This window comes from Physcomitrium patens, chromosome 11, assembly GCF_059467195.1.
Source record: "Physcomitrium patens ecotype Gransden chromosome 11, ASM5946719v1, whole genome shotgun sequence".
NCBI lineage: Eukaryota > Viridiplantae > Streptophyta > Bryopsida > Funariales > Funariaceae > Physcomitrium > Physcomitrium patens.
Window position 1 is genome coordinate 1,866,005 of NC_143420.1, and position 71,133 is coordinate 1,937,137.

At 36.8% G+C, this 71,133-nt stretch overlaps 6 protein-coding genes across 10 annotated transcripts; 4 read left to right on the forward strand and 2 right to left on the reverse strand.

The window, feature by feature from the left end:
- Positions 1-8,068: 8,068 nt before the first annotated feature.
- Positions 8,069-14,158, forward strand: LOC112288631 (uncharacterized). 2 transcript variants are annotated; one of them, XM_024533031.3, is made up of 11 exons: positions 8,069-8,206; positions 8,454-8,636; positions 9,030-9,256; positions 9,514-9,657; positions 9,869-9,994; positions 10,345-10,887; positions 11,155-11,241; positions 11,378-11,809; positions 12,074-12,822; positions 13,077-13,149; positions 13,780-14,158. In XM_024533031.3, exons 2-11 carry the CDS (start codon positions 8,516-8,518, stop codon positions 13,924-13,926), a joined length of 2,649 nt encoding a protein of 882 aa, XP_024388799.1. In that variant the 5' UTR covers positions 8,069-8,206; positions 8,454-8,515; the 3' UTR covers positions 13,927-14,158. The 2 variants fall into 2 exon arrangements, with proteins under 2 accessions (XP_024388799.1, XP_090110168.1); XM_090254042.1 differs by having other exon boundaries at positions 8,082-8,215.
- A 957-nt stretch (positions 14,159-15,115) lies between these two features.
- Positions 15,116-18,311, reverse strand: LOC112288632 (putative 38.1 kDa protein). Its single transcript, XM_024533033.3, has 10 exons — positions 17,713-18,311; positions 17,521-17,576; positions 17,287-17,404; positions 16,865-17,122; positions 16,388-16,578; positions 16,229-16,276; positions 15,954-16,119; positions 15,685-15,753; positions 15,404-15,529; positions 15,116-15,223 (listed from the first exon to the last, which is right to left on the reverse strand). The coding sequence occupies exons 1-9, from the start codon at positions 17,890-17,892 to the stop codon at positions 15,413-15,415; spliced, it is 1,203 nt and encodes a 400-aa protein (XP_024388801.1). The 5' UTR covers positions 17,893-18,311; the 3' UTR covers positions 15,116-15,223; positions 15,404-15,412.
- Positions 18,312-23,694: 5,383 nt separating this feature from the next.
- Positions 23,695-25,670, reverse strand: LOC112288143 (protein FLUORESCENT IN BLUE LIGHT, chloroplastic). The gene is made up of 4 exons (XM_024532024.3): positions 25,275-25,670; positions 24,873-25,062; positions 24,252-24,575; positions 23,695-24,149 (listed from the first exon to the last, which is right to left on the reverse strand). Exons 1-4 carry the CDS (start codon positions 25,506-25,508, stop codon positions 23,938-23,940), a joined length of 960 nt encoding a protein of 319 aa, XP_024387792.1. The 5' UTR covers positions 25,509-25,670; the 3' UTR covers positions 23,695-23,937.
- A 527-nt stretch (positions 25,671-26,197) lies between these two features.
- Positions 26,198-29,883, forward strand: LOC112288181 (uncharacterized). Of its 3 annotated transcripts, XM_024532101.3 has the most exons (4): positions 26,198-26,898; positions 27,109-27,621; positions 28,186-28,721; positions 29,126-29,883. In XM_024532101.3, exons 2-4 carry the CDS (start codon positions 27,614-27,616, stop codon positions 29,521-29,523), a joined length of 942 nt encoding a protein of 313 aa, XP_024387869.1. In that variant the 5' UTR covers positions 26,198-26,898; positions 27,109-27,613; the 3' UTR covers positions 29,524-29,883. The 3 variants fall into 3 exon arrangements, with proteins under 3 accessions (XP_024387869.1, XP_090110170.1, XP_090110171.1); XM_090254044.1 differs by lacking the exon at positions 27,109-27,621; XM_090254045.1 differs by lacking the exons at positions 26,198-26,898; positions 27,109-27,621 and adding an exon at positions 27,899-28,011.
- Positions 29,884-31,267: 1,384 nt separating this feature from the next.
- Positions 31,268-33,585, forward strand: LOC149988085 (uncharacterized). The gene has a single exon (XM_090254050.1). It carries the CDS (start codon positions 31,736-31,738, stop codon positions 33,023-33,025), a length of 1,290 nt encoding a protein of 429 aa, XP_090110176.1. The 5' UTR covers positions 31,268-31,735; the 3' UTR covers positions 33,026-33,585.
- Positions 33,586-43,659: 10,074 nt separating this feature from the next.
- On the forward strand, positions 43,660-47,578 carry LOC112288199 (protein DOG1-like 3). 2 transcript variants are annotated; one of them, XM_090254046.1, is made up of 4 exons: positions 43,660-45,302; positions 45,418-45,671; positions 45,931-45,972; positions 46,568-47,578. In XM_090254046.1, the coding sequence occupies exons 1-4, from the start codon at positions 45,095-45,097 to the stop codon at positions 46,580-46,582; spliced, it is 519 nt and encodes a 172-aa protein (XP_090110172.1). In that variant the 5' UTR covers positions 43,660-45,094; the 3' UTR covers positions 46,583-47,578. The 2 variants fall into 2 exon arrangements, with proteins under 2 accessions (XP_090110172.1, XP_024387923.1); XM_024532155.3 differs by having other exon boundaries at positions 44,096-45,302; positions 45,931-47,578.
- Positions 47,579-71,133: the final 23,555 nt, after the last annotated feature.

A 71,133-nucleotide genomic window follows, 5' to 3' on the forward strand; every position in this document is an offset into this window, starting at 1 on the left:
ATTCTTTTTTAATATACATATTTAGTTATTTCTATTTTGTCAACTTTCTTTGAAAAAATCTCACTTGTTTATTTATTTTTATCAAGTCCTTGTCCTTGACATACTAATAAGAATGCACTTATAATATCAGAGCTTTGTCTAATCTTGATTAAGAGTGGATTACTCCTTTCTCTTGATAAGACATAAGCATATTAGAAGTTGCAGATTACCCTCTTCTAAACTGATATTGTTTTTAGTATTTTCTTTGTTCTCAAGTCTTCTATTCTATTCGTCTTGAGCGATATTAGACATCTTCTCTTTTCTAAGTATTATCATGGTAGAACTTGCTAAAATGAAGAGTACAATGGCACAAATGTAAGAGCAATTGAGGGAGTTAATGCTAGCAATGCATCAACTTAATTTACCACTACAAGGAGTAACAAGATTCGTAGGAAATGAAGATATAGAAATGATTGGAGCTAGTTCAATATCTGCACCAAATCATGTCCCTTCTTCTATGGTGGAATATCTTTCTAGTCTTAGAGAACCAATAATTGTCTTATTCGAGAAGTTTCATGGTATTAGATAAAAATTTAGAGGATTTATCAATTAAGTACAACTTGTGATTGAAATTCAATCCCAAAGTTATATAACTCCAAGATTACAAGTTAGATTCATTGGTATGCTTCTTTCAAGTTCAACATTATCATAGTTTTCATCTTTTTTTAGACGACGAGATCCAATATTGGATAATCTAAAGACTTTTTTGGCGGAGTTTCAATCCATGTATGGAGAACATGATGCAATTCATGTTTCAACCAACAAGATCTATATTTTGTGACAAGATAATTGATCAGTAACGTTGTATGCTTCACAGTTTTGACAACTTGCTATTGATATCAAGTAGGATGATGTTGCACTGGTTAGCCAATTTCTCTATGGATTACTATATGAGATAAAAAAATTAATGTTCAACTTACTTGATCCTCAAACATTGAGTCAAGCAATTGACTTTGCCATGAAGTATGACGATTATCTTTTTGAATTTTGATCTGAGAATCGTATAAGTGGACCTCAACGTTACTATAATTCAATGGCAATACCAATATATCTTCAACATATATATTTGAAAATAGAGGATATGCAAATTGATGCAGTATGTTTCAAATCTCTTACTAAGCAAGAAAAGACTCATCGTCATGAAGAAAGTTTATGCTTATATTATAGAGAACCTAAGTACACTACTCAACATTGCCCAAAGAAGTGACACATCCATAAAATGAAGAGTACAACTATCATAGAAGATAGTATGTTAGAAAATAAATTCGTCCAGCTACAATAAGGACCATGCAGCTAGAACCTTGTACAACACCTAGTGAAGGTCCTATTCTCTCCTCATAACCCTCTCTTTGTTTTACAATAAATATTATTTTAAGACCTAAACATCACAAAGCCTCTCCCTTGTTAGATTCAAGAGCCTCAGCATGTTTCTTAAATGAAGAATTTGTTAAAAGACATAGCATACTATTAGTGAAGAAAACTAAACTTGTTCATGTAGAAGTCATAGATGGTCGTTCGTTATCTTCAAGAGATGTTATTCATCAAATCCTTCCTATAGAAGTAGCAACTAATGGTCATAATAGCTTTGTAATATTTAATATCATTAGATCTTCTTTTAATCAAGTCATTTTAGATTTATCATGGCTAGAAAAATATAACTCTAAAATAGATTGAACTTCTTGTAGTCTTCACTTTTCTAAAAGTATAACTAAGAGCGTAGTTAATCAAGTAGAAAGTCATAAGTTTAGTATAACTAAACTTATATTTGTAGATACAAGAGCTTTCTTGCATGCTGCAAAAGAAAGATCACCTTGTGTCATTTATGTCGCACCTCTTTCTATTGGTAGAAAGACTTCAAATGGCATTCCAATCTAATATCAAGATTTTTAAGATATATTTGAGAAGGAGAATGCAGATACTCTTCCAAAATACTATTCTTATGACTACTCAATTGACCTATAAGAAAGAGCACAACTGCCATTTAGACCAATCTACAGTTTATCACAAAACGAGTTGGCTAAACTCAAGGAGTATATTGAAGAGAATCTTGCCAAAAACTTCATACGTCCTTCCAAATCTCCAGCAGGAGCTCCAATTTTATTTGTAAAGAAAAAAGATGGATCATTGTGGATGTGTGTCAATTATCAAGGACTCAACAAAATCACCATCGAGAACAAGTATCCGCTACCTTTGATATTTGGATTCCTTGATCAGTTGAATCAACTTAAGATCTATACAAAAATAGATCTACGAGTAGCATATAATCTGGTACACATCAAAGAAAGATATGAATTGGGACTGCATTTTGAATAAGGTAGGGACATTTTAAAATGAACATCATACCTTTTGGACTTACAAATGGACCAACAGCATTCCAACATTTAATAAATAATGTCTTTTGAGAGTTTTTAGATGATTTTGTTATCTATTACTTAGACAACATCTTAATCTATTCTAAGAACATAGAAGAATATGAACTTCATGTTCGTCGTGTGTTACAAAAACTAAGAGATGCAAAACTCTATATCCAGATAGAAAAGTGTATATTTCATACTACTCAAGTCGACTTCTTAGGATATATCATTTCAAATGATGAACTTATGATAGATCGTAAGAAAGTTTAAGCTATTATATATTAGAAGATCTCCAAAATGATAAAAGATGTCTAATACTTTTTGAAATTTATCAACTACTATCCGATCTTCATCAAAGACTTCTTTCAAGTTGCAACTCCATTTATACGTTTGACTTGTAAAGACAAATTTCAATGGAATTTAGAAGTAGAAGTAGCATTTGAAGCTTTGAAGAAAGTCTTTGTTTCTACACTAATCTTGTATTGCATCAATTTTTCTAAGCTATATTTTATGGAAACACATGCATCAAACTTTGCTTTCGATGCTATATTATCACAAATGGGAAGAGATGATAAATTTCACTCAATAGCTTTTCATTCTAGAAAATTTTCTACAGTTGAGATCAACTATAAGATCCACAATAAAAAACTTCTTGCAATCATAGATTCATTTCAAAAATGGCACCATTATGTAGAAGGAACTCCTAGTCTAGTCACTGTGAATACAGATCACAAGAACCTTGAATATTTTATGACAGTACATGTTTTGAATCATTACTAAGCCCATTGGAAAATGTCTTTATTAAGATTCAAATTCAAGATCACTTATCAACTAGAAAAAAAACAAGGTTTCTCAAATATACTCTCTAGATGATCTTACCTTGCACCAAAGGAAGGAGATGTTACTTTTAATCAGCAACAAATAATTCTCTTGAAACTAGAGCATCTTCATCTTCAAGCAATGAAATCAACACTAACTGTTGATTCAACTTTCATTAAGCAAGTTCAGTCAAGTATGTCTTCTGATGCTCTTATTCGTGATATTAAAGAAAATCCTTCAAAGTCTCATGTTACTTCCAAGTTTGAATTTAAGAAAAATCTATTATATTTTGAGGGACGCCTATATGTTCCAAAAGGTGAAGCTCAATTACGTGTTCTTCAAGCTCATCATGACTTTTCAGTAGCAAGACGTTTTGGATACAATAAAACTTTGGAACTAATATTCAGGGATTTTTGGTGGCTACAAATGTGAAAGGCAGTCAAAGTTTTTGTACAATCTTATGATGTTTGCTCAAGATCAAAAACTCCTCATCATCAACCTTACGGACTTCTTCAGCCATTACCCATTCCAAAACAACCATGGTCTTTTGTTTCTATGGATTTCATCATGGATCTTCCAATCTCAAGTTCTTATGACTCTATATTTGTGATAGTAGATTGTTTTACCAAGATGGCACATTTTGTACCATGTACAAAATCTATCACAAGTGAAGAAATAGCTAAGCTCTTTCTTGAAAATATCTATTACTATCATAGATTACCGAAGGATATTATATCAGATAAGAGAACTCAGTTTGTATTAAGATTTTAGCAGATTCTTTTCAAGATTCTAAAAGTGGATATAAAACTATCTTTGACATTCCATCCTCAAACTGATAGACAAATGGAGCATGTTCATCAAGTTTTGGAGCAGTATTTAAGATGTACCATTAACTACCAACAAGATGATTGGACAACTCTTTTGCCATTGACAAAGTTTGCTTATAATAACACAATACATTTTTATACAAAACATCACCTTTCTTTGCCAATTATGGTTATCATCCATGACTTGATACTTTTGACTTTTTAAAAGCTGATAATCCTATAACAAAAGATTTGGCAAATCATTTGTCAAAGCTACATGCAACAATGAAGATGCAGTTACAAGAAGCTCAAGAACAACAAAAAATCAATGTGGATGTCTATCGAAAGGAACAATCACAATTCTACATGGGTGATAAGATATGGTTACTTCATCGCAACATCAAGACCACTCGTCCTTGTGACAAGTTGGACTATCGAAGGCTTGGACCATTTTCTATTTCTACACTAATCAATCGAGTTGTATATCGTTTATACCTACCAGAGTCAATAAAAATCCATTCAATATTCTATGTATCTCTTCTTGAACCATATAAGATAGTGGACATACCAAGAAGAAGACAAGTTCCACCTCTTCCTATAGAAGTGGACAATAATGAAAAATTTGAAGTAGAAGAAGTCCTAGATTGAAGGCAATGCTGAAATAAATTGGAATATCTTGTCTATTGGTACGGATATGATATTAGTGAATGCACATGGGAGCTAGTAAAGAATCTTGTAAATGCAAAAAAGGTGGTAGAGGCTTTTCATCGATGATATACATTAAAATCAAGATAAAAACCTTCCTTATAAAAGAAACAAGATTTAAACAAGATAATATTTTACTTTCAATCTTTATTTGTAGCTTCTTTGTGGTTGTGCCGCTAAAGAGATGGAAAACCAACAACTAGTAGATTTGACTCAAGAGCCTTTGTTTGTTGACCTGTTGGACGAGACATTATGATTGTCACAACCTTCAAGACGACACAATCAACATGAAGATCCTCAAGAATGATATATTTTTTCTCGAATAAATGGTAAGATATTATGTGTTTGATATCATGACCTTGGAAGGGACTCCCAATGTTTGGTGATTTTATTAGAGGTAGGAACAACTCCTAATGGTGTTCCAAATATTTTATTTGAAGGAAGTTATGAAGGCCTCAACAATGATCAAATAATTGGATAGTCTTTCTACCTTGGTATGGGACACTATTGATGGTTGAGAGGCCCTATCAATCATCTTCGAAGAGAAAAAAGATTAGAGTATGTGGCAAATATAATACGATGCATCTTAGACTTCTTTGACATGTCATCACCGCTCCTCGTGGAACTCATCTCTAGAAGGGGAGATAATGTCATAGACATATATTTACTGTAATTGTTATCTAGGTGATATGAATAGGTAGAAGTAGATAAAAGTAGATTAATTTCATAATATCTTCTAGAGAAGCTTTATAACCATTGCTTTGACTTTACATGTGTTTATACTTGATTGATAGATTAGAAACTTGGTCAACAAGTTAACCACATGCCATACATATTGGTAGCTTGCAGAACAAACTAACTATGTGGCACTTACATAGAAAACTTACCTTGCAATTTAAGATACGTGTTGTGTAAAGTCAACATATTTTTGGAGGTCCTATAGAACGTTGTCATGTAGCTCTTAGGTAGATAGTATATATAGAGGCAAGAGTGAAGCCTTCTTCACTCTTGTCAACTCCTTTCTTCCTTCTTGTCTAATTTCAAGGGTCTCTAGTTTTCTTGTCTTTTGGCAATAGTCATTCTAGTTTCTTTTTTAATATACATATTTAGATATTTCTATTTTGTCATCTTTCTTTGAGAAAAGTATCACTTATTTATTTATTTTTATCAAGTTCTTGTCCTTGACAACTACCTCATTAGATAACTAAGCTTGAAAAAGTGGTTGCATCATAAGTTGATGTGCTCCAAGTCTTCCATCACTATAAAATCTTACAACAAATCTCTTAATTTCAAAAATTCTATGAGCTAAAGTATTGAATATGTTTATAATAATATCTAACTTAGACTTAACAGACTTAACCATATTAACATCTTCAGCCATCATGAAAAATAAAAAGAAAGTTTCTAAAATAATACCAATTTATAGGAGGGTACTTTATAACTTCTAAAGTACTTAAATGCCTTCAAAAAGAGAAGTAATCCACTCTCTATGAAGAAGGATTAAGTTTTAATATTGATAATTGGATAGTCTCGACAAATTGCCATGGATATATTATACAAGAGACCAAATAAGAAGTTTAACAAAAGAGTTTCATAAAAAAAGTTGATAAGAACTTGATTAAACTTGATGAGTACAAGTTCAATATTAAGAGAGATGAACTAAAACTCCAAAAGATATATTATCAAGATTAAAAATAGTCTCAACTTCAATTTGAAGCTTGTCAAGAAGTTTCTATGTTGCTTGAAAATGAAGCAATCTCAAGAAGTTCTTTGAGAAGTTTTTACATTGCTTGAAGATGAAGCAACCTTAGAAAGCTTCTTAAGAAGTTTTTATATTGCTTAAATGTAAAGCAATCCTAAAAAGCTTCTAAAAAAAATTCTTTAATTTTTTTAGAACTTTATAAAACCTATTGAAATGTTCTAAAAATCTTTTAAGAATCTTTTAAAAACTTTTAAAATATAATAGAATATTATAAATATATTTTTAGAATCTTCTTGTTGGATGTCCATAACAACAAGTATCAATATATAATAGGGAAGTTGGTATAATATTCTTTTTTTAAATCAACATTAATTACAAAAAACTAACAATTAATACAATAATCATTTTTTAACTATAATTTAAGATTACAAATATGCTCAAGTTGTCCTTCAAAAAGTTCTTCTTTAGGAGATTTGCAATGGCCATAGATCAATAAGTATTCATTGAAACAAATTTCATCCAAAAGTTTAGGTATATGTTATAGAATTTCAAGATCTAGTGACAACAAAAGACTAATAACTACACTATCTAGATAATTGTGCATAAAATATTAGTTGCTTATAATAAGAAGTCCTACTAAGACTACTATGAATTTAATTCAAAAAATTATTAATTATTATTTTATAAATTAATACTACATAAAAAAATCCATTTAGAATAAAACTCAAACTCTAATACTTCCTTCTTTATTTTTCCTTCTTATTCTTATTTCATAAATTTATTACAATTTTTGTAGCAATAATATGTATAGCAATCAATCTAGCCTTAATTAAAAGATATGTAAGTATTGAAGGGCCTCAATAATTAATAAAGACAATGAGCGTGCTTTACTTGGTCCTTATTTTCATTGAATTCTCCATGTTTATCGAGGATTCTTACCTTTAAAGTAATGTTGCCAATTCATTATTGAAACCCCATAGTGTAGCATTCTTCTTCTTTTGTATCATCAATTCCTCCACTTGTACTTGCAACCATTCTCATTTCCACCCTAAGCAACAACTCACAATTCACACCTTGTATTTTATGCATGGGACTTATTTAGAAACATAATTATTAGGACAATGTTGTTTTTTTTATATGTGATAATATTAAATGTTTTGCAATTGTTTTTTTAAAATCCGAATCAAAGTATCAAGTGCCTCACAATAAAAATGACAACAAGCAAATCAGCACGCTCAACAAACAGAGTATGATTTTATCCAACATGCTCAATTCATCAACATCACTTCGGAGTTACCAAGGTCTTTTCAAACTACGCCAAAATGAGTGCCCAGAAAGTTAACGAAAGGATGTACCTATCGGGACTGGACATGTCAGCATGGCATCGACTAATAGGGGGGAGCTGAGGTGGAGTCCGACGTGGCCTCGTAAGTCCCGCCGTGTCCCCCGTCGACTAGGGGCTTGTACAAATTCTCGTTCGCTCGCTCGCCATCTCGGCAGGCTCCTCAGCCCGATGTCTCGCGATGCGGCCGTCGATTCCTCGCACTTTTATGTTTTATGTTTTATTGCTTTTTACGGTCTGAGTGCAGCAGCGAAGTTGTTCACAATCTACGAAGTTTGATTGACGACAGCGTGCGTCGAAACGGACAGTAATTTCGCAGATTGGGCGCAGTAGTGTTGGTTTGAATATTCGCGGGGTTGGTCTTCAACCTCGTTAGCCCTCATCGACTGCATCGTCCTCCGTCTATGCAGGCAACCCACGATAGATTGCGGGCATAGAGGTTTGCAACGTAGGCACCGTGTGTGATTCTGTGAGAAGAATTGAAATTGAGTCGAGGGGATCATGGTTTTTGGCTCTCTAAAGTTTTGACGTTCTAGGGTTTGTGTGCCCCTAGAGGTTTTTCGGGTGCGGAGTGATGGCAATCGAGAGGAATTTGGAACGTGAAGCTTTCTTTGAGCGAGGGTTTGGCGTGAGAAAAATTGGGTTTAACATTTTGGTAGCGTGGGCTGAGGGATGGGTTTGAGCAGATATGGGTAATTGCGGTTGATTGTCGTAGCACCGTTTTTCACGGTGTCATCCAGCTGCTTTTATGGAAGCTTGTCTTAGTACAATGGAATTGCAGGCGTCGGCCCTGATGCCTGGGCTGGCGTGGAAGTGGATTTTGGAGAAGCTTCTGGATCTTCCGGATTTTGGAGTGGCGTTCATCAACGGTTCGTATTGCTGATAACGAATTGGGCACATTAAATTGGGTCTTCTCTGACTTTTGACGGTGGATTAATTTTGAACTGATTTTTCATCGTAATTCTTCAATCGAGATTTTGAATTGGGGTCGATTTACATTTGGAGACCTAGGAATCATGTACGAGCTTGTTGTCGCGAGTCACAGAATTTTCTGAGTGGAACATCTGTTTCTCCATGTAGATTTTTTCAATAGGAACGTTGTTGAAGATGCTATTGTTCACTTCTGCGATTTTTGTCTACTCTTACATCTGTTTCCAAATTTTTTACAGCCCGGCAGTCTTTCGATTCAGTCGTAATCTGATTGACGAGATCTCAATTTGTTCTCGCTATGGTAAAAGTTGCCATGAATTTTGTGGATGCAGAGGTGATTACTACTCATGTTACAGACATAGAAGAGCCATATTGTCGGCCTCTTCTGGAAAGGGTAGCGCTACGGAACCTGCAGGAGATGGTTTTAACGGATCAAATCGACTCCGGTGCTATTCCTCTTCTCAAGGCACTCATAATACAAGACTTTGTTCCATTAACAAAAGGCTCCTCCGTCAAGCAAAGATTCAACAAAGAACTGGTTCTTCGTGTGCAAACAGAGGTGAATAATTTTGCTTGCTCCTGGCTAATATGTAAGAGGTGAGAGCAGATATTGAAGATCATTTGTCCTCCTGGGTGATCCAAAGTCTTCCGGGTTGTGGTCTTGTGATATAGATGGAGCATCGGGCATATTTTGAGTGGATGAGTGACATATTTTCTATAAAATCTATTTAAAGCGTACGTGCTATTCATGCTTATTTCAGCTGTAAGCATAACGATGAGCACATTACTGTGTTGGACATGTTAAACATTGCCCAGATTGTTCTTTCTGTACTAAGGGAAGATGTGGCCGAGGGAGATAAAGACTGGGTATATTACGCATCGGAGCTCGAAAGAATTTTTGCAGAAGAAGCAGACCCTCGTGTCCTAGCTCGTAAAAGAGAGCTCAGTGCTCTTCTTAAGGTATGTAGTTAGATCCTCTCACAAGAACTGCGCCACATGTATCTCTTTTGAAAAATAATGATGTCAGCGTGTTCGACGGTTTTGCAGAGCTCTCCTGCCTCGCTTCGTGATGGGCCTCTTTCTTTGATTCAGAATTTGGATTTAGTGTTTGTTTGAGTATTCTAATTTTGCGATGTTAATGTTCTCTAACTGTTTGACTTGGGGCTACCAGTCAAAGGATCAAACGAATGATGTTGCAGCTTACCTGAAGAAGTATTCGCTCAAGAAATTGAAGAATGATTTGAACATGTTTATTGATGAAAGGAGAGCAACATTTAAGACAGTGTTCTTAGACCAGGTGGAATATCCTACTGCTCCTTACATTGTTCTGATGTGTTGTAAATCTCGTGGTCTGACAGTGAACTGTTAAATTTCTATGAGTATTATTTCGTATCGGTGTATTCTTTTGTATCTTTCTGATGGAGCGTTAGAATTTTTTTTGTTTTTTGCTTCCTATGCTAGTCGTTTTGTGTGAATTCATGATCATTTGGTTAGTTGGGTGCGGTTTTGTGTGTGTCTTTCTTTTCAAATTTATTTACAATCTATAGGCGCATCGTATTTTCCCATCTCGACTTCTCAGAACTTCACTTTATTAGTAGTCCTGAAAGACTAAATAGGGCCTAATGGCACTTGATTGCGCATTTGCAGTTGTCACGTGACTTTCTTGATTCCAATGGAACACCATTCCTCGAGGCGCTTGGTGACATGGAGAAGTCTGGAGAGTTAGACCCACGTGCTAAGCAAGCTCACTTGAATCCCGCCAATGTTGTGAGTTTGCAAACAAATCAGGATATAGACCTTCAACGAGTGGGACATGAATCCAGGAATGGGCATGATATGACTGAAACCGGAGGTCAGGGTATTGTGCTTGGAACTGCAGCAGTTTCTGATAAAAAATCGCCGAGGCGGATGATCCTTCCCACACGTGATAGTAGTGATGACGTTTCTCAAGAAGTGCAAAATTGTAATGTAGCGAGTAAACAATCAAAAACACCAACTTCAGTATCCCTTGCTGTTCCTTCAAAGGAGGGTATGCCTCTTTCTAGAAATTTTGGATTAGAAGTAATGAGAAGCTGCTCACCACACCTAAGTGTCAGTATTGAAGGGGAAAAAATACATCAAACAAGGAAGCCAAGCCGTACAAACAAAAATGTGACAATCTCGGGTGTGGAATCTGATGCTGATACACAGGTATCCACTACCCCTTTTGTTGGCATTTTGTACACGATGTCTACTTTGAAAATGTAATCCACGGTAATTTTATTTCGATTTACTGTGTGTATAAATTTGCTAGTCAGAATCTTTTCAGCCTGTTTGCACGAACAAGCCATTGTGCAATATATTGGATGCAAAGAAACAAAACTAAGATCGGATTCTTTGCCTTCTCTGCCCTCGCTTTTAGTATTGGCATCGGTCAAGTTCCTTGATTCATAATTGCCTTGATTTCCACATTGCCAGGTAGTTGAGAGGTTGAACATCGATGATGAAAAATGTGAAGGTGAGGGTTACCGCAAGGAAGGGGCTCAGTCTCCCTCTCATTCAGAGGTACTTTACTTACCATCTGTTAGTCTCCAGAATATTGCAATGTTACCTCTTATTTACACATGTAAGTTATAAATTTTGTCACTACGCTTCTTTTCGCAAGACTAATGATGTCCCGATATGCCTTATATTTTTTCAGAGTGGATCGGATCGGAGACATTTTCAAAAAACTGTAGCAACCCAGGTCGTGAGGAGGAAGACCACAGGTTTACCAAGTGAAAGGAGGACATTGGAGCCTGATAGAAAAAGAGCCTCCACGTGTTCACCAGAAGCTAAAATAGCCGAGCGGCGGGATAATGAGAAGTCCGTGATAAAGAACGAGTCCCTACCCCTGGATGCTGAAGAGATCTACGAGGTTGACTATCTCGACATTGGTGATGATGGTCAAGAAGAGATCTGCCACAAATGTGGCTTGGATGGGGACTTAACTTGTTGTGATAGATGCCCCATTTCAATGCACTTAAAATGTATTGAGGTTCTTGGTCTAAGGGTGCCCAAGAGTAATGAGGATTGGTGTTGTCCTATTTGTGTCGCTGTGAAGGCTTCACAAGGAGCAAGAGAGGCAGCAAAGGTGAGCATACTTATGTGTTAGCTGTGGTAACCATTCTATTGAACAAAGAATTTATATCAGTTGAATTCTACCTCGTGGATGTAGTGTACATGTGGTTGTGTGAGAAATGTAATCTTGTTGTGAATTTGATTTGAGCACGTTTATTTGAAATTTAATGAACATGGTAGTAGATTCTACATGTGATTGATGTTGGGTGTTGTCTGGACATGTTTTACCTGTGTTTGTAGATGATTTCATTATGATTATTCAAAATTCTCTTCACAGGCAGCAGCTGTGGCCAGGGAGGAGCTGAAGGCCTTCATAAAGGAGAGCTCAAAGAAGCGAAGTTTCTCCGAGGACGATGCACAATACCATAGTGGGCAGGAGAAAGCTGTCAAGCGTTCAAAATCAAGTCTTATTCCACCGCAACCAGATGATATTGATACGACTTTGAAGCTGCAGCATAATAGTGAGGAAAATCCAGAGCTCAGATATACTGACGCACAACTTGATTCAGGCCGGCGCAATGAATCTCTTTTACCTATTTTAAGGAAATCATCAAATCAATTAAAGCAACGTGGCGAAGTAGAATCTGAAAGTACAGGTCTAAATTTATCATCTGTTGGAATAGCACTACGAGTAAATCAGAAATTTTCGAATGGAAGTCCGAAATCACTGGTGAAGTACGATCCTGATAGTATCCAGAGAGGACCGGCAAAAGCTGTTCCTTTTAACGAAGACATGAAAAAAGTCCAGAGGGTACCAGATACCCCTGATCAAAACACTTCAAGGAGGCACCCAATTGCGGCCAGCACAAGTGGGCGGAAAAGGAAGAAGACAGATATCTACAGACGTGTAGCGAAAAGGAAAGTACTTGAAGATGACAGTGACGAGGCAAGTTTGCAACGGGAAGCCGGGGTCCAAGAACCTGGAAGTGGTGCTGGCGGTTGTGGAGAGGTGGATGGTGATGATTTAGAGCTGGATGAAGATTGTGTTGGGAAATCTGAGTATGTGGAGCGCAGTGGATATTTTAGGTGAGGTTACCTTGTGCCCTCTTTTTCGTGCTTTTTGTAACAATGCTATGTGGTCGAGCTCTGCAGTTCGATCAGACTGAGATGTTGCGGTACGAAGTATTATTGTGATTCATATCTCAAATCATTTTTGTCATTTTGTCCTTTTGGGCCGTAAGATAAGTTATTTTTATTGAAAGCACCTCGTTAAGAAGGTGAAGCCCTTTTTGGTATGCAAAGCTGACAGGATCCAATTAACTGCAAATTCATGTTTGCAGTGGTCGTCGGAGAATTCCTGGTCGCCGTAGGATTCCCCTACCGTGGACGAGAGCAGAGGAGGATGCTCTCAAGGTAGGCATATGCTCTCTGTTTCTCATTTGCCAGCTCAGACCTTCTGTAGAAGGTCACTAAAGGTGATGCTTAGGTCCGCAATGGCCGTCGAGTAGACTCTTGTCATAAATAATCACTCCTTATATTAGCCTGTTTACTCTGACAGAAAGTCTGGAAACAGTTTGAAATACATCGTAGCTAGTATCCTCTGGATCAAGAAAGTTTGCTGCTGGATTTCAGCCAACAATGAAACAGTGTGATGCAAGTGTTTAGCTTTGACAGCTCTCTTTCTGATTAGGTTTTCTAGCTCCTTATTACTCTTTAACTTGTCTTAGGTGGATGCATAGATACACGAGAATTTTGTAGTCTTGTGCTCTTATCGTAGGTTCCTTAAGAAATAAAAATTTCCAATGGAATACTTGTAAATTTTCGTGAACAATGAATGTAGTTTCAGGTGACCTACAGTCATTCAGTTCAGAGATTACATGAGTTTACGTCTCTAAGCCATTTTAACTATAAAGGGTAGCCCTGGTTTCATCAGGTTTATCTCTGTTGATTCTGTGCTGTGTATTAGAGTTCTGCACAGCTAAGTATTACTCTAATTTGAATTTTTTGTGAGGACCAACTGACAGTGGAGGTTGGATTTTGTAGGAAGGTGTGCGGCTGTATTCATATAATGGAGCATGGGGTTTCCAGTGGAAAAGGATTCTGGAGTTTGGGGAGGGCAGATTTGATCCTAGTCGAACCGATGTTGATCTGAAGGACAAATGGCGAAACTTGGTTAAAGGTGTTTCATAACCGTAATCCTGTGGTTTACCTGGCAATTTTCGATTAGGCTTAGTTCCATAGACTCAAATGAATGCTGGGCAGTCAGAGAATTTACATAACAGATAAAATGTAACATCTGAGCACTATTCGTGTAGAGATGCACGGTTCAACTGGCTATTGTTGACTAGGTTTCGATAGCGTAGTTTCAATGCATGTACTATAGACGTTGTTTTTCTGTACACTGATTTGATTCATTCAGGCAGCTCTTGTGCATTTTAGGAGTTTGAATTTGGCACTTTGGTATGATCTGGTATTGGGATTATGCAAGATATTGCAATGCATCATGATTTAGGTATTTTTTTGTTCGTGTAAATTTTATCTGAGTTAGTGATTTGTCACATTGGAAAAAAAACGTTCACTCACAAATAACTTCAACGTTAAAATGCTATCTTTTGTATAATTTGTAAACTTTTCACTGTTTGAACCTTTTACTTTTAATAATGCTTCAAGTTGTATATACTATACACAATTGGTATAGCTTTCAATTAAAATTGTCTTGACATTAATTTTTACTTCAATTTTTTATATATTATGTTCTCGTTTATTTGCAAACATTTATTTATTTTGTGAGGATGTTTAATGATGTACCTTTGTATTTCAACAAAAACTTTTCAGTAATAATATTTCAAATTTAATTGTTTTAAGTTTACTATTTCTGTTTTCTTTTTGATAATTTATTTGAAGATTGAGTTTATTTTTTTAGTGGTTAAATTCTATATAGTTTGAATCAAAAGAGTGAATCTATTTGTTTGAAAATATTAATAATTACTTTTTTAGAAATTTAATATTTATAACTTAAAATATATTTTTTTTTTATTGTGTTTGTGATGATTATAACTTCATTTAATTTTTAGAATGGTTTAAGCATCAACATGCCTTTTCCAAAAATAATTGAAATAATTGTTACATTTTTGACATAAATATTTCTTGAAATTTTAGATTATTAACTAATAATAACATTATTTATAATCGAAAATTAGAAATAATTTAATTATATTTAATATAATAAAATATTATCAAAATATGGAGAGGTCCATTAGTGCTGTACACTAGATTGGCAAGTATACAAAAAATTACAATCAGGTGCTTTGGAAGGGGGGGATGGGGGGGGGGGGAACAAAAAAAAAAAAAAAAGAAAAAAAAAAGAAAAAGAAGAGGATAACAATAACACTCTCCAATTCCTCCTTGTCTGGAGCAAATTTAAATACCTCAACTCATGGAATTTAAACCATTTCCTGGTTGACAACTTGCTCCAAACTTCAGCAGTCTGCAAAAATCAAAACTGGTATTACTACTTCATTAATGACCTAAAAGCCACACATCACAAATTATGGGCTTTTCTAGAGCCTTGCAGCTATAACTAAACAAAAAACACTACAGAAAACAAAAAACAAAAACAAAATTAAGAAATGTAGATGAGCACAGTGAATCCACTTCGAATCCTTACATCAACAGTCTAGCCACCTCCCCTGTTGTTGCGTTTCTGGCTGTCCTTTTTCTTATAATCCCAAGGCGTCTCAATATGTGCAGCGGCCCATAAGCCAACACGAGCAGCTCTGGCAGCTGCTTCCCACTTCTCAATCCACAACCCACGTCTTAGTGAGAAAAACTTTTTGATTTCAATGAGTTACTGTGAAGGGGAGAACTTCATCGATAACGAGAGTTCTAACAGCGTGAGGTCTGAGATTAAGAAGAGCTAGCTCTTCAGGTTTGTAAGGTAACTCATACCTTCGCAAAATTTGGGCGACAATCAAAAACTCTATGATGATGTGCAGCTCCCTTCTTGAGGAGTTCCTCCTGGTAGAACCCCATTCAAAAAACACATGAGAAATTCTGAGAATTATTACAATACAGAGGTTACTTCAACATATAGGACCAGCATTCTTGGTAGAGTATTTTCTTAACTCCAAATTCTTTTTGGTGAAAATTTCAGCAGAAGTTTGAAATCGGTATGAGACATACATGAACATTAAAAGAAGAGCAGCAATGTACTGTACCTGAACGAAAATGCCAGTGTCGCAAACATAAGCATCTCCAACTTCTCTATCGTATATGTCTTTGTAGTACACTTGGATAGAGAGCTTACAATCTTGCACAATCTCAGCAAGGATTTGTTTCGCTTCATCACCAAAGGGTTGTCCGAGTTCTGGGGCATCCACACCCCTGTTGAAGATGAACAAGAAATTAATGTCGATAAATGAGTATTGAGCTCTTACGACAAATACATAACAGTTGCTTAAAAGACAATTGATAAGATTGAAGGAGTTCTTACTTCAAGCGGATCCGGTATACGCGTACCAACTTGTGACCGTTAATTACCCTGAGAACACCAAAATTCATCAATTAGCTCAAATGGCTGAAAAAGAATAGTCGAGGCACTTGAAGTGACATGCATAACCTTCACTTATTTTAAGAGGTAAGGATTATAAACTTGTATCCCGATCTCCTCATGCTGTTGTTCATTTCATTCACAGTTGCGGTGTCGTGCCGGGCGAGGGCATCCCGCCTCTTCTTCACGTTATCCTTTATCTCCTCTGGTAATTGATACTTCTCTCTTGAATCCTTATCAACTTCCACAAATGCAGTGAATCCGTCTCCGTCTCCGACACAGTTTTTCTTAATCTACAGTAAGAAATCATATACTAAGTTAGAGTACACCAAAAGACTGATGGCCAGTAGAACAAAACAAAACAAAACAAAAAAACAAAAACAGATCAAAGATGATTTCTACATAAGACACACACAAACAAGGTGTTTATCCAGGGTTCAAATGTATCCAAACCACTCAATAAACTGAAGCATGATCATACTTGTAAAGCATGGAGAGATGTGTTCTTGGTTCTTACAGCAGAGCTTGACATTATAATCGAATTCATTAGAAGCTATAAAATGTTCAGTAGATGCTCACAGGCATGGTGACAATGACGTATTCTACGTCAGGTTCGACTGTAGGATATTTAGTCCCTCGAGGCCGTTCTGGCTTTTGAGACACTTGCGGCTTTCTAGATGGTTGTGGCTCTTGTTTCACATGCGGCTTTTTGGGTACTTGTGGCTCTTGTTTCACATGCGGCTTTTTAGGTACTTGCGGCTCTTGAGGCACTTGAGGCACTTGAGGCTTTTTTGGTTCTGGAGGCAAATTGTTGAGATGATAAAACTGCAGTAAACTCTGCACATCATCGAAAGTAGGGAAGGAGGGAAGGGAATTTACTCTGGTATCATACACAAAAATCTTGAGACTATTTGAAGATCAAAAGAAGAAGAATGTTAAACAACAAAACCTTCAACGCGGAACAACAGTAGCATTCGACAAGCAGGATGCAGCAGCAGTACCTGGAGCTCATAGCCGTGGATGCGACCTTCAAGCGTCCGTATAATCAGAACTCTAACCTGTCCCGCAGTTGCTGGAATTGGTCTTGTGGTGTCCCAAGCATCCAAAAGCATTTGATACCTGATCAAAAGAACGAACACAAATCTTTGGTCTCCATTCAAAGAGCTCCCTCTGTCCTACGCGTAGACAGATACACAACAATTTAAAAATCAAATGGAGAGGTGCTTCAATCTCACCAGTTGGTTTGATGGCGTTTGGACACAGAGACCCAGTTGCTCAATTCAGGAGGCAACTGTACATAACAAGCAGCAAGACAATATCAGTTTGTTTGCATGTGTCTGCGCACACTTAAGAGGGGGGCAGCGTGCATGTGAACAACATTCAATGCGTCATCCTTACACCAAGAGAAATCGCCGAAGAAGCAATACCTTCTTTGTGGTTTTGAATTCTTGTAAATCTCGAGTAAACGCACTATACCCATCCAAGGTAACCACGATCGGGCGGTGCGGCGGTTCCTCAAAAGATCCATAGGAACCTTGATAACCTTGATAGGTTGTGTTCTCGGAGTCCGAATCATCTCCAGCACACACCCGGAGACAATTCCCCATAGCTACCCAATTGGGTTATGGGAACCCAAAGAAGGCAGGCCCAACTCAATGGCCTTCTCACACACCCGGGTCCTTCACACTAGGGGAGCAACAACACTTCAATCCTCGCAGCCACGCACATTTCCAGCGCTACGGCGCCACAAGCGCTCAACCTCGTCCAAACTGACGAAAGATTCCCTGTCTGCTCGCGCAAACCCACCAGCTTCAGCGCATCAACACGATCCCGGCAACAGCGCATTCCGAGGGATAATATATATATCCACAGAGGAACCCAACAATCGCCGCTTCCTGCCCCGATCACCCCGCCAGCAGCTCCCAGCTCAACGAATGCATCCACATCCACGACCTCGAGATACCCCTCGTTTGTCTGTAAATGAGCTCCCGGAGCTCATCGCAAGCACTGTGAACCGCGCTTACTGTGAAGCTTCAACAACACACCCATCCGTGCACTGGGATTCTCCACCTCCGACACCCACCGAAATCGTATATTATACACCTAGTATACATATAAACATACAGATGTACGTAGATAGTTAAATAGGGGAATGATGAAACGACCCAAATTTTTACTAAATCCACTCATGTTTAAACCATCATTCTACCCTTTCAACCTGTCTCCATTCCCAACTTTCCAGCCGTTTCCCTGTCCTTAACAATGGTTGGGAACAGGGAACGACTGGGAACAGAGATGAGACTGCAAGAGTGCAATGGTAATTTAGAGTGGGACCCTATAGAAAATGTTTGGGTCGCTTTATTTATTTATATATATATTTATGTGTATAAATTCTCCTGTATATATATATATATATATATATATAACTGCGTCGGGGGTTGCAGTACAGGGCCGTGCCAACGCAGCAGCCATGCTGTTGATAAATTCTCTTACGAAATGGGGTCCTGGTGATCCTGACGCAGTGCAAATTCGGTGATCCTAGTGCAGCTAGATCGCATGTGTGTCGCCCTCCGATAGATTGATTCCCTGCTTGGCTCGCGACTGCGAGGCTCCACTCATTCTGGTTGTACCCCTCCTCCAATTTAGCGGGCCCCGCTACATTCCCCGCTACATTTCCCGCTACTTTGAGCTTGACTTGTTCGTGGGCAACCTCGATTTGGGGTTCAGTGGTATTGTTTGGGCTTGTGAAGGGTTTGGAAATGGTTTGTGGGTTCGACTGAGTTGGAATAGAAGTTTGGGATTATTGCTTTGTAATTGGCAAAGGGTTTTTGTTTGAATGGGGGGTTTTGGTTGTTGTAGACGTGAGGGTGAATTTGGAGCATAACTTCACCATATGTCTTGTTGAATTCATGTTATGACATTCTTTTTATAGAATTCATATAATTTGGTTTTATTTAAATGCTAAAATATATTATTGTCAAAAATCAACTACATACTGAAAAAATTAAACACTTTACATTAATAAATTTTTCATTCTTTAGCATGCTTAAGACATGTAAGATGGCTCATGTTATAAATAAAAATATATCTTGTTTTTATTAATGGATTATTAATTTGGTATCATAATAGTTGATGAAGAAATTACATTTTTTAATAAAAATTCAAGTACTATGTATCTTCTTTTTATTTGTTTATTTTTTTTTGTTTGTTTGTTTGTTTTTTGTAAACTTAGACACGGTACATATCCAACATCATAAAATGAAAACAAGCAGTCTTAATCTACAATTCTATGAAAATCCACTGTTATCTTATGAGATCTTTAAATATAATCTTTTAGGTCTAATTTCTTCAATCTAATTCTAGACAGAATATTTAAAGTTTCTAAGATGTCTATGTTTGGTAATGAAGTGATTGTACAAGAAAACTAGATATATCTACATATAGTAAAATAGTTTATTTGTATTACTTTAATAAGTTTCTCACCTTCAAAGAACCATAAGTGTTATTTAAGAGACAAACCTCTAATTGTGGAGTCCATTGAACTTGAAGGATGATTAAAACAACAAAATAACATTATAATTGTTGTTTAATGCAACAACTTAAGGTCCTAAAAAAATCAAACTATAAGAGCAATTAGTCCAAGGGACCACTGAATTGCATATTATTTTGTGACAAGCACAATTGTGTTAACTTGGTCAAGATTTATGATCACTCCTGGCAAGTGTTCACCACAAATATTGAAAGCTAGATACATCTGAGAGAAAATATTCTAGTGATTTATTCACTGTGCTCAGCAGTTCCACTACATTGTACTAATAGAGTTTTGACCCATTCACCATTTTTTGCATAGAAATTTGAGCCATTGCTCATTAAAGTAGAATGGGATTCTCAAAGGGACACATCACCTTCACATGCATGGAAACAACATTAATCTAATGACACAGTTTAAGACCATTGAGATTGGAATAAAATGGAGCTAAAAAATTGTAACATAAATGTTCAAGGTAGCGGACCCATTCTCAACCACCCCCCATATTCTACTTACACGGTGGTGTATTTCTGATCAACTTGAAATGATAATATTGATCAGTTCTGACACCTTATGGTTTCACATTACTTTAATTCACATTTTGCCTCAACTCCATGGTACCATTGGATAAGAAATTAAGAATTTCATACCAATTCAGAAAACTTGTTGGGAAATCAAGTATTCTCAATTTTGTAACCATCGATTGGTTAGAATTAGGTTGGCCTCTATGTTGGCTTTGGGTTGAAGAGAATCTTCAGCTAAAATATTGATAAAAATCCCATTTTTGGGCAAATTGTGTGAAAATACCTAGAATCCTGCTGATTTCTATTTCTCCACACTAACATATATATATATATATATATATATATATACATATATAGCAAATGTGCTAAAATGCTTACGTTATTGGAAATGGGTTGGCTACCTTACTCTTTTTTCCAAAGGATCCAAAGGACACATATTTGAGAAAATAGTATGATGCAGGAGGCATCTTTGGTGATTGTGTGCGTTTTGCATTTATGGGGTTGTAGAGCTAATTTTTGATCTTGAAAATGAAGAAAGTGAAATTTAATTTGATGTCATGGTGCTGAACAGTACTAGATTGAAAACTCTAGGTTTAATTTTAGGGTTTTTTGGTCACTGTGAGAGTGATTGTTGTTGTTGTGGGGTGGAGGGAGAACTCAAATGAAGCAATTTCAACTTTGAATTGAGCAAGTCTATGAAGCGGACTTCAGCTGAATGGTTCACATAATGTCAATTTGTGTGACTTTCCTTTGTTGTATATGAAATGACTTACAAAAAGATGATGTATTGATTGAAATAGTAGAGGTTGGTGAAAGAGAATATGATAAACATGCTGCCAATGATTGAGTGAAATTCTAAGTATATTTAGTATTATTTGCATTGTCTAGTCTTTGTTTTGGTATAGAATAGTATAACCTAATCTTTGGTATACAATAGTGTCAAAATTCTGTAACTCCTTAAAAGTACATTTATTAATATAAACTGAATTCTGTAATTTCTTGAAGTGTAATACTGTAAGTGTTAAAATTCTGTAATACATGTTAAAGTGCTGTAATTGATTCTATAAATAAGATGAAAGTGGCACAAGATATGGTGCTCTTATTCTGCCTTTGATGTTAACCACCACTCAACTGAATATATTTCTAGAGCCTCTTTAATTTCAAAGAAAAATAAAATAAAAGCAAAACATGTTTTGATCTTATTTAAGATATGCTAGTTAAAAATTATACCATTAATATTACTAACTGTTAACAAACCTTGAGTAGTAGCTATACATCACATAAATAGTAAAAAATATTGATTGCAAGTTATAAGTCTTTGGATGCCCATGACCAACAGCATTTTATCTACAATACTAACTAAGAATTAGTTGTTACCAGGATGTTGTAAATTTTAGTAAACTTCAAAATATTTTTTTCCACTACACAGTTATTATTTCTTGTAATTAAGAAATAAATATATTCTTTATCACTGATCCTTTTTATTTTATTTTCTTCAATTTTATGTTTTTCCACAATTTTCTCTTGTTTCCAATAATGCATCTACACTAAAAAAATATCAAGTTTATATATATATATATATATATATATATACACACATATACATACATACATTCTTGAGTGTATTTCAAAAACATGTTTTCTTCTTCTTTTAATTCTCATAGAAAAATCTTTATAAGTTCATTGAACTTAGATACTTGATAAAGATTGAATATCTTGAATTAAATTTATATTACTAATAATGATATGATATTCTTATTATAGTCCTATTAACATAGAAGAAGAACTTTATAACATTTTTTTGGTTGTCAATTGCAATCCCTGGTTATCACAGCTTATACTTATAGATTGTTCTTTATTATTAAACAATAATGATAATATTAATAGCATTTTTTTTTTTTTTTTACTGTGATGTGATAAAAAAAATTATGAATGTATAGGTAATGTAAAAACTTTGATGTAGTAAAATAATGTAGAAGAATTAATTAAATTCAATTTCATAACCTTGATAAAGGAATAAATGTATTCTTCAAAAACACAAATTGGTATATAGTAAAATTTAAAAAAATGTTAGAGAATTAATAGAGTATTTATCAACTTTGTAAAATGTATTTAAACAAATCAACAAATAAACCAAGCTCAATATTGACAATGGAATATATATATATATATATATATATATAATTTTAATGAAACAAATGTATGTAGGAATTACAGTTTTGCAAATTTACAGAATAGAATACTTGTACACTTGTAGTATTCTTAGCATCCCTAAAGCATAATTATTGTAAAACTGTTAAACTTTAAAATAATAGTACTTTCAATTGACTCATATATATATATATATATATATATGTGTGTGTGTGTGTGTGTGTGTATTTATGTATTGGCATCTTTGCAATATCTATATAACAATAAAGTACTAGTTTGTAGTTTTATACTTAATAGACAAAGTAAGACATAATCTTTAAAAGTTCTAAAAGATATTGGAGCATTAATGGATAGTCTTTATAAGGACAATAATATATTTTAATTTTTTTCTAAAACTTCGAGTTACAAGATAAGAGCAAAAAGAGTTTCCAAAGACTCTATAAATCTCATATAGGATTGGTACTTTTTTTTTTTCTATAAGTAATAAAGAGAGCTAAAAAAAAAAATTAGAAGGTGATGTGACTAATAATCAGGATTTGTTGCCATTAAATATCATATAAATGTAATTTGATTAGATGACCATACTACATGAAAGGATTTTATGATCTAATAACCAATGAGTGTTGCAAATAAGAAAACATTCTTGTCTTTCCTTTCTCATACTATAAATGCCTTTAATAACAATACATTCATTTTTTAATATGATATCTGAAATTTTATAAAAATTGAGCGTCATTCAAACAAGAATACAGAAAATATAATAAAAATATGACTATATCAACTTATTCAATAATTCAATAGTTATAAATATTAATTGCTAATTTTTAAACCTTAATCAAGTGTTTGAAAAACATGGATTCGTTATTTGAATTCATCTTGTAAAGAATAGATAAACAGTTACTTTTATATACAAGTTTAACAAAGATTCTTCTTGCCTTGTGATGGTATGGGCAACTGATACTCTGATTGAGTTGACGATGCACAAGACCTCATTATTTGGAAAATACTGAACCGTAAACAATAATCAGATCTAAAAATTGTCTTATCTTCTTAAATTTGGGCATTCGCTTGGAATAGAATGCTTGAAACATGTGCCCAAGTACAGCCTTGGGCAGGTAGGTGTGGACATCACACTCACTAATCGCGATTACGGTGTGCGTGGTAAAGGGCTCATCAAAATGTTTCTGCAGAAGTGAAACAGTGAATTCTGGAAGGTGCGTGAAATTAACAATTATGTTTGAGAAACCCCTCAGCAAATATGCCTTCACTTGATCCGAATATCGCTTGGTTGCTTATCACTACAGTCATCGTAATTGTTTGACCCCAAAAATCCTCTCCAAATTTGGAGTAACATCCTTTCAACTGCACATCACTAACCTGTTTGAAATAAGCATTTACCCCGATTCTAACCAAAATACGCAAGACTATCAGGTAGAGCAAGAAACCTCTTAATCAACATCTTCATTCTGCAGCCTATCAATGTACATGTCATAATACTTCGCGGCCGACTCCATTTCACCAATTTCGGAATAGCAATCACCGATGGCTCCATAGGCTTCGGTATTTCCTGAAAATTCATTGGTCTTGTCGGATATCGATAGAACCAGCTGATGAAACTTAATTGCATCCCTGTACTTCTTCTGCCGCTGGCATGCAGCCCCTGTTACACAACTCAACATCAGCATGTGGAATCTACATGCGCATCTTCCATGTAATTGAGATGAAATTCACCCTCATGAATCATCTGTTATACCGAACTTACCTAGCCCTCGTGCGGCTTTCTTCTCTTCCACAGTGTCTCTGTACTTCCTGGCCAGTTGAAGGGCCTTTTCAAACTCAAGAAATGCTCCAGCAGGATTCTGTTCACGCAGCAATCGTTTTCCAGATCTCAAAAACTGCAGCAACTCCTCCTTTCCTAGGTCTACAGGTTCTGCTGTTGCAACACTAGAGCGACCTGCGACAGGTGCATATTTCAAACTAGGTGCATATGACTCTACTCGCGCCTGTCTCCTTAGATTTAGATTGATCTGCCGGAGTTGAGTGTTGATGTTATACAACTCGTCTCTTCTTTGTCGCGCAATTACACCTGCATGAGCAATCCCTTCTAAATTTAGCAGAAGATACGAAAACCTGACGGCTCGTCGATTCCCAAAGAAAAATCGACTAATACTGCAGTTTATATGAATGACATAAATCATTCCATAAATACCATGGCAATCATTCGATAAAAAAACACTAGAACCGCTTACAGCGACATATTGGTACACTAAAGCATAGAGGCACCACTAATATCAGCAGGCTCTCGTCGAAAGAGCGCTGCCTCAAACTAGCAAGGTAGTCACAGATGTTCTAACAAAGAATTTTGAATCTCTACGGCTCTGACCTGCAACGACTGCTCCAGTCAACGCAACGGCTTCAGCAATGCACAAAACGGTAATAAGATTGTTCACATTGCCCCCGGCAGCGTCGACAAGCAAATCTGGTAGAGATTCAGCCCTTGCACTGCACTCCAGCAGGAGGTTCCCTGCAAGAAATGCTAAACCTACTTTCGCAGGCCGATAATGCCATCTTCTCTGCAGATATGAAGTTCAACTCAATCGTAATTCAAGACAATGTAAGGAAAGAATGAATTCAAAGTGACCTTCACGTGTAAATTCCAAATTAATGTGATCGTGTCAGTGGATGCGAAAATTGATTTAATGAAACATCTACAAGTGCAGCAAAAAATTGGGGTTTGAGAGTCAATGCTGTACTACCAAACACAGAGAACCAAAAGATGACATACTTCGGAATGTTCAACGGAAGCAGCTGTAGCTGGTCTATGAGAACAACACGGCACGCGCCTTATGGCATTGCGATCCACAATACGCAAGCTCGTACGCACGCCAAAACATTCACTGCTCCCCGATGAAAGCCCTGCAAAGCTCCCTGTACTCCTACTTCTACTACTAGAAACCTCACCTAATTGAGAGCAGCAAGACGTCAAAGACGTCCACTCAAAACCGCAGGTCGTCGCCATAGCTGCAACCAGTAGACACTAACAATGCTAACACATAGAAGACAATCTTCGGAGTAATTCAACAGACAATAACGCTTTTTCCAACGCCGCTCGCAGTGCCGCTAAAACCTAAAATCTACACACTGTGAAGCTCAGTTCACAGACGACGGCACTGGATGTAGAATCATTCCAATGTAGTGCGAACAAGCCAGAAACACTAGTTATGGCCACAAGGAGATATTGAGCTTGCAACCACCATAGCCACATCCAACGATGCAGCGAAGTAGACTTGAGCACATCGCCTCATCTCCTCAACATCTTCCACCAAATCAACAAAATTTGTTAATACTCCACACCATCTACGAAAATCTAATGAAAAGTATTGATTTACGCGGAAGGATGAGAAAATATTGATGAAAAAACCAAGTGGGCTTATCCAATCAGGATGCGCACCATTCACGGTTCCCCACGGGATGTCGCGAGGTTTGCCTTCCGCACCCGCAATGCTAAAGCCAGAGTGGAACTGCTGACTCGGAAGTGGAGTCGCCACGTGGGATTCGCCTGGGATTGTCGTAGTTCCATGTATCTCGCACGGTATACGGTAACCCTCGGTCATGGATTGATACGCCCGGCGATAGGTGACGCAGCCACTTTCCGTGCCGTCCCGAAGAGTGGCTGGCTGTGTGGGAGAGAAGTTTGTGGTACGTGAAATTTGTTGTTTCTGCACAGAATTGTCAGTGAATGATCGATTTGTTTGTTAGTAGGAAGCCCATCGTATTCATTCAGTTCAAAAGCCTCATCATTCTCATCACTCTGTAATTTTCAGGGCAGAATTTGGACCAGAACCAGATTGAATCTGCCCAAAAATGGTGTTCTCGTAAATGGACTTAAGTTGGTCCAAGTTTTGCGAGTGCAAAACAGTGAACCATGTGGATGTTCAATGTAGTAGCTATTTTTCCATGTAGTAGTGTCCTTTCATGTCGAGAATGAATTGCTGGTTTTGTAGAGGAGGTATTGAGAAACCTCATCGATCTTTGACATGTTCTAGATTTTTGGTGAGGATGAATATTTGGTCCTGAGAGCAGTGGTGCACGGAGATTTGAATGCACCACCGGACTGTTGTTGCTGTAGAGCTAGCTGTTAGCAGAATGAGATGTCCAAGACTGTGATGAAAAATGCGGACCGTATACGGTTGAAATCGTGTTGAAATTTCACGCAGGTCGGATGCTATACGTTGCCATGGCATGTCCATTTTAATTGTCTGTGAATACTACTCCACGGGCGACGTTGCAGAAAGGCAGGCATGCTGAAATTTACTGCAGTCCATCACGCCACGCCCAATGTATCTGTACAGAAGTTGTAGAAATTAGAGCGTTTCAAATTTCAATGGACTTCACCCGATCTTTGTGAGGTAAAGCTTTTGGTAAAGTTCTGCTGAATGCTTGTAGTATCATACCAGTCAATAACATTAGGATTTGGAATTCGATCTGCAAAACAGATTTCCGAAGACTGAGCAACTGGTAGTCTCGCTCTGTGCTGAGAATTTTTGTGCTCCATCTTACGAGAAGAAACTATGCCAATATTCACTGGATTATGGAATTATACGCGTCTGCTGTCGCAGGATTTGTTGTTGATCGGTGTGAAGTGCAGCAGCCATGTCTTGATAAGTGAACGGGATGAATGCATTTTAGCCCTGAGAGTACTGCTACAAATGAGATGGATCGATTGCCAACTCAGCATATTACTGGACCTGCTTTCTGCTGAATTGGGCACGTCACATATCCACGACGCTTGTCTATTGCTTGCGAGTTTCTAAAAATTGCATGGGCCTCAATCCCTATTTCTCTCTATTGTCCAATTCCGCACAACCCTCAAAACAAGAATTGGTGTTCTTGGTTGTCAGGAGCACTTTCAGGCTTTACCGCACTCATTGAACTCCCGGATTGTATATTATCGTGTTGGGGTTTTCATTCTTGGTGGAAAAAATTGCGGCAACGTCGATGTGATGCATTATCGTGACTTGAGAAGGGGGCTTCATTGTGTGGCCGGTGGAATTTTTTTTGAGTCCGGTTTCTTAGTTTGTTTTATCGCTTAAGTGTGTTGGAGCGGCGTACTGATTTCGCGCAATGACAAGGTACAAAGCATGCTGCGTTTGTTTTTGGTACAGCTGAGGGCTTGTGATTGCAAAAGTTTTTTGATTAGGGATTGTGATGAATTATGTGCTGGCTTGCATTGTTGAGAGGCAGAGGAGGCAAGGTGAGGATTGCTTCCGATCCTAATGTATTTCTAGTTGTGGGGGACGCTGGAAGGGGGGAAGCTGAGTTTGTAATGCATATCGAGTAATGCTACAGTTACTAAAACTCAGCCACAAACTGTGTTGTGCTATGCTGAATTCTTGATTTTCAGTGACGCTTGGCAAGCGCAGGTTTTACTCTATTAGTAATTTGCATCATCGGAGTGAATTAACGGTGACGGAAAAGTATTGTTGAATCGGTGTTCTTTAGAGGAAAAAATATCCTTCCAAGTAACGAGCATTCATGTCTTTCTATGAACCTCTGTTCTGCAGATTTCTTTGTTAGCAGCCATATTGCCATCCTAACCAGTGATAGTATGGTGGTGTCCGTTGTACATGAATGGAATTTGAAGCCCCAATTCTGCGTTCTTGACATTGTGTGTTCCTTCGATGGTTTTTTTGCAGGTCTCGCGTGAAGCGGAAAGCGGTGGCAGAACTAGGAGTACTAAAAGCTCAAGCTGAAAGCGATGGAGGGCCGTCCTCTTCAGGACCAGTGACACCGAAGAGAGCACGCAAGTTGGAAGCAGAACCTCCAGAGAAAAGATTGTCACGTTTCGTTAGGAAACCTTCGATGGCTGTCAAGGAGCGCATTCAACGAGCCTACAATCACCGATTATATCTTATTGATAAAAAGATGATGGATTCCGAAGAGAGCTTACTGACTGGATGTGAATTTTTTGTCCTCGGTGCAACAGGAAATGTTTACTCAGTAAAACTAGAAAAGTTGCCATCTTGTACTTGTCCAGATGCGAGGAGAGGTAATATCTGCAAGCATTTCTTGTTTGTAATGTTACGTGTTCTCAAGCTGCCAGAGTCAGATACAAGAGTATGGCAAAAAGCATTGCTGCAGACTGAGCTCGAAGACCTACTGAAAATTTCGGCCATCAATGAAGATATTGTAGCCAGTCAACTTGTTCGGCAGCGATTTCATGAAATTACAGGTTTTCTCTACATCTTCGTACTTCAATAGAGCAGTTGTAACTGTTGCGTTTGTAATATGTATTTCTTTTGATTTGATTTTTTTTAGGCATGTGAAAATATAAAATATAATTTGGTATAGTAGTTTGTAATAGAAACAGTTCGACTGGAAACCGAGGATTCTTCTTACGTTACAGAGTCCAACGTGTGTCATCGAATTGTAAGCTGTATCTGCATTAATTAGATTCTTGTAAATCAAGTGCCTATTGTGTTAACGTTTGTCTTACTTGCGATACGACTGAAGTGCGTGCAACAAGACAAATTAAAAATATCACTTTGTGAGGCGCGATAATGTAGCCCAGAATATGAATGGCAAGTCTCCTCACAAATCCCATACGGTATCTTCCTGATGAAGTTGATCATACAGGAACCAATTCGAAATCGGATGCCTCTCCGAATGAGACGCAGAAAAGTATCCAGAGAGACATCAATGGAGACTGTCCCGTTTGCTACGAAGCAATGGCTGGCGATGACAACAAACCTGTAGAACCGATTATCTTTTGCAAGTCCTGTGGCAATAACGTGCATCGTGACTGCTTCGATAGATGGAGCGGTAGCAAACGGAGCACGGGAGGCAGAGTAACCTGCATATATTGCAGAGCCGACTGGCTTGATATCGGAAGTAAGAATAGCCAGAATGTGGGCATTGATCGTGGTGGTTATGTAAACCTGGCCTCGTACTCTGAGGGCCATGTTAATCAAGACACAAGCCTGGAATCATTGTATCCTAACAGCTTGGAATGGTTGGATTCTCACAACAGGTGACATTCCAGAAAAGGTTGCCTTTTACCTTGTGGGGTTGTTCCAACTGTAAGTCTCTGTTCGAATCCTTTTCGGCGTTATGAGAAGTGGACAAGTTTACACACAGTTCTGCCTGGAAGTTGATTGATTGGTGGGGGTTACTGGCGTGTGACTTGTGACGTTAAATTTCCCGGCATTATTGGTGGTGTAAAAAGTCACATTAGTGGTGTTGTAAAAAGACTGGATAAACAATTTTTTGTACTGGTTATTAGAAGTAGTAGTTTTATATTAGTCGAGTTTGGAACCACTTGTCAAAAAATAAATGGATGTAGTTATGAACAAATAAACTGAATGGAATAAAACACAATTGTTACAAGTAAATAAGATCGAACATGTTCTTAAATTCCAGATCTTTTATTTTATTTTTTATTTTATTTTTTCTAGTTTATAGGAAGGTTTTGAGAGAACATAGGAAAAGTGAATCAATTTTCTATTAAAAGAATTGGCCTTTGATTAATATAAAAAAAGGGTAAAACGAAAAAATAAACGACAAAATTTAAGTCATGTTTTTCAATTTGTTAGTGCAAATTCAGAGTACAACGTATAATTTTACAATAATTTACATTAATTTATTTTTTGACTAGCATAGAATATATATATATATATATATATATATATATAGATAGATAGATAAGTGTGTGTGTAAATTGCACGTTGTGCATATTTCAATATAACTTGATTAATTTCAAAATAATACAAAACGATTCAAAATTTGTAACACAATACAGCTTGATTTTTTATTTTTTATTTTTTGGGGTGGTATATGGATATAAATAAGAGTCTTCATTTAAGCCTCTTCATGTTAAATTTTTGTATTTAAGAATCAATAATAGCCTGATTTAGCTGTAATAACACTTGAGTAATATTTCCAAGAAATAGGCAAATAACCTGTAAATCTTAAAAGTACTTTAGTATAAATATAAAAACTGTAGAAGATTTATATATGTGTATACTTATATATATATATACTTTAGTATATATATATATACTTTAGTGTATATGTATATACTTTAGTGTATATATATACTTTAGTATATATGTATATACTTTAGTATATAATAATATACTAAAGTATATATGTATATACTTTAGTATATAATAATATACTAAAGTATATACATATATAAATATAAAAACTGTAGAAGATTGATTCTAGAAATAAGTAGCTATAAAAATTGGTTAAACTAAAAAATAATAATTCATACTTACCCTGGTTCCATTTATTTCGAGAATATTTTTCATCCACATTTTTTCCGTTCAGGCAACCCCTTCATGCCGCATATTAGGGGGCAACGGTCGGCGGAATATTCTTTATAATCCAACAATCATCCTCAAATCATCCACGCAAATCACGCGTCGAACATTCCAGACGCCGATGTCCACATCGACGTTCCCGAACCCAAAATCCGTTCCCGATTTCAAAAAGTCGTTCCCGCCTTCAACCACTCCGCAAGCGCCATTTTAGCATCCTGATAGACTTCGTGGGGGGAGCAACGAACGAACGAGTCATTGCGTTCGTCCGACTGGGATTATCGTCGGACAGAATCCCGTCAGCTCGGCCTCACGTTGACGTATCGGCCACCGTCTGTTGCAGAATCGCCGCATCCGGCACCTTTCGTTCCGGCCAATACGTGCCGTGCACAATTTCCATCCACGCCTCACAAAGGATTGTTTCGCAACCGCGTAAGGCCCTTTTTTTAGGGGTGAGATTTCTGGCGGAAAAGATGGAGAGCGGAGTGTCTTTCCATCCACGACTTGGATGGAGGAGGCTATAAACATGCTCAGTTCCAAAGAGCACTTCTTTGAGAGGGTGGTGAGGTCTCGCTCTCCTCCGTGTCTGTTCACTCGACGGTAGGCCGTTCCTCCGGCGGAGTTTCGTGAAGGAGCTGTTGCGCAAGCAGCGGTGACTTGTTTCTGTTGTTCTTCTCGTCGTTTTTTTTATATTTTGTTACTGGGCTGTTATTTTTGTTGTTAACCATCGTTCCGTTCTTGTTTTCGTATTTTTTTTTATTTGTGAGTCTTGAAGATTTCGTGGATTAGGGTTTGAAGTGATTTGGTGTAGATGGAGATATAGTGGTGTGGCGTTCTGCAGGGGCAGACAGGGGCAAGTGCTTTGGGTGTCCACGTTTCGTTGTGGGTAGTGCTCGCAGGAGGTTCTTTTTGCAAGTTTACGAAGATGCCGGGCCTTGTGACCATGAAACCCGTGTTGAAGTCTAGGGGCTCTGCCTCCAAGGCCTTGTCTAGGGCCAAGGAGGAGAGAGGCCTGGGGGCTCTGCTTTCTCAGATTCGTGTCTCTCCTGCGAAGAAGGGCCGCTGGTCAGTTGATCCAGAAGCTTTAGGTGTTCTTACTAGGTCGAATCTCGCGATGAAGCTGAGGATGAAGCTGCTTGGAGAAGGAGCAGAAGGGGAGACTGTTAACGAGGAGGTTGATACTTCTGGAGGCAAGCACGAGCCGAGCTCTGTGTGCCTAGCGGCAATGGTGGACGAGTTTTTGGAAGACGATGATTTCGAGGGTAGCCGTGGTCGTTGTCGTTTGAGCTTTGACGATGAGCCTAGAAATAACGACGACGATTCAAGGTCATCCCTTGTAGACGAACTCATTGCCGTACTCCACAGCAGCGCTGACAACATACCGGAGAGGATTGTTTTTTGTGAGGTCAGCAACTTCATCTCCATCACTAAGCCTGGATTGAATTCCGGTGATGGTGTGATGAGTTCTCTCAAGCGTCAGGTTATGAGGTACTTGCGTCGTGCCGGTTACAATGCTGGTCTCTGTAAGTCCAGATGGGATCACTCAGGGGGGTTTCCGGGTGGCGACTACGAATACATTGACGTCGTATTCGAAAGTCCAACCGGACGATTCGAGCGGATTTTGATCGACATTGACCTAAGAGCCCAGTTTGAGATTGCCCGTCCAACTGCCCAGTACGACAGCCTTGTGCAAGCTTTACCATCCATTTTCGTCGGCAGGGCCGAACAGCTTCATTGGATTGTTAACGTTATGTCTGATGCCGTCAAGCTGTCGTTGAAGAAACGTGGAATGCATTTACCACCATGGAGGAGGCCTGAGTACATGCGAGCCAAGTGGTTCTCTTCTTACAATCGGACTACGAGTGACATCTGGGATAAGCCCACCGAGAGTGAGTTGCCACATGGTTCTGTTGCCTCTGCGAGTGGATATGGATGCCATAATACGGACTTGGTGGCAAGAGTCGCGGAGTTCCCGAGGCCAGTGGAGAAACCTGTTGGGGAAGTAACGAACACAACCGAGAACAGGTTTGACGCTGGTGGGGAGACCCAGAAGACTGCCGGTTCTGTTGATAACAACGACTGGAATCCTCCAGTGTTGAAAGCAAAGAAACTTCAGGCTCCTGGGCTTGCGTCGATGTTCAGGGAGGGCAGTCTTTCGGCCTCAATGAAGAACATGAGGGCCTCAGAACGGAAGGATCTGGTGATGGTGGCATAAGAAGTAGATTTGCTCCATCTTCGAAGACTATCAATTTTGAAAGCACACTTATTCTTTTTTCATTTGTACAATACACCTTCGTGCTTGATGTGCGGTGCCGGTTTACACATCCCCATCGAAGGTGATACATTTTGATGAAGGCTACGCTGTTGAGTTATAGTTTGTGCGAGATATTTAGAATATTGAGAAAAAAACATATATATACAGAAAAAACGTCGGCAATTCATGGGATGGTAGCCCTACTGCCCAGTTAGGGCCGTCCCGCCAAAGAAAGAGTTTAGAGTTGTGTTCCTTTTTTGTTGAGTTTGTGGAACTATTAATTCCACTAGAGTTTTGTGAGTGTTACATTTTTGTAGTGTGGGCGGTGTACAGAGTATGGTTGGACACGTTGAATTTGCCTTAAGAAGCGGGTCGAAGAAGCAGGGCTCGAGTTACGCAGGTTACTGAGTCGGGAGTTTAGTTGGGCTTTGAAGCTGCTTGATATGCAGTGCTGATTATTGAGATTGGAAAAAATTTCAAAACAATATAAGTTATGGGAGAATAAAGCAGTCAATGCTATATGTTGTTTTTGTGCATCGTGATATGTTGTGTTTACAGCTGGTGTCTTTCTTTTCACGCTCTTCTAAGCGTCAATTTGGTTTTGTTGGGGGGAGCAGTTATTTCATCACGTGCATTATATGCTCCGATTTTCTTTGTACTGACTCTGACTATCAGCCACTACTTGAGTGGCAAATGTGCAGTTGGTGCGTCGATACGATTTTACCGAATGAAAGGAAATTTTCAAGTGCTATCACTTGAATGAGCGTCAACCTCTCCGAAATGCAGAAATAACATTATCCACACTTCGGATGTGTTGCGATGGATGAACGAGCGGAGCAGCGCTCATTTTTTCCGGAAACCAAGTTCCACCACCATATATAAGTCCACAAAGAGCAATAGAAATTTGTCTTCCTACAGAGACACAACTTCAGATGGAGTGAAAAAAGGTAAATAGAAGTGTTTCTCATATCAAGGAATAGACAAGCCTCAAGCATTGAGCGAGATTGTAAGACACACTTTCGCTTCCTTTCCGTCTCGTGCAGGGCACGTAATCTGTATGGTGGAATCGATTAATGAACAACAATAATAAATACAGCTTCTGAAAGTTGAGACTCAATTCGAGTGTCGAAAGCTTCCCACTGAACACCACCAGATTATCGCTTAATAGTGAATATCCATCAGGATAGAAGTGAAACGAAAGCTCATTTCTTCTCAACCCTGAGAGTCGAACTTCCTTCTCTCCAGCGCCATGCTGACCACTGAGAAAACGTGAAAATTAAACCACACAAGGAAAAAACAACAACAAACGAAGCAAAAGTGAGGAAAAGAAAAGAAAATGCGATAAAATACAAGACCCTCTTCCACTGCTTTGTATCCCGAATGTGGAGTCTGCTGCTGCTGCTAAATGCACATTAAAAAAAAGACTGAAATGTAGATGAGAAAATATGACTGAATATATATATATGTATATATATATATATATTTATGTGGGTGTGTGTTAATATTGAACCTGGCATATCCTTCATAGATTCCAAAAGTTAGGCGCACTTGAAGAATTAGCATAACTCTCACCCTGAGAGCCTAACAAATCACTTCGCTTGCATGTCTCCTTTTCAATGCATTAAAATTCACTGGCATGAGCAGTACCCACCAACCGGATACCTCACTGGTTGTGAGCGCTGAGGCGCCGCATTGCCTCTCCATAAACGCCGTTCCATTGCTACCATATCTTCTCTTTTCCGAAGCCACAAACTGGTGCGCTTCTGTATTTTTCTTACTAAAATCTTCTATAATCACACACTTCCACATCCGGCACTAATCTGGGCTGCTCTGAGACTCTGCTTATCGTGCCTGTAAGCATGCTTTTTGCTCTTGGCTTGAGCCACAATTTGTGGGTCTGCTTACTTGGGCCCCTTCTCTTATTCACTTTTCTTCACAACTCTCGACTGCGTCTCAGTTAGTTGTATCAAGACAATTCCTCATGCTGTCTGTGTTAAACGGCTTCAGTGCGATGACTCCACTCACGCAGAGTAGTTTGAACATCGTTTTGAACTCTGTGCGTTCGGTGTCTGATCGTGCATGCACGACTGCCGCTGTAGCCAGCCGTCGAACTTATCCTTAATCCAACAGTGTGCTCGTGGGAATACCAACATCTGCTTCGAACCAGAAGTTGTTGCCAACTTGAGTTTCCGATCAAACTGACCACAGTCCTCTAGGACGTGCAGCGCTTCGGTGCCAAGCTCTGCGAGCGGGACCTTCTTGGTGCAGAGCAAAGCCTGCTGGATGCTGGTTGAGCAGATGGGGTTGAATCCTAAGGTGGTTGTGAATGACTCTTCGAAGTAGAGCATTGAGGTGTTTGCTGAATCATGCCGCAGGAATGACACTGCGCCAACTCAGGCTTCGAAGTTGCTCATGATCATGTTGACGGATAGAGAGCTGTAGAAACCATCGCGGCTCATTTGATAGACTAATAATGAGTTCTTGCGATATTTTCATTTCACTTTGGGTTAGCTTGGCATTCACGTCGGAATAGAGCACTGCGAATTTGCAACACCGCCGTCACAGAAATGTTGATTGATTCTCCATTTCATAGAGTCAAATATCAGTGCCGAATCGCATGTTATATTGACCTTTAGTTCCAGCTTCACCCACTTTACGATGACGATAATACAAGGTTTACAGTCTTCAGCTAGCTGCATGATGGCCAGTTGTTACGGAGGTGAGTAAGTTCAAAACAAAGCGATCTAGATTTGTAAACTCTCTTCCAAGTCATTTCACCACCGTTAAAGTTAGGACTCAATCCTATTGAAGTGCGATATTATTGCAGAAGTTTCTAGTCTGCAGTTGCATTCATCGGGGATCTCGCCTGACATCCACGAATCGATGGATGCAGGCGCTTTAGAGTTGTGAAATGACTGGGAGTAGATCCGTCGACTTGTTATCCTTTACGTGGCCTTGAACGTGGTCGACATGAGAAACCAACCATCGTTAGATTCACGTAGAGAGACACCTCCACCGCGGACTTAAAACTCTTCATATGCCTCTAAACTTCCCAAGTTCATCAGCGTTGTTAGAAACAGCATTTGTTCGCAGTTTGCTCTGGGAAGTATACGCTTAGAAGCAAACCACTACGAAACACGGTGGTATATCCTTACCGACGTAGAGAAACCAAATAATGTCGCAAGGGTCACACTCATTCTTCCATGCAGTTACTGTCACTCTCGCCTGCAGGTCATAAATTCGAAGGTGCCGCAGAATATAACCAATTCTGGAGACTGTGATAGGTCTGCGGTTCTAAACCAACCAAACTCTGGTTCTCAACAGAATATCCGTTCATGTCAAGGACCAAACTGTTGTGCAAGACTATCATGTCACACTGACCGTATTGCGATAAGTTGGTGTCTCATCCAGTTTTTCTGAAGAACAAAATATACTTGCCCTGTGGGTACCTGATGACAACAGTTCGTCGCTGACTAGATAAAAGTCACGAAGTCTGCAATCTTTTGTACAAAACCACGTTGAAGAGGACGATGGGTTTTGTAGACATGATCCATTACAAGGCCTTGAACTTGCTGTAATGTTCAGAACTTTAACAAGTTGTCTCAAAGGCGATGGATTTGGTTCAGAGTATGTAGAATAGACGGCTGTTACCGACGAGGTTTTTATTTTTATTTTTTCTGTAGTTTTGGCATCTAGGCAATGTTACTCCAGAAAACTAATGCAATCGAGGGGTTGTAATGAAGTCGTTTCTTTTCTGCTCGATGAGCGTTGCGTAATTCGATCGAATCGACAAGCGTGCAGTCCTTATGTATGGGCCTGTTGCAACAGAAGAGAAAGCTTCCAAATCTACTGCAGCTCACTTGTTGAACTATAAGCTTTGTTCACAAAACCCTAAGAACTAGACCCCCTCGCAGAACGACCACCACATCAGTGATCCAGTGGTGCACTTTCAAATGATCTAGTATATTCATGAATCGTTTGAACGCTTGGAATGTTTAGACGCTTCAACCCCGACTTCAGGTGACCTTTTGCATGACTTCACAAGGTGAGACTTCCACCAGCGTCGATCTCATATATCTATCTACCGTCTCACCTTTCCACAACCTGAAACGCACATAGAAAGCTTTGCATTCTACATAACTGATCAGTCACCAAAACATGAAGTTCAGTGTTTGAGATCAGGCACAGATCCGATGCTTCAACCATCTAGAACCTCAAAAAAACTCGTGAACCCCACGTTTGCGTTGCCATGTGGGTTGCGACCAAGGCGCTAGAAACTGGGTTTGGAGGCAAGTTGCAAGGATCTGAGACTTCACACCATACCCCCAACTGTTGGAAAACCTCGGAATGTGTGCAACTTGCTGAACTGACAACAGCTGTAAAATAAAAAATCCAAGCAGAAGAAGAAAAAGAATAAACCACAGTTTGGGTGCATGTGATATGAGGGTAGAGAGTTGCCGAAGACCATGCAAAAGAATAGAAAAGGGGGTGTGGATATTTGTTTATTTGGATATTTGACTAGTCCTCATGCAATGCAACGAAGACTATGACAGTTGAACTGTTTTATTTTTCTGTCACTGACACTGCAGGAGGGCATGGGAGTTAGTGAGTTGTAGAGGGCTGTGATTTTGAATACTTCTACTATTATTATTATTATTATTATTTTTCTCTACCATGCACCCAGCATCTGATTCATCACCCCCTGCTTCTTCTGCTTCTTCTTCTGCTACTTCTACAGTCTTGAAGTTTGGGTTGTTTTTATTGTTTGTTTGTTTAGTTGGGTGTTCTGATGCCTCTTGTAAGGGATGTAGATTCTATGGATTTGAATTATGTGTGTGTGTGAGTGTATATATATATATATATATATATCTCTAGGGGAGGTGTGCATTTATGTAGCTGTGGTTGCTGAAATGAATTGGATTTTTTTTGTGAATCAGGTAAACATGAACTTATGTGGGTGCTTTTTATTTTTACTTGACAGTTTTGCAATGAGATAAATATAGAACCTACTGAGTTATGATTAAAAATAAAATAAAAATAAATAAAACTTAAAAACTTAAAATTTTATCCTTCATTTGCAATTTTACATTTGTTTTGGGGATTTTTTAAAAACATTATTTCAATCTTGTTCAATCCTTTTCAATTAAACTAACTTAACAATAATAAATATAATTATAAAACTTAAATTAGTCTTTTATAACATACAATCAAAGACCATCTTATCAAGTCTTGAAATATAACCGACAAAACTATAAATTACAAAAGATTCTTTTACTTCAAGCCTCTATGAATATCCTCATGTCTAACTATAATTTTTTGAAAATCATTTTAACCTAATTACATCATGTCCTTAACAAAGAATTTAAATTTTATGAATTAGAATTTATTCTTTATAAATTTCAACATTTTTATTGAATTTAACTTTACTTGACACCAAAAATTTGAATAAAAGTATATTTTATTTAAAAACGCTCAAATTAAATTTCATCAAAGTAGTTAACAATTTAAGAAATCATCTAATTTTTGTTACATACATACACATAACAATTTTTTAGATTAGTTAAATAAATGTCAAGAAAAGTGTTTTTTTAATAGTAAAACTACATATGTACATAAAACAAGTTTTAGAATGATTTTAGGAATGTAGAATCAAAAAAATTGCCAAAGGACTTATCAAATAAAAATCATTCTTGTAACCACAAATTGGTATTAAAATAACCATATTTACTTGGGATGTGGCTACTAATGTATTTACCTTGTAATTGATACATGCTATTGTCCATAAAGCAAGTTCCTAAATTATAAGGCTCAAACTTATTAGTTAAATATTTAACATGTTTCAAAATATATATATATATATATCTTTTTTTGTATTCATAAATGAATTTTTATAGGATTCGTTAAAAGTGCATTCATCTATTCACAATTTAAAATCTATATATATATATATATATATATATTTACTCTGTATGAAATAAAATAATATTTTTTAAAACAATTTATTGTAAAGGAACGAAAATACGAATTTAATTACACAACATAACTTCACACAAACCCAACAAGCTGGTATTATTTGACAGCATTGGAGTTAATTTGGTTAAATTTAGATGCTTTCTGATATCTTCTTTTAATGTTGTAATCTTATCAACAATTATTTCGATTATTCGTAATAATTTATAAATAATTAAATTAAAAAATAACCATCCTTAAGTTAATAGCAAGTTTTTTTTATTATGGCTAGTTTTACAATAAACAATTAAACCATATAATCAAACATTCGAGTTAAAAGAAATTCTTAGATAACTTTTTATTTTTTATTTTTCTTAAAACCCCCTTTCACAAAATATTCTGATCAGAAAAACGTTGCTAATGTATCACAAAATTCATTAATGAAATATTTTATTTAATGAAAATTTATATAACTAAGAACTTTTCTCAAGGATTCATCAAATGCAGATTGTCAACATGTACACAATGATATGAAAAAGCAAATGCTACATTTCAATAATTCAAGTCTTACTGTAAACTTTGAATGTGATGCCTCCCATTTCATTCTATTTTAAAATTTTTAATAACTCTCACCATTATTGGTCTATGTCATGTCAAAACACCAAACCTATGATACTTTTGTCCACACTTGATCTCACATCTAAATCTTTAATTTATATATATATATATATATATATATATATTCACATTCTTATTCTATTTTTCATCTTTTTAAAAGACAAATAAGTTGTGGATTGGTACATAAGACTAGTGATGGAGAAGTGTTTTGCATACATGCAAAGATGTCTCATATCCACAGCCTTGGTTTTGTCCCTTATTGCCCCTCTTTGTATGCCAAAATCACGGTGGGACTGTAATCACACAATTGGAATATGAGAATGGAATGTGTCATGTGGTTAAAAAAAAACAAAGAAAGAAAAAGGGACCCATTTGTAAGCACTAGATGTTTTCATTGTCTCTATGAGGTGATAAATATATGGATGGATGTGGATAATAATGCTTTTTTTTTTTTTATTTATTTTTTATTTTTTTTTAAGAAAAGGTTATGAAGATTTTGGTGTGTGACATTTGACTTTGGTTTTGATTTTTAAAAGAGCATCTTCACCTCCTTCTCAAATTTTTAGTTATTTCATGAGTCTTGGGTTTCTTGCATTGCATTTCTGATGTCTTGCAATACATTATTTATGGAATTGAGGTTATTGTTTCGTTTAAGCAAAAGTCTCAAAAGAGTCAAATAGGGATTGTATAATTATTACAATTAATCTTTTGTGACTTTCTAGCCTTGCATCATTAAAGCAAATTTTATATATTTTTTTTCTAAGTTGAGTTGTGCTAGATTGCAGGGTGGGATCTTTTGGTATGACCTAATCAAATTACCCTAAGCTTGTTTATGGTATCTCAGATTTTAACGTGCTTAAATTTGATTCCAATATAATACATGATTTTTAGAATAAGTTATAGGTAAACATTAAAAATTAAAAAGATATATTTTTTTTTAAAATCTTTCAACATGATTCATGAACGAGAGCTAAGTTCATTGTATTTAATACTCTTCATAGTTTTGAAATAGAAATAGCAATACTTTTTATTCAGCAGATACTTAAAAATTAGAAATTATTATTTTCATTATTATTATTCACCATGTCACTTAACAAAAATCGATTAACATTTTTTATTTTGAAAGTACATACATACACATGTGCACCGAATTGATTCATTCAAAATTTAATGGAAAAGAATGGTGATCCATAACAAATGAACCGCATCAAACAAAAAAAAAAAAAAAAAAAAAAAGTGTATATTTGCATTCCTCTTTTATTTTATTTTCTTTTCTTCCCATAAAGAAACAAATTCGGTTAAAAAAAAGGCTTCAGACTCTGATTTTAATTCTAATTATCCTCTCACAATTACCAAAATTTATTTTGGAAATGCTCAGAAATTGCTTTATCAAATAGTAAGGATGGCAAGTGGCTTTAAAAAAAGAAGAAACAAAGAATCATATCACCCCAAAAGAATCAATATCCAAAATCCCAAATATAAAATTTAAAATATTAAAATAAAAACCAACATAAAAAATGGGGTTGTAGTTTCAAGTAATAAAAATAATGAGGAATGTGATGGAGTGAAACACCTACTCTCTCAAGTTAATTAATGCTTTTGGTGGTCAAAGTGTCATCGAGAGCCAATGAATGAGCAAAGCACAAAACCTAAAACACTTTGGTAGGCAAAAATAAACTTCATTTACTATTTATTATTATTGTTATTTGTTATTATTTTTGTTTTATAATTGGTCAAATGGAGCACACAAGAATGTAGTTGGGTACCATACCAAAGCCCCACCCACACAAATGAGCTTTTGTTATTCAAATCCCACACCAACCTCACTTAATGAAACCATCTTCCATACTTCCTCCTCCCAATGCCAATATGAGTCTTTACTAGGGCCTCAAGTAAAATGGTGACCAAAGTAACATTCATTTGTGGTGGAAGATTTGATTTTTATTCTTTACTTATATGCATTAGACATAAAATAGGGTTGGTTGTGTGAGATGAGGGAATGGGATTCGTTGAAATGGGTGATAAGTTTTATTGGAGTTGCACTATTTTAGATGAAGGATTTGTGTCGTTAAAGTTGAACAAATCTTTATCCAAAGTCAGAAAATCATGGTTTCTTTCTTTAGGTGAATATCACGCTGCAATCCCGGTGTAAAGCATTCGTCTTCATGGTCAATAATAAATAAGGTTTGCCTTATTGAAAATTCTTAGAATTTAGTGGAATTTAACGGATGTAATCATCATGTCTTGTATACAAATTAACCCTAAAAATCCAACGTATGTTCAAAGAAGTACAACCTCAACTGCAAATTGGTGGTCCATTCGTAGTATTTCGCAACAAGGTTTTTTTTTTTACATTTTTTTAAATTTTATTTTTAGTTTTATTTTTGTAGTTTTGTTCACAAGATCCAAATTCTAGACTGAGAATTGAAGGTGACGTGGACAAAGATATGAACAAACCCTAAATCCGGCCACCACGACACGCAACGAAGCCCTCACTCACTTCGCACGGCGTGCAAACCTGCCAGACGGATTTCAGTAGCGCGATGGCAAGCTCGACGAGATTGAAATCAACTCAGAGGCATAGAATTCGCGACCCCATCCGCCATCGCCACGAACCCTCTCCTTATCGACCAAGAGATCACTCCCGAGGTCGCCAAGTTTCGAGAGCGAAGTGGCCCACACAGAGTCAACAGCAACTCCCTCGTAGTAAGTAGGTAATGTGTGCGTGTGTGTGTGAGAGAGAGAGAGAGAGAGAGAGAATTGCCCTTTTCTTCTTCTTCGTCCCGAGTTGCGGAAAGGGGAGACACCGCCTCGCCACGCCTCCCAGAGCACTTCGTCATGGCTGCGAAACCCTAATCCTAGAGCACACCACATGGCGAGAATAAAACAAGCGGGGGACGAATCCCAGTCGCGAGGGGGGGGGGGCTCTATCGACGTGGCAAGTTCCACGGCCACGGACCCAGTAGTGGGTCGGCCATAGGTTCACGGCCATTTGTCCCACACGGCCACGAGTCCGTGCGAGATATGCGATGGACACCTGTACTTTACATCAGGATCGGTATGTGTGCAGTGATTGGTGGAAAATATTGGATGAATAGTGGACTAATGGACGAATGTCGGGTAGTGATGATTATGGGTCGTCGTTCATGCTTGATGATCCCTGGGACTATTTTGGTTATACTTTTTGGGGAACTTTTTGTGGGGAACTTTGCGAGGAAGCCTTTATATTTTGTAAAATTCGAAATATTTATTTTGGCCGCGGAAACTGGTGGGGCTCGCAAAAGACCGTGGCTTGGTACTTGAGACCAAAGTATCTGATCTATTCACCCTCTCCTTGTAAGGTCACTTTCCCTTGAGGGGTGCTGGGGCCCATTTAAAAAAACCCTCCCGAACTGGTAAATATGTTAATAACAATAATCTAAAATAAGTCCATTCCGCTGCTTAGGACTGAAGCTTGGGACCTATGGCAGAGGACAACTTGGAAGGGGGTGAGTGGATCCCCACAATTACCCGGACATGTGGATTTTACTTGCCGTTCATAGAGGGAATAAATATAATTGACCCAGTCATTCCTAGAGGGAATAAATATGATTGATCCAGTGCGCGTGACATGTTTCGAACCCGCGTGATGAAGGTTGGGAGGAATAGAATCTCCAACGTGGCGGGAAAAAGATGGGGCCGGGGGAGGAGTGATTAACGATGGTCTGGCTGTGGTAGATATCAGGGACGGGGAAGTGAAACCGCGCGGAGGGAGTTACTGCAGAAATATCTGCAAAAGGGCCTCGTACTTTTGCGGCATTCACAATCAGCAGAAGCCCCCAGAAGACGCCACGTTTTGCCGTGGGCGGCTCCCACCGCCCAACACGTTGCGGCCCCTCTGCGTTGGTTTCATGCCTTCCAGGTCGCTTCGTCCGTCCGCCCGTTCTTTTCGTTCGTCCGTCGCGACTCTCACACGTTGCCCTTTGTTTCTCTCCCAGTATAAACCATAAATACGACCCAGATTTTGTCTCTGGATCCCTTCCCGGCGAAAACTAAGCCTGTAGTTGCTCTTCGAAATCCACAACCTTCTACTTCTTCTTCGTCCAGTGGAGGTCATCGCAACTAAGGTTGTACCACCATTCTGTGCACAGTCATTGCGTACTTCTGTGGCGAGGTCCGTGCAACAGCAGCTGAATCCGTTGTTGAATCGAGCGTGAGTGTGACATAAGTGATTCACTTGGGTGGGGTACACGCGCTCGGGAAGAGAGTGAAGTGAGAGGAGAGGAGAGTAGAGAAGAGGGGAGGAGGATTTTTTTTTTTTTCTATATGATTATCGAGGATTTAGTGGGTTTGTTGTTGTTGAATTTCCAGGCGATTTGGAATGTGGTGGATAGAGCTGGATTGGGTTTTTTGAGTAGTGGTGATCTAGGACCGAGGGGTGTGAGGATTTCAGAAGTTTCTGGAATTTTACTGGGTGGGGTGGTCGAACTGTGTCATCGATTGAGGTAGTTGTGTATCGTGAGCTTGGGAGATTGGGTGTGTAGTTTTGGTAGGTGTGGGTCGAGCGCTCCAAGCAGTGTGCGGGGTAGGAGTCTCTCGATGGTTTCCCAAGTGTAGTGACGTTTTGTTGGGCCGATATCAGTTGCCAAGCTGCAGCGATCGGTGGTTTTTGTCCCGCTGAAGAGGATTCGATTGCGACTTCGAAGATGCTGTCGGCAGTCCTTCAGGAATTCGAATTCTGACAGCATTGTGCCTTCGCGCGAGGAATTCCCGTTCCTGCGGAATGCCACTGGTGTCTGCAGATGAATTTGCCTTGAACTCGTGAAGTTCCTCTAGTATCAATTGACAAGAGTTCCGAGTCAGTTGGGGACGAAGTAACCCGAGAAAACCAGTCCTCAATTGTAACATAGATTTTTCCTGATCGTCGGCGTCTCCTTATCAGCCTTGTCAGTGTATCGAATTTCTCGCATTGACCTCAGATTTCACAGTCTCGACCTTTTCGATGATCCAGCTTTCTACCATCCTATCGCCTTTTCGCAGTTGGTGCAGGGTCTTGCAAAGATTGCAGCACAGGCTCTCATTCTTTAGACCAAACGAAGGTGTCAGTTCCAGTGGTCGTATTAAATTCCTGTAAGCTATCAGGTAGGACTGTCTCCTCGTTCCAAACCCAGTTCGCCGAAGGGACGGAGTTTTATTACTGTCGCGATCGTTCTCTACATTCCGAGGAGGTTTCGTTGACATCCGGGAAATTTCATTCTGGAAACATATCTGGGTAGTAGCGAGAGAGAGAAATGAGCACAAATTTTGAGTACACAGAGGGTTTGACAGTGCTCTTTGTCCAACACAGTATACCACTACCACTAAGAAGGCTCAAAACTGAAACAATTCTGCCAATTCGTTCATGAAGGAGATTCTTATCGAGGAGAAATTCGCTCACATCGAAAGTCTCCGAAATCACGGTTGAAGAAGACCTGTTCGTGCTCGATGGTTGATCCGGACCGCAGACCAGACCGCGATACGCGTTGGTGGATGTACTGTCAACCTCACATTCGCGCCCTTAGGGAAGTCATGTACTCAGCCAACGCGAACAAAGAAGTGGAGATACTCTTGCAGAAGTGTGTCTCCCTGTACATGGCCACGATCAACTATAATTCGTCGCTTGACGACGAGAAGATTTACATTGCTCTCACAGGTTGAACGAGTCGCCTGCTCTCATTGCTATCATTTCTCTGTACCCTCTAGAATGCGATATTTGTTCAGAACTTCACTCTTTTGTGCAATCTGATCAATTTCACATTATTTCTCAGGAGGTTTCGTCACAAGTATGGAGGCGTCCTTTATGTGGATCGGAGGATGGCGTCCCACCACAGCTTTGCTGCTCGTCTACTCGCTGATGGGTGTCCAACTGGAGGACGAGATTCGCAACTTCGGCTATGGTATCCGGGACACGACGAATACCTCGGCGGTCCTCTCCCACAGGCAGCTAGAGAACCTGACGAACGTACAAAAGAGCACCCGCAACGTGGAGAAGAAGCTCTCTAAAAAGCTGGCTCACCTTCAGGTAGATCATTCAACCTCGACACTCTCACCCCAATGCCCAGTTAGACTTGGTCTTGCGGTCTTCATAGAATGGTTGCAGGCGATCAGTTGCAGGCTAGGATTTGGAAATGGTAATGGCAATGAAAATGAAAAAACTAGCATTGGCACTGGGCTCTGGCACTGGTACTTGGTACTATGAATCTCTTCGTCCGCTGACGGTGGTGACGTCTTACACATCACTGGGTAGGTGTATACTAAAGGACGTGCTGACACACGTGCAGATGCTTATAAGCGACCAAGATGTGCTTGCAGCCGTAATGCAGGTAGATTCATCAACAAGTAGGTCAGGCTCCAAGGCTAACCCTGACATAAGAACAGTCCTCAAGCCTCGAATGTCGCGACTAAAGAAACTACTGATACAGGCAGACCAACTGCGTTTACACACACTCCACCAGCTCTTTCTGGTTCTCACCCCAGTGCAAGTAGCTCGCTGCGCCATAGCCTCATTTGAATTGGCGTTTATGATGCGTGAGCTCGGCAATTCGGCTCACTGTAGGAATTTACAAACTGCAGTCCCATCTTCTTCTAACACATTCACTTCCCAAAGTCAAGGCGACTTTGATGTTCAATCCTCTAGAACTTTGCCCTCGCGGCTGGATACTGGCCCCAGCTGCAGCACTAAGGATTCTGGCACTAGTGTAGAAGAGTGTAGTGTCGACGATTGATGTGTCTCAGTCTACATTTAGATCTAGGCATATATATATATATATATATATATATACATACATATCTATCTATCTATAAATGTAAATGTATATGTGTGTGCGTATGATACGTATTGGCTGCCAAGAGTTGCTCGTGTTTACAAGGGCCACTCTATGCGATAGTCTAACTCCTCAAAGTCGATCTATGTGCCAGCAAAGCCTGCAGTGAGTGCCATTGCCGGTGCCGTCCTCTCTTCATCAGATTTTGGGAGTTGGATCCCCCGGTGCGGTGCAGATCGATGCGAAGTCTGAGCCAGGCCGACTCCTAACGGGCCCAAACTTCTGGAAAGAGCTAGCTGCGGCATTGTGATGGTTAAATCTACTCCTGGCGGCAAGATCATTTGAAGGAAGGCGAGATGAGGGTAAGCATTGTGAGGTTCCTAGTAGCAATGTCTCGCCATTTTGTTAGATATCTGGTGCAAAATTAGAGAGAAATCATTTCTGTAACCTCACTGGTGCTTTACGTTCTGTCTAGAATTTTAGTACAGGTAGCTTTCAGATTTTGTTGAGCGGTGCATTGGTTTTGCCGTAATGATGTGGGCAGTTTTCCCACAGCGTTAAGTTCAGCTTGCCGTAAATGATGGGGTCTTGTCTAGTCTTCACGATATCGTCATTCCCCTCTACTTGAAATTTTGGGTCATTTGCATTTACATTTCTCAACACTTAGGAAGAGTACTTATTCATGTATGATTTATGTGCCACACGGAAACACAACATATTTCTATCCCCTCTTTCGAAATCGAGGGCTATTGTATCCTTAGGGTCGCTCTATTGAGAAGCCATCTTCCTCCCTGCAAAATGATGCGCGGGTGATGATGACAAACTCTTGCAACTATATTGGCTATGGTTCAGCTCTACAGGTACAGCTAAACATCACATGCTAAGGTGATCGAAGATGGTCAGCCTGGAGGCTGCTAGCAACGGCTGCCTGAACCCATCGACAAATGCTGATGGAAGAACTTCTGTATTTCGATGGCAGTTACCTACCGATAGTGGTGACAGTAGATGGATATGAGGACATTTACGATTGAATTCTTTAGTTTATGAAGAAAAAGGACAAAAGGTCTTTATACGATCAAGGAGCGTAAAGAAATGTCTCCTATGCTCTTTTGTATACCATTCAGTTCTTCACACTGGTAATAAACTTGTAAAAGTTCATTCAACAGATTCTTGGTTTCATCGTGCTTAATAGTGTGCTTAGAAATTCCACTGCATTGACGTCCTTCGTAGTTCAGCACATCGGCACTGCAACAGAAATTTAGGATCATGATTTGAACACAATCAGGCTCACAACAACTGAAAAGAAACAACACAAAAATCTTATTTCATTTCTAAGCCTACTAATCGGATCTTAGAATACCATACTGAAGCACCACATAACCACTGCATTAGCCAAATCCTAATCCACTGATTGAGCTCTACTACATACGGAGCAAACGTTAAACTGGTTTTTCTCTTCACACACATTTCTACACAAAAATCATCATAACCAGGCTTTGATTGGCTGTGACACTGGTTATTTTCTATCTACAACCCTGTTCACACTTTACGTTTTTTTTTTTTTTTTTTTTTTTTTTTTTTCTTTTGTCTTTTGTCTTTTTTTTCACTCTAAAAATTCTTAATTTCATTAATTCCAACACGTATGCTTGAAAATATTGAAAATAAGGAATGAAATTAAGACATTATTATTTTAAAACAAAGCATCACTTGGATATTTACCACTCAAAAGGAATATCCCTAAAAGTTAAACAAGTATAATGTTCCATTAACTATTATCCTTCAATATAAAATATACAAATTAAGACAATTTTGAATGTATAAAAAAGTTTTCTTTTTCTTTTTCTGATTGTTATCATTTTCTTTAAAATAATATTTTAATCAAATGTTTTACTGTAATAATATTATAAAAATATCAAAAATACATGAGACCAAATAATGAATATAATAATGATATATTAAATTTATGTATTTGAATTATAAGATTGTACATTTTATAGCAATAGTTTTAATAAATAAAATGGAATTTAATATATTTATATAAATATATAAAATAAAATAAAATCTTTAAAGTATACTATTTAAAAATGCCATTTGGTTTATGCAAAGAAGCAAGCAAACAAGATTGATCAAATTTTGATAAGTTAAGTTAGAAACATGATAGCCATTCAAAACATTACTTGAACTCAATATTCATACAAAAATTTAATATATTTTTATGTTAAATTGTTACATCTTTTATTAAATTTTAGAAAAATAATTAGATGCCATATTTAATATGATATATATATTCAAAAATATATATTTGAATATACATATTTAAAAAATATGTTTATAAGATTTAAAATATGAAACATTTTTTAAAAGAATATTTTTTAGCAATAGTATAGTAACAAATAAAACTTGTTAAGATATAAGATATTAATCTAAAATTGTAATGAAAACAGTTTAAGCAATTTGTATAGAATAAATAAATAATTGGTCCATCACATAAATGAATAATATAATATAAAAGTCATTTGCAATAATAAAATTTAGCAAACTTGTAATAATGTTTTTGTATATGTTATGTTGTTATTGCCTAAACCACTCAATTATATTAAAGTAAATAAAAAAAAAATAGTTAAATTAGTTAGATTATATTTTTATCCAAGAATATTTTTTTTGACACACATTGGAATTTTAATTAAGGAGTAGCACGTTTATGTATTCTTCATGCTCGTCATGACTTCCCAGCAACATGATATTTTGGATACAATAAGACTTTGGAACCGATATCTAGGGATTTTTGGTGGCCTCAAATGTGGAAGGCAGTTAAAGATTTTGTACAATCATGTGATGTTTGCTCAAGATCAAAAACTCCTTGTCATCGACCTTTTGAACTTCTTCAGCCATTACCCATTTTAGAATAACCATGGTCTTCTGTTTCTATGGACTTCATCATGGATCTTCCAATCTCAGGTTCTTATGACTCTATATTCGTGATAGTAGATCATTTTACCAAGATGGTTTATTTTGTATCATGTATAAAATCTATCACACGTGAAGAAACAACTAAGCTCTTTCTTGACAATATCTATCGCTATCATGGATTATGCAAGGATATTATATCAGATAGGGGAACTCAATTTGTATCAAGATTTTAGCGGATTCTTTTCAAGATTCTAAAAGTGGATATAAAACTATCTTTCGCATTCCATCTTGAAACTGATGGACAAACAGAGCATATTAATCAAGTTTTGGAGCAATATTTAAGATGTACTATTAACTACCAACAAGATGATTGGACAACTCTTTTACCATTGGCAAAGTTTGCTTACAATAACACGGTGTCATGTTGTAACATGACTATATGGTAAAAGATGATAATATGGATCTTATTATAGAAGAGCCAAGTTAAAAGAAAAGGTAGAAAAACATGGATAAAAGATAGGAAGGTAGTAAAAATTTTAATAGTAATGCTGTCTTTTTAGAAAAAATAGCTTCTGCTTACTTTGTAGGACCAAAAATATGGCAAAATAAGGTAGATTGGAAAAATAAATAATATAGACATCTTTAGGAAAAAGTTAAGAGTAAATTTTAGTAAAATTTACTAAAAAAAAACTAGATGTTGATATGCGGAGAGGGCCGATTATGAATTAGGATCAAAATCAGACCCTAAGGCACAATACCGAGTCTCGACGACGACTTTAGGACTCTTTGGCAGATTGGAGAGTGGAGTTTGATAGCAAATTGAATAAGATTTCTATAGGTGTTGATATTAGGTGGTTTGGAGTTGTTATGACTTTGTAAGAGCTTTGCAAAGTCAAGGTTTGTTTTGGACAACTTAGGTTTTATGAAATAAAATAGGATTTATGTTTTGGGTGATTTCGAGAGTTTTGTAGTAGATCTATGAGTGAAATTTTGTGGATTTTGATTATACTTGTGTTCAATATCTGTTGTGAATTTGAACTCGATCTAACGGTTGAATTGAAGGATATTGAGGTTTAAGTGGATCAAGGTCTCAAAAAGTAGATTTTTTGGTCTAGTGAGGGTTTTTAAGATTACTTGCAATCTACTACTTGGATTGGAGTTAAACTTATGTGAGAGGATATTAGACTTATTTTCCTATGTGTATAAGAATTTTAAGATCAATCAAACGGTGAAAAGAAGAGATATTAGCTCTGGAAGATTAGCATCAAGATTGGAGAAGGAGCTGGCCAATACCCGAGCACATTTTTGAGGTTATCGTCAATTTGGTAACTCTGTTCCTTTTCAATTTTTTTTTTCTTTTTTTTAACTTATTGTTTTAGAAGTGTGAAAAATTTTAGTCAAGATCAACGATTTATTCATTAGTTATTGAGGTTTAAATTTGTTATAGGAATTATTAGGGTTTGGTTTAGGGTTTGGTTAGGATTTGGATTAAGGTTTGGGTTAGGATTTTATTTAGGATTTAAGATTTGATTAGGATTTTATTTAGGATTTAGGATTTGAATTAGGGTTTAATTTAGGATTTAGGATTTGGTTAGGGTTTGATTTGGGATTTAAGGTTTGATTTAGGGTTTGGTTAAGATTTGGTTTAGGATTTGGTTGGGGTTTGGTTTAAAGTTTGTTTAGGGTTTGATTTAAGATTTAGGATTTTATTAGGATTTAAGATTCAATTAGTTTTGGCCTTAAGTTTGAATGAAGTTCAATAGGATTTTAACTAGAATTAAATTAAGATTGAATTGAGATGTATTTGAGTGATATTTGTGATCCTGCTAATATTTCTTTAAGAATTCTTATTCTTTGTTTGAAATTTTTTTGAGGTTTTGTTCAACAAATCAATCCAATCGCATATCGTTTACATCTACTGGAGTCAATGAAAATCCATCCAGTATTCCACGTGTCTCTTTTTGAATCATACAAGACAGTGGACATACCAAGAAGATGACAAGTTCCACCTCCTCCTATAGAAGTGGACAATAATAAAGACTTTGAAGTAGAAGAAGTCTTAGATTAAAGGTGGCCCCAAAATAAATTAGAATATCTTGTCCATTGGCCCAAATATGATATTAGTGAAAGCAGATGGAAGCCAATAAAGAATCTTGTAAATGTAGCAAAGGTGGTGGAGGCTTTTCATCGACGACATCCATCAAAATCAAGATGAAAACCTTCTTTATAAGAGAAACAACATCTAGAGAAGATAACATTCTACTTTCAATCCTTGTTAATAGGTTCTTTGTAGTTGTGACGCTCGAGAGATGGAGAACCAACAACCAACAGATTCGACTCAAAAGCCTTTATTTGCTGACCTATCAGACGAGACATTACGATTGTTAGAACCTTTAAGACGACGCAATCGAGATGAAGATCTTCAAGAACGACATATTTTTCCTCGAATAGATGGCAAAATATAACGTGTTTGGTACCACGACTTGGGAAGAGACTCTTGATGTTTGGTGATTTTACTAATGGTAGGAACAACTCTTGATGGTGTTCCAAATATTCTATTCGAAGGAAGTTATGAAGGCCTCAACAATGATCAAATAACTGGGTGGTCTTCCCGCCTTGGTATAGAACACTACCGATGGTTGAGAGGCCCTATCAATCATCTTCAAAGAGAACAAAGATCAGAGTACGTGGCGAATACAATTTGTTGCATCATAGATTTCTTCAACATATGATGACCGCTCTTCGTGGAACTCATCCCTAGAAGGGGGGTAATGTCATGGACATACTCATGTAAGCCAGTACTTATATATATAAATAGATAAAAGTAAGTAAAAGTAGATAAAAGTAAGTTAATTCTATAATATTTGATATGAAAGCTTCCTAGAAGCTTGATAGATGCTGCTTTGACTTTATAGGTATCTTTAATTGACTTTTTGGATTAGAAACGTGGCCAACAAGTTGGGCGTGTGCCACACATATTGTTAGCTTAAAGACCAAGGTAACAATGTGGCCCACACGTAGAAAAACTTGCCTTAGAAGTCAAGGCATGTGTCCTACAAAGTCAACACATATTGGAGGTCCTATAGAATGTCACCACGTAGTCCCTAGTTAGATAGTATATATATAGAGATAAGAGTGAAGCCTTCTTAACTCTTATCAATTCTTTAATTGCTTCCAGTCTAGTTTCAAGGGTCTCTAGTTTTCTTGTCTTTTGACAATAGCCATTCCAGTTTCTCTTTCAATATACATAATTATTTATTTATATTTTGTTACCTTTTTTTGAGTGAAGGCTCACTTTTCTAAATTGCTTTTTCATCGAGTTCTTGTCCTTGACAACAACACCTAGTGAAGGTCCTATCCTCCCCTCAAAACCCTCTCTATGTTTTACGATAAATATTATTCTAAGACCTAAACATCAAAAAGCCTCTGCCTTGCTAGATTCAGGAGCTTGAGCATGATTTTTAGATGAAGAATTTGCTAAAAGACATAGCATATTTTTAGTAAAGAAAACTAAATCTGTTCATGTAGAAGTCATAGATGGTCGTCCGTTGTCTTTAGAAGATGTTACTCATGAAATCCTTCTTATAGAAATAGCAACTAATAGTCATAGTAGCTTTGTAATATTTAATATCATTAGATCTCTTTCTAATCCAATCATTTTAGATTTATCATGGCTAGAAAAATATAATTCTAAAATAGATTAGACTTCTCATAGTCTTAATTTTTCTGAAAGTATAACTAAGAGCATAGTTAATTAAGTAAAAAGTCATAAGTCTATTATAATTAAACCTATATTTGTAGGTGCAAGTACTTTCTTGCATGCTACAAAAGAAGGATCACCTTGTTTCATTTATGCCAAACCTATTTGTATTGGTGGAAAGACTTCAAGTGGCATTCCAAGCCAATAACAAGATTTTTAAGATGTATTTGAGAAAAAGAATGCGGATACTCTTCCAAAACATTGTTCATATGACTGCTTAATTGAACTTTAAGAAGGAGCACAACAACTATTTGGACCAATCTACAATTTATCTCAAAATGAGTTGGCTGAATTCAAGAAGTATATTGAAGAGAATCTAGCCAAGAACTTCATACGCCATTCCAAATCTCCAATAGGAGTTCTAATTTTATTTGTAAAGAAAAAAAATGGATCATTGTGGATGTGTGTCGATTATCGAAGACTTCCATGTCTTCATTGTAAAAATACCCTACAAATACTCCTTTGGAAAGATCACCATAGCTAGGTTCTACCTCAAACCCAATCACTAGTGACCTATTACTAGATATCCTCCGTCGTCTTTGTAGTACAAGCGGTTCTTCATCTTGGGGTTGTCTTCTTAAGATACTCGGTTGAGAGGACATAACTGGTATGGTGTCTATCTCTTGGCTATCCATATCAAACCAAAAAAATAAGCACTAAACATGAAAGAATGGGCTCAGGTTACAGATTTATAGTCTCTAATTATATCTTTTAGAGATTCCTTTTCTCCCTTCTTTGTAAGGTTGAGGATTAAGAGGCTTCTAGGAGAATGGACTTCACTGAAAAACTTTCATCAAAAGGGCTTAGGTTTTTGAGGATAGCATCAATGAAACTCTTGTACCTTTTGTGATGCATTGATAAGATTTTCTGTTGATTATCATGTGCGCTCATTGATATCATAGCCACTTCAATGCACTAAATACTCCAATTTTTTTAACTTACGTCGCAAATCTAGTAGCTTTTCTACCTCGTATTCCTCGTGGTTTTTAATTTCAATACTAGGTGGCAGACATTGCACTCTTCCAAGAAAAGATGACTCTTGATAAGGTTCCAATAAAGAAACATGAAAGATTGAGTGTACCTTCATAGCAGCCGATAATCCCAGACGGTACGCCATTGGATTGATTTGCTTTTAGATGACAAATGGTCCCAATCTCCGATAGTCCAACTTATCACATGGCTGCTTGGTTTTAATATTCTGTTGAAGCAACCATACTTTATCTCAAATTTTGAAAGTAAGTGTTTGATTTCGAAATTTGTCTATGGATGCCTTGTAAGCTTCTTGGACAGTTTACAATTGAAGCTTCAACGTAGTTTGAAGCTCTGATAATTGTTCCACAAATCCTTCAGCTGTTGGATTCTTATTGTTTTACGGACTCAACAAATCAAGCTTCGGATGATATCCATAGTTGGAAAAGAATGGTATTTTTTGAGCCGACACATGAAGGATGTTGTTATATGTAAACTTGGATAACGATAGATATGCAGTCCAATTACCTTCTTGATAGTTGATGCTGCATCGTAAACACTGTTTCAAAGTATTTAATTCAACGTAGTTTGATTCACCCGTTCCGTTTGGCCTTCAGTTTGAGGATGAAAAGCTGAAGAAAGCTTGATATCATCCTTCAATATCTCAAAGAGAGATCTCTAGAACTTTGATATGAATTAGGATCCTCAATCTGATATGATATCATCTGATAAATCATGATATCGATACACACTATCAAAGAAGAGCCTTGCTGTGTCATTGATTGACAATATTTTCTTACAAAGGATAAAGTGTGTCATCTTTGTAAGTTGTTCTATCAAAACAAAGATGTTGTCAAATGAATTTGATGGCGAGAGGTCCATAATGAAGTCCATGGAAATTGAAGACCATGGTTGAAGTGGAATAGACAATGGCTGAAGAAGACCATAAGGATGATGTTGAGGGTTCTTGGATCTTGAACGAATGTCACAAGAGAGGACAAAATCCTTGACATCCTTTGACATTTGGAGACACCAAAAATCTTGAGAAATAAGTTTTAAGGTCTTATTGAATCCAAAATGTCCCATAGTTAAAAAGTCGTGTTAAGATTGGAGAATTCAAAGTTGTGCTGATCTCTTTGGAATATACAATCGCTCCTCAAAGTATAAAAGATCTCTTTCCACCTTAAATTTGTCATTATTGACACGTTGCATGATATTGAGGCCTATAGAATCTCCAATAGTCGCAATACATACCTGGTTGAAGAAGTCAGCATCAATTGGCACTATAGCAGAGCAAAGGCTAAATTGTTCTGACTTCAACAATGTTATACACTGTTGATCAAATGTTGCTTCTCTAGCCTTTTGTGCTAGATACGATCTCCTTGATAATGCATTAGATATTCCTTGTTGCTTCACAAGCCGATAAGTAATAAAAAAGTCAAAGTTGGATAGCAACATATTCTATTTAGCTTGATGATAATTCAGAATCCGAACCAACATGAAATACTCTAAATTCTTGTGATCCATATATAGGATCATCGGATGCACAGCTCTTTTGAGAAAGTGATGCCACTCTTCAAAAGAATCCACTATTACAAGAAGTTTATTATCGTGGATCTCATAATTGATCTCGGCAGCAGAAAACTTTTGAGAGTAGAACACAATTGGATGAAGCTTCTTATATGCACCTATCTGCAAAAGTACAGCTTCCATAGCAAAATCTGAAGCATCGGTCTCCAAATAGAAGGCCTTTGCAAAGTCCGGATGTACCAAGATTGGAACCATAGTAAATGCCATCTTAAGATCTTGAAATACTTTTTCTGCTAGAGGTCCCCATTTGAGCTTGTCTTTACATGTCAGTCGAGTGAGTCAAGTAATAACTTGAGAATAATTCTTGATAAAGATCCGATAGAAGTTAGCAAAGCCAAGAAAGCATTGTACATCTCTAATCGTCTTTGGAACTTTTCATCATACGATTACTTTTAACTTCTTAGGATCCATCTTTAAGCCTTCTATAGTTGCAATGAATTCCAAAAATTCTATCTCAATTTGGTTAAACAAGCACTTCTCCAACTTGGCATAAAGTCCTTGCTCGTAGAGTTTTTTAAGGACTACACAAATGTGTTTCTCATGCTCTTCTATATTCTTGAAAAATATCAAAATATTATCTAGATAGATGACAACAAAATTGTCAAGGTGCACCCAAAAGATGTCTTTCATCATGTGTTGAAAGACTGCTAGAGCATTTGTAAGACCAAAAGGCATGACATTATATTCAAAATGGCCATACCTTGTATGAAAAGCTGTCTTCTATTCATCTCCTTCCTTGATACACACGAGATTGTAAGCTCCCCTTAGATCAATCTTTGTAAAGATCCTTGCAAGCCCAAGTTGCTGTAGAAGTTCTGATATCAAAGATAATGGATAATGATTCTTCTTTATTACCTTATTGAGACCTCGATAATCCATGCTTATCTGCAACAAGCTATCTTTCTTCTTCACAAATTAGATTGGTGTCCCAATTGGCAACTTTGAATGACAAATGAAGTTCTACGCTAGATTCTCATCAATGTACTTTTGCAACTCTGCTAATTCCATCTGCGACAAATTGTAGATTGGGCCAAAAGGTGGTTGTGCTCCTTCCTGCAAGTCTATGGCACAATCGTATGGTCGATGCTCCAGTAGCATGTTGACATTCTTCTTTTGAAACACGTCTTCAAAATCCTTATATTGCTCTAATAATTTGCTGTCAAAATCTTCTCTGTGCTAGTTGAAGTCGCATAAATGATAAACGGTGTGCCTTCCTTGGACGATGTTACAAATGCTCTTACTCCAATAAATAAGGATTTTTTGATTCGAGATCTTCTAATAGGCTTATTCTTGGAATGTTCTATAGGAAATATCATCCTTTGTAATCTCCAATCTATGGATGGATTATGCATTTTTAACTAAGAAAGACCAAGAATAACAGAATTTGACGAGATTCTAATAATATTGAAACTAATATAACTACTATGGTCTTTAAACATCACCTCTATAGGTTCTAATTCATGGGTGATACTACTAGACAAGAAAGGTCATCTATCTATTACTTCTATGTGAACAGGTTTAGATTTTTGTACTAGAAGAATCTCGTGATGCTTAGCAGATTTTTCATCTAAAAAACAAGCAGATGCTCTTGAATATAATAACGCTAAGGTTTTTAGTTTCTAAGGGCCAAAAGATAGAGGAATGGTAAAGCAATGGGCAGGTTGAGTGGAAAAGAAAGAACCTGATTGTAGTTGCAGTATTGGATTGTTCAGCTGCACGGTCCCTATTCTGGTTGGACATCTTCATTTTTTTGAACAAACGTGCCTCTGGTCTTGACAATACATCGATTTTGTTTTTTAGAGCAGTTTTCAGCTCTCTAGCCTTCTTCACCATAATACAAGCATAGTCCTTCCTCCATACGCCACTTTTTTTCTTCTAGAGTTAGGCATTTGACACGTACCACCTCAATTTATATGTCTTCCATCTCTAAATGTGAATTCATGCTACTTGCTGATATAGTTGGAGTGTGGTGAGTTGTATGTTGTCTTGAATATTGATCTTGATGACATTGGAATAGGTAATTATTATACTTCACAGCTTGGCTAATGGCTTCATTGAGCATTTTCGGATCGGGAAGAAATAATAACAAATCCTTCATGTCGTCGTTCAAGCCCCAAAAAAATTGACTCATCAATGCTTCCTCGTCTCAGTTGATGTCACACGCTAATTATTTGAAATCTGATGCGTAGACTTATGTTGAGTATGCCCCTTGTCGTAGTGATTGGATCTTTGTTGTAGCCCATCATGCCTTATCATGTTTGCCAAATGCTTTCAAAAAAATTTCAAAGTTATTCAAAATTGACAATCTTTTCTGAAACAAAGAAACAAACCATGATAAAGCTTTCGCCATGAGCAAAGTTCCAACCAGTTCAACACGTGACTCCTTTGTCAGATAGCGTTTGGACTGTAAAGCTGCTATCAATCTAATTTGATTGAAAAAATGACAAAACTTGGAATGCGTACCATCAAACTTGTTTGAAAGGCTAATTCGGGGTTCCTTTCATTGTAAGACCAACGGTCCTTGTTGAACTAGAGGTAAAGCTTCTTCTCTTGGTGTTGAAGCTTGAGGTTGGTGAATTCTCGATTGTTCCATCCCGGATGCTCCATCATTATAAAGTCTTGCAATGATTCCTTCAATCTCTATAGTTCTTTGTGATAACGTAGCAAAAGCATTCATAATGGCATCCAACTTGGACTCCACACTTTCAATCATACTAATATCTTGACCTTTGGCTATTCTAAGAGAAGGAAAGAAATGACTCTACAAGAAGGTAGTATTGGTTTAAAGGAGGGTACTTCGCAACCTCTAAAATGCCTTAAAACCTTCAAGAAGAGGAGTAATCCACTCTCTCCAAGAAAGATAAGACTTTGATATTATAATAGAAGAAATATTAGTTTAGAAGAGGGTAATCTACAACCTCTAAAATGCCGGCACCTTCAAGCAGAGGGATAATCCACATTCTAATAAAAAAGAACTAGCTCTGATATCAAAGATGAGTGTAGTCTCGACAAATTGTCACAAATTTAGAATTTTGACTCGAAATCAAAACAAGAAGCTCAAGAAGAATCAACAAGAATTAGATTAATCAGACGAGTAGAAGAATAATACTAGAGAGGTGAGCTAGAGCTCCAAGAGGATCCCCTCAGTGTCGGCTCATATATATACTACAAATTAGGAAGCTTCTCAAGTAGCTTCTACAAACTAGGAAGCTTCTCAAGCAGCTTCTATGAGTTAAGAGGCTTCTTAAGTAGCTTCTATGAGTTAGGAAGCTTCTTAAGCAGCTTCTACAAGCTTGAAAACTTCTCAAGTAGCTTCTACAAACTACAAAGCTTCTCTAAAACCTTCTAGAATCTTCTACAACTTCTTAGTGTATATCCTTGATATTCGCCTCAAAGAAGGAGATGAATGGAAGACTGCATTTCAAACAAGGTATGGACATTTCAAATACAACGTCATGCCTTTTATACTTACAAATGCACCAACAGCATTCCAATATCTAATGAATGATGTCTTTTGGGAGTTTTTAGATGATTTTGTTGTTTGTTACCTAGACGACATCTTAATCTATTCTAAGAACATAGAAGAACATGAACTTCATATTCGTCATGTATTACAAAAACTAAGAGATGCGAGACTCTATGCCAAGATAAAAAAGTATATATTTCACACTATTCAAGTCGACTTCTTAGGATACATCATTTCAAATGATGGACTTATGATGGATCCTAAGAAAGTTTAAACTATTATGGATTGGAAGATCCCAAAAATGGTAAGAGATGTCCAATGCTTTTTGGAATTTGCCAACTACTATTGGAGCTTTATCAAAGATTTCTCTCAAGTTACAGCTCTACTTACACGTTTGACTTGTAAAGACAAACTTCAATGGAATCAAAAAGCAGAAGAAGCATTTGAAGCTTTGAAGACAGCCTTTATTTTTGCACCAATCTTGTATCGCGTCAATTTTTCTAAGCCATTTTTTATGGAAACAAATACATCAGACTTTACTTTGGGTTCCGTATTGTTACAAATCGGAACAAATGATAAACTTCATCTAATAGCTTTTCATTCCTGAAATTTTTTAGCGGCCGAGATCAACTATGAGATCCACGACAAAGAACTTCTTCCAATCGTGGATTCGTTTTAAGCATGGCGCCATTATCTAGAAGGTGCTTCTAACCCGGTCATAGTGAATATGGATCACAAGAACCTTGTTGTTCTCATTGTATTTAAGCTTCAATATATCAAAGCAATTGAACTAATAGAGATGGATTCGAATATGGATAAAGACTGGTTATATGAATTGGATCTGTTAGTATCACAATTGACTATATTCTAGCTATCTAAAATCAATTATCAAACTATAAAATAGCAAGGCTTACTACTTCCATCTTAATTCAACACCTAATCCATTCTATGACTATTAATTCAACAATACTTCCATATTCTTATCCATTCAGCTTCCACTTACTCTCTTTGTGGTTTATATATATTCAATTACTGATCTCCAACTTACTTATTATATTTAATTTTTTAATTCATCACATAGAATTTAATATCTTCACTTAATACAACACAATTTGATAATCTCAATTCTCAAGGTCACAGATTTTCTCCAAAATGGTCAGTCCAAAGTCATATTCCACAATATTCTAATCACAGTTTCAACAATACTTCTCTCAATCACAATTCTTCATAAACAAATAATAAAAGCAAAGAAAACAAAGAGGTAGCATCAAGCTTACCTCGGCTTACGACTCACAATCTGGCACTCTAGACTAATTTCTTACTATTCAAAAACTATCCATTATTCATCAACAAAAAATAAACAAAAAGAGGTAGTATCAAGCTTGTTTCAACTTACGATTCTCACAGTCTAACCCCGATCTTCCTTTCTTGAATCTCTTTATCCTATCAAAAGATAGACTGTCTGCCAGCAGATTCCAAAGGTTATGACCTTTTGAATTCTTAATCATTTATTCCACTAATAATCTACTGTTACCAACTAAACTACCTAACCATCAGTTTAATTGTCAAGGTTATTAATAATCAACCAATAACTTACAATAAAATTTATTTACATATTCTACATAGCTATACTCTTAATTGTGCAGCGCCCTCGCAAACACACAATTTTTACCTATCTAAAAACTACTGAACAAAACTCTACAAAGGTACTATTTTCTCTGGTCCACCCAATTGATCATTTGCTACATTATCAAATGAGCATTCCACAAAATCTGGTTCCAATTGCAAATCTTCTTCTTCCTCTTCTAGTTTGTCTATGGACTCCTTCCTCAAATGGTTTGAGAGATCTTCATTATACTCTTCCAATTCATGGACTTAACCTTCCAATTTCAAGATCTAGACATCTCGAAGTTCCAATTGTTGCTGCTGCTCACTCATCCATTCTGGAACATCTTCAATCGACACTTGTGACCGGCTCCTCACTGTTAACTCTTAACTGGAATTACTATTCTCGAAAACATTAAAAATACAAGAAAATGGTACTTTAGCCAACCCAAAACAACACCACAGAATGACTTTAATTGGTGCCCTACTCCTATTCTTTTACTACCTGGTGATAATGACAACATGTTACCTATACTATTCGTGAAAGGTAATGGGAAGTAATCTTTTTTGGTGGCCGCATTTAATTTGTGGAAATCTTGACAGATGCAAACTTTTCCATTCTTTTTCGGTACCATAACAATTGGTGAAACCCATTCATTGAAAGGAACTGGATAGATAAATCTAACCTCCAAGAGTTTATCCAGCTCTTCTTTTACCATAAGTGAGTATTTTGGATTAAGTCGATGTTGTCTTTGGTGTACTAGTGTAGCGTTCTCCTCTACTATAATTCGATGCTCACAAACTTCAGCTGGAATTCCTTTCAAATCCACATATGACAATACAAAAGCAGTTTTATGCGTTAAAAAGTAATCCATCTAAATTTCTTTCTCCTTGCCTTTTATACCATTATCGTATTGCAACACGACTTTATGGTAAAAATATAAATGGAAAAGATTTTTTAACATTTAATCATCTTGGATGTTAGAAACAGTGGCCAATTCTAGTGCCAATATTCAAGGGCCAATTAATGTCATCCCATAGCAAGTTGTACCACCGAACATGACAATAGCATATGCTCCACCAGCGTCATCGAATCAAGTACCCTCCATACCACCGAGACGACCAAGATTATTTTCTAATCCTACAGGGAATAAGCCTAGTAGGTATATATCGGTGGAGACATCCAATATGCCTGATGGACGTGCAAGAAGACCACTTCCTTATTTCCGTTGCAAACAGATTGATTATTATGCTAGTGAATGTTCCAATCCCATAGCTAGTGATAATTATGTATCAATGTGTGGAAATAGCAAGTAGTAGGGACATACTTATCAGGAATGTAATGCTTTGATCAATTTTAATAATCGGGATCAGCAGATTCAAAGCCAAGAAAAAATTGAGGGCATAAATTAAGGACCTCAAGATTCTTTGATAAATGGGTGGAATTTATCCAAGCCGTTCTTATCAAGAGTCAGAAAAAGGAGAAAGGACCAATTCAACAATTGAGTGAGTCTGATGCGAAGGGCCAATTTGACCCAATTACGGGACATCCAATCTAGGTCCTGTTATGAGCTTCTTATCTAGTATGAGACTTGACTCGGTTGGACAACCCAATGAGGTCCCGATTATGAAGGCTTCGATTCCATCTCAAGTTGTTCTATTCTCTATGCCGTTCTAGGAAAAATGCCCTTTCTGAGATAAGATCCTCTTAGCGACAGGAATTCCATGGAGACGTGTTTGCTATTCCAATTCAGAGTCGAGGACGGAAGAATAGGAGACCTCATGGAATTAATGGAGAAGAGAGGAAAAAAAAGGGGGCATTTGGAGATCGGAATTTTTGGAATCAGAGAGCTAGCTTTAAGCTCCTTCGAAAGGTGTAGAATTGGATTTCATAGGATTTAGGAGGACTTTGCAATCGTTGCTCAAAGTCAGTGTTTGTATTGGTGAATTGGGTTTTTGTAATAAAGTAAAGGCTAGTACTCTTGATTGTTTTGTAAAATTGGAGAGACATTTGTGGTTGAAATTTTAGAGGTGTTTAGATGGTTGAGTATACTAAGTGCATGCAAAACTTTGTGTTAATCTTATGGTACGGACAGAGGATATTTAATCATTAATATAAAGAAGTATCAAAAATTGGCATATTGGAGTTGTTTAGGATTTTTGTAATATTTGAGATCTAACAACTGGAATAAGGTGAATTTTGACATGATAAGTTGAGGACTTAAAGGCGGAGCTGTACGCAAAGTTTGAATGAGAATTAACAGTCAAAGAAGGAGAAATTGCAAGTTAAAGTTCATCATCAACCTTCTAGGCGGTGGTCAAGGGACTTCAACGTGGATTTATGGTGTTTTCTTGCAATATGTAAGTTGGATTGGATTGAACTTCTTGAGCATTTAGAATACTTATAAAGACACTAATGGTAGAAGTCTCACAATAATCAGATGGTCAGATTACGAATTACAGCTTGTCGAGGCTCATTGTCAAGAATTAGGATTTAAAGAAATAAATAAAAATAAATAAATAAAAAAATAAAAAAAATAAAAAAATAGAAATAAAATAATAAGTAACAAAAAAAATCTGTGCTTATAATATTCAGAAGCTATTAAAAATAGTGTCCTAAGTACTTTGTATTGGGATTAAGCTTGTACATTGAAATCCAAAATAGTTTGTGTTTAGATAGTTGAAACCGACTAGATTACTTGGATACTTGTAAAAAATTATTTTATCTTCTATAGCCAAACACTTGGTGCATTCTTAAGCTAGATAGCATGTAATACGACATAAGTGGTGAACCCGAGGTGAAATGCTTGAGGTGGGAGTTATTGAGATTCATTTACTTTTATTTTTATTTTATGAAAAATAAGAATAAAATTTTTGAAGGAGCTTCAAGTGGAGCTTCTTCTTAAGGATAAGGTATGTATATGGTTCCGTCAGTTGCTGGTATGTTTTAAGCCTCATCATTATCTATGCAGCAACAACAAAGCAATGATCGCAAAGAAGTTTTAGCAACCAAAGCATTGTAAGCAGTGGCCAATAAAATTGATCAATTTGATGGAAGGGATATTTCAAGGTATTTAAGATGTTATATTTGGGAAATGGAATTAAATCGGATTTTTGAGAAGAATATGGTTGAATTCTTTGGACTTGCCATGATATCGGAAATAAGAGAGCATATTATATTAATTATGGAGCATTATGGAAATTCATGGGAGATTTTTTCACATGCATTAAAAGACAAATATTTCTTGGAGGGCATTGATCGTGTTTCTAAGAAATTATTTCTAGAATGGATTGAGCGGCCTAATAAGAATTTGCAAGTAATAGAGCTACTAAGGGAATTTGAGAGGGAGTATTCTCAATTATTAAAGGTAGAAAAATTGACATTAGAGCTGAACAAGCTTGAATTATTTCTTCAAGCTGCTGATAGAGAGTTATAAGGGAAATTGGAGTTTCTTCTTGAAGACAAAGAAGAAGATGAAGGATTGACAACAAAGTAGAAAAATGTTGAAAATCCAGTGGCTTTGCTTGCAAAAAGAGAAAGGAGGAAGGATAGGAGTAATATTCCAAAAGCAGTACAAGTACCTACAATTCGAGTACATACAACACCACCAACAATGTCTACTGTTCAACCTTCAACATCTTTATCGAAGAAAGGAGAGATGGAGATTGAAGAAATTATATGTGGAATGCGAGATCTTCAAATCAAATTGGCAAGACTTGAAAAAAATACTTCTACAAAGAATTTGAAGAATGTTTCAAAATAAGGTTATATACAAAGATGTATCTGGTGTGATGATATTTCACATAACAGGAAGGATTGCAATGAATTTAATAATATGGTGCAGCAAAGAGTTATTTACTGGAAAGATGGAAAGATTGCATTAAAGGATACAGAGGATCTCCTTCAAACCAATTTTAGCGAAGGAGGTATGAGAGCATTGATTCAAGATTATTTAATAGAACATGGAATAGAAATACGAGAGAGTGCAAGTTATGGCACTAGAATAGATGATAACTTTGGTGGAAATATAGAAACTAGTGAATTTTGGACTTCTGCCATTTCCACTATACAAAAAGAAAAAATGCCTCGAAAAGTGTTATACGAGGTGCAACAGGTTGGAAAGATCCTATTGAATCTCTTTAAGTTCATGCATATATTGCTAAGAGCAAACATGAAGCTTTGATGGAAGAAAAGAGATGAGAAAATTTTGACAATACAAGAGAAGGAAATTCTGCTAAGAGGTAAACTCAAGGAGACAAGCGTCATGAGGCGGCTTCACAAGAATTACCTATAAAGGATACTTCAGTATCATTGGAAGAAAAAATAAAGAAGACAAAAGAAAAGGGTAAATCAATTGCTTATAAGCTATTTTCTGATATTGAAGTGACAACAAATTTAAAAGAGGAGTTGGAACGTATATTAAATGCTAAGGTAGAATTCTCATTGAAAGAAATTTTGGAAATTGCAAAGAAGGAGTTTCATGATGTTATCATTGACAGCATTAAGCGAAAGAGGTAATTAATAGGTGAAGCTGGAATGAGTCATGCTATTGATGCACGATTATATAAAGATGAAGAAGAGATTGATAACGGTTACAAGCAATCAACAAATGAAAAGAATGGATATAATCAACGAATACGTTTCGAAGATTATAGTGAAAAAGAAATAGAAGCTTCAAGCCATTATACTTGGAAACATTGGACAAGGACAACTACTAAAGTATTGGTGAAAGTAGGAGATATAGAAGAACCAATTGTTGCTTTAGTTGACCTTGGTTCTGAAATAAAGCTTATATCTAAAGATCTTTATAAGAAGCGGAAATGGCTAATTTGTATGGAACATGGATGGATAATATGAGCAGCTAATAATACACAAGGCAAATTATATGGACCTTGTCTAGATGTCAAAATTTGGATTGGAGATGTTGCAACATAATAACATTTCTTTGTACAAGATATAATGTCTTATCCATTGATTTCAGGACAACCTTATATTATGGCAACATGGATGGAAACAAAAGTACTTGACAATGGTTCTGCTTATGCAAGGGTATGTAGTGAAGATGGAAGGAAAGCTGTATAATTTATAATAGTTCCTCCTAATCATGAACGGAATCGAGTTAGGTTGAGGGAAAAACCATTGCCAAGGGTTGTTGAAGGATTTAAGGATTTTGGAGAAGTATGACTATAAAGGGGGATTATGGAGGTACAAAAGAGGAGGTACTCTAGCAAGATGAAGGTACCTTTGATGCAAGTTTTATTGGTATTTTTGAGAATGGAAATATTATGTATAAGAAAGTTGATTATTTTAAAAGAAAAGAAAGAAAAAGATTATATAGTATTGAAAGGGAATGACACAAGTTAGGGACATTAGAAGATGATGAGAGATTTTAGGTGTTTATAAAGAAAATGGATTGGAGGATTCTTTAGAATTAATTGCATCTATTGGATTAGAGAATAATGATAAGATTGTGGAAATTCATTCAAAGGAGGTTTATTCTATACTTGAATCTTTTCAAGTACTAGAAGTTATTGTAGAGACAAAATATAAAACAGTAGATAAAAAGATAAAACCTGTTGCCGGATCTTTACCAAAATATTCTAAGAAAAAAATAGAAGAAGCATCAAAAGAAGAGAGTTTAAGAGATCCAAAGAATATTGGACATCAATTTACAAAGGAGACTTTTGAAGAATTGAAGATTGGATGTGATGGTTCTTTATTTCCAACAGAAATTGAATATTTTAAAAAAATGCTTGCTAAATGAGGTAAATCATTTACCTTTGGATCTTGTGAAATAGGATGTGTAAATCTTAATGTTGTTGTTCCTATGGTTATCTTTACAGTACCTCATGTGCCTTAAAACTTAAGGCTAATTCCCATGCCGAGGACACATTTACCTAAATTGGTGGAATTATTGAAAGAAAAGATGCAAATGAAAATTTTGGAGCCTTCTTTTGCTCCATATTCTAGTCGTTAGTTTACGATGCCTAAGAAAAATGGATCGTTATATTTTATTCAAGATATGCAGTCAATGAATGCAATAACTATAAGAAATACAGGTACAGGACCTTTAGTAGACGAGTTTACAAAAGTGTTTATGGGAAGGGTAATTTATTCAATGTATGATTTATATTTGGATTATGATCAATTTCAACTTACGCATGGGAGTAGAGATCTAACAATAATAAGAATGCCACTTGGATTGCTTAAAATATGTAGTCTTCCACAAGGTGCTACTAACTCAATTGCACATATGATGAATGGGATGAACAAGGTATTAAGAGACTTCATTCTTGAAAAAACTATGTTTTTTTTAGATGATGTTCCTATCAAAGGATGTAAAGAAGGAGAAAAAGATGAAACTTTAGATGAGAAGAGGTATCACAAATATATTATTGATCATATACAAGATTGTGAAAAGATTTTAACTCGACTTGAAGAGGTTCATCTTACACTTTTAGGAGCAAAATCTACATTTGGAGTACAGAAATTTCTTATTGTTGGGCATTTGTATGGATTTTATGAGAGAAAGCTAGATCCAAGCAAAGTTGATGCAATTGGTAGGATGAAGGATTCATGTGATTCTTTAACAGAAGTATGTAGGTTTTTAGGAGCTTGTGTATTTTATCGTATATAGATTCCTCATTATGCTCATGTAACAGATTCATATTATGAATTATTACGTAAAGATTATCAATTTAAATAAAAAAAAAAGCATACTGAAGCAATGCAAAAGCTAAAGGTGTTATTAGTGATATCTCTAATTTTAAGAAAAATTGATTATGACTGTAATAGATAAGTAATTCTTGTTGTGGATACTAGTCCTATTACTATTGAATGGACGGTGGATCAAGATGATTCAAGTGGAAATAGATTTGCAGTTCGATTTGGAGCTAAAATTTTAAGTACTCATCAACGTGCATATTTGCAAGTCAAAAAAGAACTTTGGAGAGTTGTTTCGGCTATGAAAGCTGAAAGAAATTATTTGATTGGTGCAGTAGTAGTAATTGAAACAGATTGCTAGCCATTACTTGGAATGATTACTAATTTTTCAATGCCAGATATTCCAATGTTAAGATGGATTGCTTATATTAAGTCATTAAATCCAGAATTTAAGCATGTTGTTGGAAAAGACAATTTAGTAGCAGACATGCTATCTAGAGCAAGATATGAAAGAAAAGACGAAATGGTTGAAGATATTGATGATGTTGGATCAAAATTCTATTCCGTATCAAATCTTAACAAAGAAGATAAGCTATTTCTTGAAGAATTTTATGAAGGAGAATTATTGGATATTGGTCATTACTTGAATACCTTGACTAAACAAGAAATTTTTGATTCAAGAAGGATTCTTATGGAAGAGACCAAAGAAAGGAATTGGAATGCCACAAAGAGTGATATGCAATAAGGAAGAGAAACAAAAATTATTAAAGGGATTTCATGATAGTTTATGGACAGAACATAGAGGAATTTGGGCTACTTTTGCTAAGCTTAAGGAACGATATAGGTGGAAAAATATGTATTGAGATGTGCTCTTACTTGTAGGATCATGTAAAATTTGTCAAACGTATTCTAATATATGACATTGAGATGGTCTTCATCCTACATATCCTCTAACTATTCATTTTAAATGGGTTGTTGATTTGATTATTATGCCAATCGGGTTATGGCAAATGAGATATTTGATCTTAGCTCGTAAAGATTTATCAAATCAAGTAGAAGGAAGAGCATTGAGAACAAAATCTATGGAAGGAATTTGTAGATTTTTGCTTGAAGATGTTATTTGCTGCTATGGATGTGTAGGAAAAATCACTGCAGATTGTAGAGAATTAAATGCACAAGAAGCTTGTGAATTCTTTGAAAGATGTGGAATTAAACTATCACTGACTATTGCTTATAATCCTGAAAGAAATGCAAAAAGTGAGCATGGTCACCCACCAATTGTAAAAGCATTAGTTAAAGCTTATAATGGGAGGATTAGAGAATGGCCACGACTTTTATCATTTACATTATGGACTGATCGAACAATTCATAGCTCAGTAACAGGATATATGCCTATTGAGCTTATGACATGTCAAAAACTAATTATGCCAATTGAAAAAAAAGTACCTACTTGGAGTGTGCTACCATGGAAAGATGGATTGATAAGAGAAGAACTTCTAGCTATTAGAATTCAACAATTAGAGCAAAGATCGAAGGATATGTAAATAACATTAGAAAGGTTAAAAATGTTAAGGTTACAAAATAAGACACATGATTTTATGATTTGATAAGCAGTATCGATTGACGCCTAAAGTAATTGAAGAAGATGATTGGGTTTTAGTCTATGATAGTAGTTTAGACAATCAACATAGTACTTTAAGGAAGTTTTCTAAGCAATAGTTTGGAGCATATGTGGTAACAAGTATTCATGATAATGTAACTTATTCATTGCGGGAGTTAGATGGAATAAGGTTAAAAATATCAATTGTAGGGAAGCGAGTAAAAATATTTAAACAAAGATACACAGAAATAAATATAGAAGACCTTGGTGAAGATATAGATATTCTTCAACAGGAAGATGAAATTGACTTGGATAGCAAAAGTGATGAAGAAAACTTAAACAAAGACTTAGAGAACATAATATAAATCAAACAACAACTAGGTTATTTGGTGCATACCAAAGGATGTACAAGTTCAACGGGGGTAGATGTCGTATTACAACACGACTATATGGTGAAAATAAAATGAAAAAGATTTTTTAATATTTAGTCATCTTGGATGTTAGAAATAGTAGTCAATTCCAGTGCCAATACTCAAGGATCAGTTAATGTCACCCCATTGTAAGCTGTACCAGCAGACGTGACAACAACGTACGCTTCACCAGCGTCATCGAATCAAGTACCCTTTGTACCAATATGACGACCATGATCATTTTCTAATCCTACATGGAACAAGCCTAGTAGATATATACTGGTGGAGACATCCAATATGCCTGATTGAGGTGCAAGAAGACCACTTCCTTATTTTCGTTGCAGACAGATTGGTCATTATGCTAGTGAATGTCCCAATCCCATATCCAGTGATAATTACGTACCAATGTGTGGAAATAGCAAGCAGTAGGGGCATACTTATCAGCAATGTAATGCTCCGTTCAATTTCAATAATCAGGATCAACAGATCCAAAGCTAGGAAAAAAATGAGGGCATAAATTAAAAACCTCAAGATTCTTCGATAAACGGGTGGAATTTATCCAAGTTGTTCTTACTAAGAGTCAGAAAAAGGGGAAAGGACCAATTCAACAATTGGGTGAGACTGATGTAAAGGGCCAATTTGATCCAATTATGGGACATCCAATCCAGGTCCTGTTACGAGCCTCTTATCTGGTATGGAACCTGACTCAGTTGGGTAATCCAATGAGGTCTTGATTATGGAGGCTTTGGTTCCATCTCAAGATGTTTCATTCTTTATACCGTTCTAGGAGAAACATCCTTTCCGGTGTCGTGTTGTAACACGTCTATATGATGAAAATATAAATGAAGAAGATTTATTAATATTTAATCACCTTGGATGTTAAAAGCAGAGGCCAATTCCAGTGCAAGTATTGAGAGGCCAGGCTCAGTCACCCCATTACAATCAGCTGGGGCATACTCACCAATAACGAAATGCTCCATTTGATTCCAGTAATGGGAGTCAGCAGAAAGGAAAAGGACCAATTCAACGTCGGGTGAGCCTGGTTCGGAGAGCCAATTGGATTCAATTTCAGAAGACATCTAATCCAGGTCCTATTACGGGCCTCTTACCTAGTATGAGACCTGACTTGGTCGGGCAACCCAATGTGGTTCAATTACGAGGCTTCAATTCCGTTCAGGCTGTTCCATTCTTTGTGTCGTTTCGGGAACGTCCTTTCTGTAAAAGGATCTCTTAAAGACGAAAGCAGGGGGGGGTCGGCGGTTCCAATTCGGGGAATCCAAGGCGAAAGAATAGGATCTTCTCAAGATAAAAAGAGAGGGTAGGTTAAGAAATAGATTTTTTGAGAATTGGAGTTTTTAGGTCGGAGAGCTAGTTTCATGCTTTTAAAAAAAAGACAAAGAATGGGGTTTTTTTTTTTTTTTTTTTTTTTTATATATAGGATTTTGGAGAGACTGAGAAGAAGGATTGCTGAAAGTCAGTGTTATATTGGTGAACTGGATTTTTCCATAAGGGAGAAAAGGCTGGTACTCTTGATTGCTGATGGAATAGGAGATACTTCTGTGGTTGAAATTCAGAGTTGTCTAGAAGGTTGAGTATGCTGAATGCATGTGTGGTTGTGTTAATCTGACTAAACGGATAGAGGATATCTGCCAACAATTTAAAGAGGTATTGAGAGTTGGCAAATTGGAGGTTGTTTAGGATTTCTATGATAACTGGGGACCTATCGACAGGGATAAGAGGAATATC

Excerpts from the sequence above, each read along its gene's own strand:
- LOC112288199 (XM_024532155.3), top strand. The coding sequence starts at position 45,095 with ATGGTTGATCCGGACCGCAGACCAGACCGCGATACGCGTTGGTGGATG. Across the intron at positions 45,303-45,417 it reads GATTTACATTGCTCTCACAG|GAGGTTTCGTCACAAGTATG; the intron begins GTTGAACGAGTC and ends ATTATTTCTCAG. Across the intron at positions 45,672-45,930 it reads AAAAGCTGGCTCACCTTCAG|ATGCTTATAAGCGACCAAGA; the intron begins GTAGATCATTCA and ends ACACACGTGCAG.
- LOC149988085 (XM_090254050.1), top strand. The coding sequence starts at position 31,736 with ATGCCGGGCCTTGTGACCATGAAACCCGTGTTGAAGTCTAGGGGCTCT.
- LOC112288631 (XM_024533031.3), top strand. The coding sequence starts at position 8,516 with ATGGAAGCTTGTCTTAGTACAATGGAATTGCAGGCGTCGGCCCTGATG. Across the intron at positions 11,810-12,073 it reads GAGCAAGAGAGGCAGCAAAG|GCAGCAGCTGTGGCCAGGGA; the intron begins GTGAGCATACTT and ends TTCTCTTCACAG. Across the intron at positions 12,823-13,076 it reads GAGCGCAGTGGATATTTTAG|TGGTCGTCGGAGAATTCCTG; the intron begins GTGAGGTTACCT and ends TCATGTTTGCAG.
- LOC112288632 (XM_024533033.3), bottom strand. The coding sequence starts at position 17,892 with ATGGGGAATTGTCTCCGGGTGTGTGCTGGAGATGATTCGGACTCCGAG. Across the intron at positions 17,123-17,286 it reads TCCACGGCTATGAGCTCCAG|AGTTTACTGCAGTTTTATCA; the intron begins GTACTGCTGCTG and ends GATGATGTGCAG. Across the intron at positions 15,530-15,684 it reads GTCGCCCAAATTTTGCGAAG|TGGGAAGCAGCTGCCAGAGC; the intron begins GTATGAGTTACC and ends TGGATTGAGAAG.
- LOC112288181 (XM_024532101.3), top strand. Across the intron at positions 28,722-29,125 it reads GCGATTTCATGAAATTACAG|GAACCAATTCGAAATCGGAT; the intron begins GTTTTCTCTACA and ends TTGATCATACAG.
- LOC112288143 (XM_024532024.3), bottom strand. The coding sequence starts at position 25,508 with ATGGCGACGACCTGCGGTTTTGAGTGGACGTCTTTGACGTCTTGCTGC. Across the intron at positions 25,063-25,274 it reads CTTCCGTTGAACATTCCGAA|AGAAGATGGCATTATCGGCC; the intron begins GTATGTCATCTT and ends TCATATCTGCAG. Across the intron at positions 24,576-24,872 it reads GACTGGAGCAGTCGTTGCAG|GTGTAATTGCGCGACAAAGA; the intron begins GTCAGAGCCGTA and ends TTGCTCATGCAG.